The sequence below is a fragment of the Apostichopus japonicus genome, chromosome 13 (assembly GCF_037975245.1).
Source record: "Apostichopus japonicus isolate 1M-3 chromosome 13, ASM3797524v1, whole genome shotgun sequence".
NCBI classification, from domain to species: Eukaryota; Metazoa; Echinodermata; class Holothuroidea; order Aspidochirotida; family Stichopodidae; genus Apostichopus; species Apostichopus japonicus.
The window spans coordinates 16531495-16603583 of record NC_092573.1 but is presented as its reverse complement, the minus strand read 5'-3'; the positions used below and the strand labels follow the sequence as shown (position 1 = coordinate 16603583).

At 38.4% G+C, this 72089-nt stretch overlaps 2 protein-coding genes and 1 long non-coding RNA gene across 5 annotated transcripts; 1 reads left to right on the top strand and 2 right to left on the bottom strand.

The window, feature by feature from the left end:
* Positions 1-37671: 37671 nt before the first annotated feature.
* On the bottom strand, positions 37672-40124 carry LOC139979003 (uncharacterized). The gene is made up of 3 exons (XM_071989643.1): positions 39850-40124; positions 38979-39205; positions 37672-38230 (listed from the first exon to the last, which is right to left on the bottom strand). The coding sequence occupies exons 2-3, from the start codon at positions 39104-39106 to the stop codon at positions 38095-38097; spliced, it is 264 nt and encodes an 87-aa protein (XP_071845744.1). The 5' UTR covers positions 39107-39205; positions 39850-40124; the 3' UTR covers positions 37672-38094.
* A 6532-nt stretch (positions 40125-46656) lies between these two features.
* On the top strand, positions 46657-51086 carry LOC139978743 (uncharacterized). Its single transcript, XR_011797002.1, has 4 exons — positions 46657-46765; positions 48485-48637; positions 49127-49326; positions 49817-51086. It is a non-coding gene; the product is annotated as an uncharacterized lncRNA (long non-coding RNA).
* Positions 51087-54820: 3734 nt separating this feature from the next.
* LOC139978741 (uncharacterized) lies at positions 54821-67225 on the bottom strand. 3 transcript variants are annotated; one of them, XR_011797000.1, is made up of 5 exons: positions 62214-66643; positions 60445-61461; positions 59553-59619; positions 58240-58408; positions 54821-57280 (listed from the first exon to the last, which is right to left on the bottom strand). XR_011797000.1 is itself a non-coding variant. In XM_071989201.1 (5 exons), exons 2-5 carry the CDS (start codon positions 60616-60618, stop codon positions 57169-57171), a joined length of 522 nt encoding a protein of 173 aa, XP_071845302.1. In that variant the 5' UTR covers positions 60619-61461; positions 62214-62605; the 3' UTR covers positions 54821-57168. The 3 variants fall into 3 exon arrangements, 1 of the variants encoding a protein (XP_071845302.1); XM_071989201.1 differs by having other exon boundaries at positions 62214-62605; XR_011797001.1 differs by lacking the exons at positions 60445-61461; positions 62214-66643 and adding an exon at positions 66659-67225.
* Between the last annotated feature and the right edge of the window lie 4864 nt (positions 67226-72089).

Here is a 72089-nt window from a genome sequence, read left to right as displayed (position 1 = left end):
CCTGGTTGTCACAAAATAAGTAACGCGGTAGGCCTATCTACCCGACAAATATTATGAATCACATGTTCAAAGCACTGTTAGTAACTTGCAGTGCGCTGAACAGTGAACCTATACTGTCGGCGTGCTGAAGACACTTTCAGATGCTGAACAAACTGTCAACGGTCTGAAGTGGAACTTGTCAACGTGCTGCATGGGGGATCTGTGAGCGTGCTGATGAAGAACCGGTCAGCGTGTTGAAGAAACTTTCAAAACTTGCTGAAATGGAATCCGACTTCAAGAGTACTGAAGATCTACTTCAGTACTACATTACTTCAGTACTACAGCGCTGAAGTGGAATTGACTGTCTGCATGCTGTCAAGAAATATAAATCTGTCGGTTTTCTGAAAGGGAACTGTTGATTTAAGATAAACTCGGTCAGCTGTACTGACTATATTTTCCTCAATTATATCTAATCACATTGTTCATATAAATCATTTCGTATGTATTTCTTACAAACAACAGAGGGCCTGTATGCTCAATACAAGTGGAGAAACCGTAATTCATCTGTTTGTATTTCTTTTGCGTTTTCGTACTGTCCGCCTTGTAATGTATCCTCCAGTCTAACTGAAAGCTATCACCGGAAACCGAAGTGGCTGGCGTTACAATAGCAGTGTTTATTTGTATCTTTGTCTGTTTTCTTGTCACAATGGCATATTAAGACCTACGTTAAATCAGATAGGTTGTCATCTGACCTCTTAACATTAGTCTCGTTTTTCTAGTGCTCTATTCACGAGAAATAATGCAATTTGACCATATTTTGACGTTCCTAATTTCAATATTCGACAGTGTCACCCAGCTATAAACGTAACAAAAATATCTCGTTGATTATTTACTATACTTATTCAAAACAACCAGCCTTGTTAAACAATGCAGAAAAGTGTAGTAAAATATAAATCAGGGAACCCTCTCAAGTGAATATTTTCATTACACAACAAATCAACTTCTTACATTTGTGTAATATTTCAAAATGGGTCACGGATCTTGAAAACTGATGGTAGTGTTAGCCAATGCTCTACAACCTATTGTTATATTGAGGGCATATTAACGTAACGTGTCTAAAATCGTGAGGTCAGTAACATTCAAAGCTCGTGTTCTTTAAACTTGGTTAAACTTGGTCAGAGTGATGATATCATTGTGGTCATATACACCGACAGTTTGGGTACAATTTGCAGCTCCATGGATTGTCTGTTTCTATGTCTCGAACGTTTTCTTCTTTTACTGGAGGAAGTGGGGAGGAGATGGTCGGAGTCCCCATAAGACAACTGTAGGCACATGATTTGTTGGCATCCCCAACGGTTTAAGTTGATTAAAATCCGTTATAAATACAATAAAGTACATATTTATAAATAGGATATGCAATACAGCTTAGAGTTATAAAGATTAAAGTAGCTTGGAATATATGTACAAATATTAAATCAAAAGACAATAAATTAATTAAAGTAAGTTTTGTGGAACAACACATTGAATACATATGGCAGCCCTTATACTTTTTAAGATAAAGTCGCCCAGGAAAGAACCTGGGCACCAAACTAACGAACGACTGATCTGCATCGGGACTGTGACTGTGTGATCATCGTCAGGTGTGCATCACCATTTCCCTCAAAAGGGAACAGATACTACACATGATCTTAGCCAAAGGCCGCCCTTATAAACGATTTTTTTTAAAAACGTACAGTTCGAAATTTTGGCGTCATTGTCCTAATTCTCGAATTATAACTAGTCTGTTGAAGAAGTGACTTCAGCTCGCTATGAAGTGGGTGTTTCTCGTCTCTATATGGATTTTATGAGATTGCATTTTAAAATCTCTCATGGCTCCATTGCTAACTTGGTTAATAAGGGTGTTAAAATATAGGCTAAACAGTTTGGAACAGTAACGCAAGGAGGCTCTAATTCTTTGCTGATCCTTTACAAGTAAACAGTGGTACCAGACAGGAACAACGTTTATAACATGAGGTAAAATATAGGTATTAAAACTTATATTCTTACATCTAACTTTAAATATGGCGCAATAAAAGATAAAGTAGATATGATATAATAACCCTCTTTAAAATTCTTGAAATGTGACACGTAAAATTAAGCTTATTGCCTTAACACCCCCCCCCCCCCTAAATACATCGTCTGTTCAGTACGGTCAACTTCGGCACCCTGGTATTACAGTTTTCCCCGCTTTGGTGGTGAGTAGGCCCTCATGTTTAATATTGGAATTTAAAAAAGAAATCATCTCTTTAGAAAATTATAGTAAATTCTTTTTATCACAAACAGTAGCAACATGAGATACCACAGATTCATAATTACTTTGATCCACATTATGTGAGGATTTAGATATTCTAACAGAGATTACTGTGTCGTCTGCATATTTCATGACAGAACAATTATATTGCAATCATATTTCGTCAGTGTAAGTCGTAAATAACAGCTCTGATAATGAACTTCCCCGGGGAAACCCAATGCTTATTTCAGATTTGTCGTATAAACCCTCTTTCAATTTAATTTGCCTAGACCACCCTTTCATGAAAGCCGGCCAGTGAATAATCCAGGGAGTTTTATAACTAAGGTATTTAAACCACGCAGTAACTGATTAGGTAGTACGGTATCAAAAGCACTGGAAAAAAAACAAGAAAAAATAATTTTGTATATGCTTGTGTTTATCATGATGCAGAGTAAGAACAATATTATGGACTAATATGAGGCGGACTCCATACAGGAAACCCCCTTCCTATAAGCAAACTCACATCGGCACCATGTGTATCAATGGCATTTGTTAAATATGGAAATAAAATATTCTCCATAGAGGTAAAACTTGTACTGGCAAGATCTATGGGTCTGAAGTCATTAACCGAGGAAGGTGTTTTAATCTTATGTATTGGTGATGTGACGATATTCTTCCAGAAACTGGGTATGTGGCATTAACCTTAACGTTTATTAAATAAATGTGTAAAAATACCAGCTAGTACCAGCCAGGTGTATGAATATACAATCATTGTGGTTGAAGTCTTCTTGGGACATGTTACTATGACTTGTGGAAGCAAACCCCAAATCAATTCAAACAATCTCTGGGCATTCTGTACCACAAATTCCAATATTGAAATCTTTTCAACAATAGGACACTTTCAATTACTATTTGTTTTACCTTTCTGTAAGAGATCAATGTCGAAATCATTTTTGACTTTTTTATCTATATATTACGGGATTCGTTGACACAAGAATTATTTAAAATTATGGGGTAGAAGCAGCATACCAGAAAACATCGCCACTGTAACCTAACCAGTGGTCATTGTTTGGCATAAATCTGTAGATAATAAATTTCTCAGGATACACCAAAATATGATGACCTGAGATAGTTGACCTTATTAATTTATGCAACAAGCTTTCATGCGTTGGCGTCTAAAGTGTTTCAGTTTTCCTCTGCTTCTGATGATAAAGCAGTATCTAAAAGCATCTACTCTTATGCCAGCTCCTGGTGGTGTTTGACCCCTCGTATGTAACATCATTTCAATGGTCAAGTGAAGCATTGAAAGCCTTCTGTCGATACCTGATACCTAAGTGAACTGGTCAAATCGCAATACACGGAATACACGCAAAAGCGTTTCATACCACCTTGTCATCGTTTTCTATCTACCACAGCATTTACAGATATTTATCTCAAAATATATTTTCCTACATTGTGTAGTTGAACTGGTTGTACCATAAGTGAACTGGAAGCAACATGATTGATGTCTGCATGCTGACAGCAAAATGTTTGTTTTTATTTTTATTTTTATTTTATTTTATTTTTTACATTCTATTATTCTGACCTTGGATTGGATAGGGTCCACCTTTGCTGGAGGTGAAGTTATCAATACCTGTAGTACATTTATATGTTGTTAATGCATCCCAAGTTTGAAGAAAAATAAACGAAATAAAAATAAAAATGCCAGTATGCATCTATGAAATAACACTTGTTTGCTTCAAGTTCCTTATTGGTACAAAACATAACAATTCAATAATTGTAATCGAAAAACGAAACATAGACACTGAATGCAATTTATATAGCTTCGACATTCTATTTTGTTGAATATTCATATTTCTTCAAAGGCTCAGCCTGTTCCCCAACCGGGGAAAAGGGGGACTGCCCAAAATTAGCAACAAAATATAAATAGCCTTGATAAATATAATACTCGATACAGAACTGTTTATGTGTCGCCTAGTGTGTTCTTAGTTTGTTTTCGTTTCAGTCAGTCTCTGGAGAGATCCTGCAAGAATCGAAACGTCAGGCATCTAGCTTTTACATATTTACCTAGACTGGCTAATAGTACTTTCCTGAGTAGCTACGCTCGAGGGGTCACCCATGGTGGGGCACCCCAGGATGACCGAAAGTTCATGACTGATGGAGGGGTTAAAACGTGTCTTAGTGTTTGTGTGGGTGGGTATGTGTGCGTATATTGTCTAAAAAACTCACAAACGCCTCGCCGATTATCTGCAAACTTGGTGGGAAGGTACCCCTGGGTGAACCTTGTATCTTACAGAACCTTGGAACTAAAGGTCAAAGGTGACGTGGTAAAAGGTCAAGTATATATTTTTATCGCAAGTTTGTGTCAAAAACTCCTAAACGGGTTGCTGGCGATGAGATATGCAACTCTGTGGATTGCCCTCTTGTTTTCGTCGTTGTTGGAATAAAACTACCCGAGGGAATATCTCTTGAATATTATACTAAGTGGAATAGCATTATCGCTACAACCAAATAGATTATTAACAGAGATGGTAGACGTTGATACTATTAGAGTTATTTATTTCCCTGATACCGATAAACAACGTCCAACGCAGGCGCGTAGCCAGGAATTTGCCAAGGGAGGGGCGAAACTGTAGATTCGGCACTGCAAACTATCTAAGCGTAGCGCCACCATGTTTGGCGCGAAGCGTACAAGAAAAATTTGGCTGAAAATGCCTCCCAGATCGCTGGAAATGGCACTTCCCAGACCTTGTAAGTTGCATCTTAGCATTTTCTCTTTTGAAAATACTAGCGATATCATAAAAACATTTAAAAATAAATAAATAAAAAATATGCTCAAGGGGGGGGGGCGGCTGCCCCCTTCGCCCCCCTTGGCTACGCGCCTGGTCCAACGTCCGTATATTGCCGTATATCGCCGTATATTACAAACAACGTCCGTATATTGCCAATCTTTGTATTGCTCGTGGTACACTGTCAATTAAACTGGATCTTGGTTAACATAAAGAGAAGATTCAAACAACAGAGATAATTGGAAGGATCGATACGGTTAACACTGGTTCCTAAAATGAATATTGTTTTAGAAGAATTAAACGAAATGATTTCCGACACGACTCTGTTCTTTTCCTGCAGTCTAACATCTCACAGTATTACGAGTAATCTAATATTGTTATCCATACACACATGGCTTTTGACAACTTTCCATGCGATTTACTCCTTGATTTAATATTATTTGACTTCCATGACATGCTAACGTGATGACTTCGTTGCGTATAACTTGCATTAAATTGCGTACAACATCGTCAGTTCACGAGATGCAAGCATTAATCTTGGGAAATTTGTTCTTAACCATATACAAACAAGAGGCGCTAATCGTGTATGATAACGCCATGTGAGTTCGGAGTTATCATTTATATTTCAATTATGTCTATCACGCTTTCCTCGGGCAACCTCAACCCAACCTCTGGAGGCCTGGACAACCCAACCTTTACATCACCTTGAATCGCTGAATTTTATATTTTTATCATGAGAAAGTTAAATTAACCTCATGATAGCAGTTTTGTGTCAATTACTTGAGAAATCAACCTCAATGAGAATTTGTAGATCATATATTTCCTTGTGTGAAAAAGGTATTCCCTAGATCCCTAGGCAAATCTCATCTCAAAATGTGAGCACATGACCACTATGACGTCATCCCTCTCGAGGCATATATATATATATATATATATATATAAATGAAAATCGTAATGAGTTGGAAAATCAAGAACAGTGAAAAAACTTTCAGCCTCCACCGGGATTCGAACCACGGGCCTTCCGCTCTGTACGCGGACACCCTAACCACTAGGCTATGGACGCTGATTGTATGTCCAGAGGTTCGAAACCGGTAAGGAAGATCGTAATTCCACTGTAGGCGTTTGCCACCTGTATCGAACAATACTAGTTCTGTTTTTGGTGACATATTTTGCCTTACTCTAGAGATCAAATATGATGCTAACCAACTCGAAATCATTTGTGATTCCTAAAGCCGGATCTCGAAAGAGATACTTTGAACAGACTTTATGTTAATGCAATGGAGGTAAACGACAAAGGCAAATGAATATATATAAATGAAAATCGTAATGAGTTGGAAAATCAAGAACAGTGAAAAAACTTTCAGTCTCCACCGGGATTCGAACCACGGGCCTTCCGCTCTGTACGCGGACACCCTAACCACTAGGCTATGGACGCTGATTGTATGTCCAGAGGTTCGAAACCGGTATATATATATATATATATATATATATATATATATATCGTGTGGCTTTCTGCTAGCTGCGGTCGTTGAGACCTGTCATGCTTTTTGTAGTCAATTTTATCTGTATTATGTACATTGAGAATTGATAGAAATAAAAATATATATATATATATATCGTGTGGCTTTCTGCTAGCTGCGGTCGTTGAGACCTGTCATGCTTTTTGTAGTCAATTTTATCTGTATTATGTACATTGAGAATTGATAGAAATAAATATATATATATATATATATATATATATATATATATATATATATATATATATATATATATATATATATATATATATATATATATATATATATACTGCTACTCCTTGTCACTTTCGGTGATCATGCACTGAAGAAGAGCTAGTTTTGCTCGAAAGCTCTGCAAAAACCAAACATTGGCTGTTTTACTTCCAATCACTTACCTAATTCAATTATTGTATCTCACTCGAGATCCAGGCTTTCTCTAAATGCAGCATAGTTGTTTAACAGTTTTTCCGTTATTCCTATTAATATATATATATATATATATATATATATATATATATATATATATATATATATATATATATATATATATATATATATATATATATATATATATATATATATATATATGTAATGAGAGAAAACCAGAGAAATAAGATATGACTCATAATTGACAAATAATGAGTAATGGTTTAGAAAATATATTGGAACTTTCGTCATCAATACTTGGCAGTCGAATGAAAAGTACAAAATGTAACACTATGAAAGTATGCCGCTAGATAAGTGTAAGTTGCAATAAACCCCGACTATACAGGAAGGAGAGAACGGATTACATATGTTTGTAGAACTGACAGTTGTTAAGAGGCCCAAAGTCTTATTGAGGCCGGTGATGTGAGACTTAATACGAATGATCCAATCGATTTCTTTACGTTTACGTTCAGTAGCGGTTTACAGTTCGAGACAATTTTTGACAGAATGGCTATGAAGATTGAAATGTTCAGAAACGGGGAATCCTGCAAAATTATTATGAATAGATTTTAGATTGTATTGAACATTATAAGAATCACAAGAGAGGAAAGGGGTCTTAACCTATAGTCGACATTGGGAATTTTGACCTCGGTGTTCTGTGGAAATATGGGGTCATATTTGGCATCGAGGTTTACCGCAACGGAAATTGCCTGCGGTGGTGGAAACTGAGTAAGGGAGTCTGGAAGAAGTGAGTAGAAATTTAAGGTGGGGGGGGGGGAGGGGGTTTACGAAATGCCAGCATGGGGGTACCTTAAACGATTCTCCTACAGACTGATCGTCTTGGAATACAGCGAATTCCTGTTTGATAGAGCCACGGGGAGGGGGGGGGGGGGAATATAGTATCTAATATCCACCAATATTTGGTGGCATAGTCTTTTTGTGTGGCCATGAATAGAAAATAATGCGTGAGATTATTTATCCAAATCATATTTGGCGTTGGCTAAAACTTCATCCAACACTTGCTGCATGAGGTAAATGACTCTTCGTGGTCGTTTCTGTGACCTTTGACCGTATAGCATGTTGTCTCTCATGATTATTATCATAATGTCTGTACATCTCTTGTGTATGAGTGTAAGTACGTACAATCATATATATGATCCACATCGATATGGGTTCAATGTGTTTCCATTTGGCCTGTTTCCTACAAGATTTCTAACTGCAGGCGCGTAGCCAGGGGGGCGAAGGGGGAGACCGCCCCCCCCCGAGCATATATTTTGTATTTCTTATGATATCGAAGTTTTATAGTAGCCATTATAAGAGGTTTTAATATATGTACACCAATAAATTAACTGTGTCTGAATTTTCGAAAATTCCATGACCAACATTCTTCATCATACTTCCCTCTACTCGTGCAATTTTGACCGGTCTGTTAGGGGTTGAAGGTTTTTTTCTTCTATATTGGTTGTCCATAGATGATATTTTGTGCAACATTATGGGCATGTTTTGAAGTGAATTTATTATTCAAATTCTGAACAAATAATGGGCTTAAAACCATGAAAAGTGGGGCTGACGGGTATTGTGGGCCGTTACGTAGTATTACCTACAAAAGCAATGATCCACGGGAGATGCGATGAGGTCGAACATGATGTGTGACTGGTGACAATCTTGAAAAAGTTTATGGATGGAAAAAAACTATTGGGAAAAACTTGGTTCTCAGGCAAAAGTGTACATCTGGTCGGTCATTTTCAAGCCCGAGAAGTGCCATTTCCGGTGATCTGGGTGGCTACCAAACCAGAATTTTTGGGGGACGCTGCGCGCCAACTGATGGTGGCGCTCCGCTTAGATGGTAATAAACATATCACGAATCGCGCGAACAATTTTCGGGATGAAAGTTGCTACGCGCCTGCACCAAAGCAAATGTCCCCCCCCCCCCCAATATTTGAAACAAATCGCCGCCCCCTGGATAGAGCTCATAAAGGATTTGATTAGGGGATTGTAATTGGTAACAAACGGAATGCGTGTGTTAGGACTTTTGGACTTGTATTTTAAGAAGTCCTCACGGTTCAACTTGTTGGCCCTTGAAATACCATGTCTAATTCAGTGAATGGGGGTATCCAACGTTCAAGAAATTACCAGTTAAAATGAATACATGGTGTTTATAATCACGTGGGTGGAGCAAAAGCGTTTAAGTCTATGGCATTGGCTGTAAACATTGAAATTTTGAGATAATATGGGTGGAAACTTTTAAAATGTAAAAACATATGAATATCAGTGGGCTTATAATAGACCGAAGTGGTTAAGGAACTGCGATCCAACTTGACCAGAACATCTAGAAATTATGTTTCGTGTTTAGAAACTTCAACAGAAATGTTGATGCTATCATGGAAAGAATTAACATGTTCAAAGAAAGACTTAAGAGATTCTTCACCATGTGGCCAGACAAAAAATATATCGTCAATGTACTACGTTACATGGTGCCATCTTAGTGCCCATAGCGGTACCATTAATTTGGAGATAATGTTTCCCATTGAAAGAGAAATAATTATTACTTAATATGAAACTTAAAATAGGACCAAGATCATCAGCTAAAGTGGGATCGGTGGCATACTCACAAAGAAAATTTTGGCAAGCGATAACTCCCTCATCATGAGGTATCTTAGTGTACAAAGAGGATACGTCCATAGTTACAAGTAAGGAATTATCGGTAACGCCTGAATAGTGTTAAGAATTCTCAAAAAATGTGTAGTGTCCTGTACATAAGAAGATATATGGCTTAATAAAGGGTTGAGTATGGAGTCTATGTATCCTGAAAGATGCTCAGTAAGAGTACCAATTCCTGAAATAATAGGTCGGCAAGGAGGGAATAGCTTGAGTGTTTTGACTAGTTTACAATTGTCTGAAACGGCGGATTTTCTCAGGGTTAGAAGGGGTCACTCCGGGTAGTGCTTGTTGGGCGTCGGCTTTAGGAGGTTTGTGAACTCTAGGTAAAGTGTAGAATGTTCCCAACGATGGGTGCTTAGGTGTAAGTTCTACTATCTTGGTCCCTACGTGTTCCGGTACTGATTGACATAACGGGCCAATTTTGGGGTGGAAGAGTCTGAAAGGGTCGTCCGGTTATAACCTGTAAAAATCAGAGTTTCTTAGTTGCTCCTCTGCTTCTTAGATTTAGTCAAAAGAGTTAAGAATGGTGATGGCACCTCCTTTATCCGCTTGTCGTATAACAACATCCGGGTTATTCTGAAGCTTCTTAATCGCCATGGGCTAATATATATATATATATACCATTATCGAGATTATAGAACAGAGATATATAATTGTCACCTGAACATATATATATATATGTATATGTATATATGTATATATATATGTATATGTATATGTATATATATATATATATGTATATATATATATGTATATGTATATATATATATATGTATATATATATATATGTATATATATATGTATAAATGTATATGTATATATATATATATATATATATACCATTATCGACATTATAGAACATATATATATATATGTTCTATATATATATATGTTCTATATATGTTCTATATATGTTCTATATATATATTATATAAAATGTTCAGGTGACAATTATATACCTACGTTCTATAATCTCCATAATGGTAACAGAATGTGAATGAGTAGGCCTACTATACGTAAGTAAGTAGTTTGTCCTATAATATATAAAAGAAGGAAAATAGTTTTGGATCCATTGCATTATATAGGTAAGTGCCCAAACAGTAATGCTCACTAACAGAAGGTCGTGTTCTAACAATCCACATGCAACAACATTCCTACAGTGTTCCACGTAGTTTGTTAAATTGACCATTCACTCCTGTTCAGTTAATCTATCAGATTTGTCGTTCATGTAACTACAAAATAATTATAAACTTCCTCAAAGGGTGAAGAACAGAAGAAAGTTTTTAAAGTTTCTTTACACAGAAAAATAAACATTTCAGCTAGTCTAAATATGATATCATCGAGCCAAACATGCTATAATTGTAAAAGGTTTTCTTTAGTTATTACATTTTGTAAATGGGTTTTACAGTTGCATGACACACTGGTATCGGTTTTAATTTTCGCATTGCCAAGGCACTATGACATCACATTGATCTGATGGCAGCTCTATGATAACCCCAACAGTGATGTGAGACGGTCGAAGTAATTTCCTCATTTTAGTCCATTTAATACCAGCAGCTAGACACAACACTGTTTCGGAAATGTTCAAAACAATTTGCTAAATTTCCATCGTAACCAATTAAATATTATTATTGTCAATATGGAACTCACCCTACTCTAGAGACATGGAACGTTTCTGAAACCAAATAGTTGTAAATCAAATCCTTGCGAGTTTTGTTAGTTTCAAAATCTATGCGTATTGTCTAGGTGTAAGTTGTCAATTGAACGGCAGCCCTATTATTGGTTTCGATGAAATCGTAACCTTTGTAGTCATGCAGGCGGATGGGTAGGTGCGTGTATGTGTGTGTGTGTGTGCGTGTGTGTGACGCCTCGCTTGTAAACACGATATCCCAAGAAGGGAAGCTTGGCCCAATCTAATATTTGATGTTTATGAGTACCACATTGAGTAGAAGAACTATATTGTTTTGTGGGGAGGTCAAAGGTCACTTGGAGTCACCAGGGGCCAAATAGTCAAAACCTCGTAAACACGATATCTAAAGGAGGTAAGCTTGGACCAATCTCATATTTCGTAAGTAGGAGTACCACATTAAGGAACAAAAGCCCATTGTTTATTGTAGAGGTCACAGTTCATTTGGGGTCAGCAGGGGCCAAATTGTCTAAACCTTCTAAAAACGATATCTCAAGACAAAAGCTTGGATCAATCTCGTATATCGTGTGAAGGAGTACCACATTGAGTTCAATATCCCTATTGTGTTTGGTGGAGATCCAAGTCCATTCGGGGTAACTAGAGGTCAAATTGTGAAAACCTTGTACACACGATAACTCAAGAAGGGAAGGTTGGACGAATCTCATATTTAGTATGTAGTTGGTACACGTTCAGTACAAGATTTTATTGAGGTCAAAGGTCAGTTGGAGTCAGCAGACGCCAAATTGTGGAAATCTTGTTTTATAAGCTACCGTATCTCCCACAGACCAGATGTAACATGTGCATGATGTAACATGTGCATTACGCCTCATACGAATAGGAGGCTATTGGCAATTAGCTTATGGGCATCCGTAGAATCTTAAACTCAAAACTGAAAACTCGAACATATTTGCATTGGCTTCAACGTGCCGCTCGGACATAGGCGTACGGGACCATTTCAGTTTGGGGGGGCAGAACTTTTTGTGCCCGAAAGTTCCCGTGACACTATCTAAGCGGAGCGCCACCATCGGTTGGCGCGTAGCGCACAAGAAAATTTTTGGCACACAATGCCTCTCAGATTGCCGGAAACGGCACTTCTGAGGCCTTGCAAGTTGCATCTAAACATTCTTTATTTTATAATCTCACGTTTTAAAAATTTACACTTCCCCAAAAATTTGGTAAATTAGAAGAAAAAAAATGGTAACATCACTTTGAAGGGGAAAAATGGGACAGTTTATTTGTTAAGCTCCTATTTAGTTACCTTATTTATTATTTTAACACAGTACTCAGCTACCTCCAGAAAAAACATACATTGTTCAACGACACGTAGGCAGGATAATGTCGCTGTGTCGGGTGAGACTGCAATTTGTCTCACAAAAAAAGTATAAAATACAAATAAGAATTTGATAAACCTGTACTTCTAGGCTTGTAGGCACCCCCTCCCACACCATCCATGAAAAAGAAAATGTTTCTTATATACACTCATGTTGGGGATGTCCAGGTCAAGGGCGGCGGAAGCACTTTTAATCTGGGGGGGGGGGCACCGACATTAAAGGGCACTTTGCAGAAATTCGATTGGACTGATGCAGCCTTATATTTAGTACCCTTTATAACTCTTATTGTATTATCTTATTTGTGTATACACATCACTCCATCAACGCCCCCCCCCCAAAGGAAAATATGCATACTAGCACTGCAATATCCAATGCGCAAATTGGGAAACAACTTGAGGAAAGTTTTCTTTTGAGACAAAATGAGGTGAAATCATGCTAGTTGCTATGTAGGAATCTTCCGAATTAGAGTTATTTTCTTGTTAATATCTTAACATTTTTTTTTTCCATTCGAAATAGCTTTGAGTTTGACCCACAGAAATTCATTAAAAGTCACGGGCTTAGCCAGGATTTGCAAAGTCGTATGCACGACTATCTGAGCGGAGCGCCACCATCGGTTGGCGCGGAGCGTACTAAAAAAAATTTGGTTTTACAAACCCCTCAGATGGCCGGAAACGGCCCTTCCCGAGTGTTCATTCTGGTTCCCTGGTCCCTTGCTAACTTGAGGCACCTCAATTTTTATGTAGAAAAAGGCACATTTTTAACCTGAGGAAAAGTGGGGGGGCACGTGCCCCCTGTGCCTCCCCCCACCCGGTTCCGCCCTTGGTCCAGGTATACAATTGACTAATTAGAAAAAAAAATGATCGTGCAAAAAGCGTGGTAGCCCAGATGAACTGCTCTTACAGTGGTGATACAAGGAAACATTCGGGCATCATGATGCTAAATAAAGAAAATTATGGAATTGTCGGGCAAAAACTTGGAAAAGATTCGGGCAAGCTACTGCATATTTATATACATATATATATATATTTCCAGAGGACAAGAAATTCGGGCAAAAGTCCTGAAAAATTCGGGCAGCCTCTGAGGCTGCCCGAATTTTTTGTCCTCTGAAAATTGGGGGGGGGGCAGTCTGCCCCCCTGGCCCCCCGCCTCGTACGCCTATGCGCTCGGAAGCCTTACTTTGCATGCAAAAAGGTGTGCTTTGTAGTAGCGCGGTTCTATTGGACGTTTTACGTCGTATTTATTTCAGGTTGGATGTGGTTTCGTTGTAACTAGGCAGCGTCTAGTTAGATTTTTTACTATGACCAATCTCAATGCGAAATAATTGTATAAAACGGTCTTAGTTTGGCAGTGAGTTTCACGAGCTTTTGTCTGGATCGGCTGTTGATCTCAATTTGTGTAGTCTCTTCCACCAGTTTCAGCATATCTAGGCCTTAAAAGCAACGTTCGACTTTCGTCACGTTTATGATAATTGGACAACTTTAACAAACCTGGCTAGGCATGTGAGCAATTTTATGTTGTCTATGCTAGCAACGGTTGGGTAGAATAGGGTTCGTCAACATAACAACGTGAAGAATACCAGTCAGAATACCAATACACTTAAGATGGCAAAACATCTCATTATTTCTTAAGGCATTTTCCTACTGGATATCAGTCATAATTCGCAAAGTATAGAAAAATTTGAGACAAGTTTGCTGTTGTTTCTGCTAGGATTTTTGGAAGATAGATGCTCTTACAACCCCACATTTTCATTGCGTAAAAGATCGCTTTGATTTAGGCAGTGTAATGGAGTTATAGCGATATTTTTTTCGCGCATCAATCTGCAGCTACAAGACAAGACAAATAATGGGTCAAATGTACGAAGTCGCGCTAGTCGAGTAGCGGTTCAACGTAGCAGTAAGATACTGTATAGGCTTAGGATTCGCGCACACCTATCTACTGTATCTAGTATATACCTAGTAATATATGAGCCATAATGTAACAGAAGCCAAGCTATCTTCGCAGGTGTTTTTACAGACGTTTTATGTTTAATTGTTTAAGACATTACAGTGTGCCTAGCTGCTTATTTATGATTCTGCGACATGTTTTACTTTGTTCTACACTTACTTTTGGTGGAAAAAGTTTAAATTTGATGCTGCAAAGAAACATGACTTTCCAATGCGCAGTTACGTAGCACCATGTATCTGCCTAACCTTTGTTCGTAGAAAGTGTTGATGTTGCAGATCTGTACTTTGGAGAGTTGAACAACAATCAAAGGCCTACTGGCGAGTGGAATTTGGCAAGTAGATGTTTAATCACGGTCGCCAAATAGCGAGCACTTTGAAAAATATTTGTCGAGGCCTCAAAACCTTCAAAACATGATATCTCATGGTAGAAATCACGGATACTGTTCATACATGGTATATGGATTTGCCATATTGAGATGAAAATCGTGGATACCTCTAATACTTGGTGTGTGGATTCATAACATTGAGTACAATACCCCTATTGTTTTTGGTGGAGGTGCGTATAGCCACGTATAGTAGACTGACCTGTGTTTATCATGCCATAGTGCTATTGCAACAGCTAGTTCTGGTTAAACTAACAAGCATAAGTCTAGTGCATTGAAGTCATCGAAACCTCAATGCATTTTGCATTCTCATTATGTTTAGACGTTTCTCTGCACTATTTTTCATGTGGTATCCGAAACAAACATAGTCAGTGAGGATGATGCAGCCTTTTTTGGAAGAGGGCTGGGGAGACAAGATATGTAACAACATTTCTACCATGGAACAAGAAAAATAGGTCAAAGTAAAGCCTCAAGGAAACTACTGAAGGGGGTGATTGGACGCATTTTCTCACTATATTTTTAGATATATTTGAGTAATTTTTCGTTTGTAGCTATATAAAATTTAAAAGTTTCAGAAGAGGTGGCAAGGGCCATGAGCCCCTCCCAGGATCATCGGAAATGTTATAGTGACGTCACTTTTATTAATATCTTTGGTGACATTCCAAAAGAAAGTTACTACAGGACTACCCTTTAGATGTTGATGACTCGTTAGTTTTATATTGTTTCTGATATAACACGACCGTCTTTCTTCAAATTCATACTTGGAATGACATGCAGCTCGTACCGCTTCTCCACCATATGTTTCCATACATTGCAAGCACGTATATATACGTGTCGTTGAATCGTAGATGATGGTACGTGTAAGTACTTATTTCTGTATTTTTGTACAATGTTTATAGCTTCTTATCAACCAGTGCAGTACGTGCTCCGGCCCTAATGATCAGGGGCTTCATGATGGGGGCAGGGGGACACGTCCCCCACTTTCTCAAGGGTGGGGGTACAATATCCAAATGCCCCCAGGTTTAGTGACTCGGGTATACCCGGGTAAACGCCTATAGGCGCGGGCACTTCTAAATTATGAAATGTTTCTCACAAAACCAGGCTGAGGGAATATGCCGCCCCTCCCCCACTACTGTCCGATTTGAACAATATGTTGTTCAGTAGAGAAAATAATTTCGCAAGTAATGTGTGTATTTGTACTGTGTATTCATTTTCTGCCATGTATTTGACAATGTGTTGTTGTTTTCTATTGTTGTTAAGCGCTATGTGATCATATTTGGAATAGCGCTATATCAAGCACTGTATTTACTTATATGTTGACGATCAAAATTAGATAAATAGTCGTGGTGCAATGGTTATAGCGTGCCCTCGAATTATCAAAAACATACATTTCTCTCTGAATAGGCCTATACATCGACGAGAAGTTGCGTCATCCATGACCATCATATGCATATACGGTTACAAATGTTCTATACTGTATATATTAACTAATAACTTCTCTTAGTTTATATGTGGGGTTAAAAAGTGGAGCATTGCATACCGTTTTAGGACAGAGGCTCAGCAACACCACTTGTGGTACACTGATGGTCACTGTCCCACAAATTTTGACACAGGAACTCATTGTAGTATCACACTGTGTCATACATGTGTGAAACATAATCTCTGTGTGAAATAGAGGCGTATGTAATACAAGCAGAGGTCTACCGCCATCTACTTGGCAGAGGCTCTAAATGACTGCACAGGCATTCAGAATTTACAGGATATATTTGTATCACATTTAAGTTCTGTACCCCACAAGCTACACTGGTGCTCATATAAACAGATTAAGTACACAAACCTATTGCTTGAAAGTTCTCGGAATCAAAGTTTTGAAATCAACAGCAGGTCGTTGGTTAGGTGCGGCCCAGTCAATTGTTCACTCCTTATATCTGGGCCATTCATTCAAAATGGTTGCCAACCCCTGCATTAAGGTATATTTGTATCATATATATATATGTTTTGTACCCCACAAGCTACACTGGTACTCAAATAAAACAAAACTTAGGTCCTAAAATGCGAATGATAACTTCACTGTACATGTAAGGTTGTACGCCACTGAAAATAATGTTTGTTTTTGATCAGAGAACTCTGGGTTTAGGGTGAAGACCAAACACAGAGCAAGACATGCCAAAAATAGAAAAATCAACTGGATTGGATCAAAAGAAATTATAATTATCAATAACAAACAATATACGGCTGATCTGGGCCCAGTCAAAGAATGAAATAAAATAACTTACAGTCGTGAGGTGCGCACCCAAAAGTTAAAGTAAATACACTTAATTTAAAAGTTGATTCTGGTGGGTTGGCCGGCTGGTGACATCAAGTATTCCACGAAATCAGATCTTCCACGACATCAGATCTCCCTCGACATCAGTATAGTTGAACATAATACAATAAAAGGTATCATGAATGTCTCCTACAAAACAGTATCCTTTAATGTATAAGAAATATTGTCCCAGGATATCCTTTACAGTAAAATAATGTCCTTTATAACAAATAGTGTCCTGGAATATCCTTTATAACAAATTAATATCCTTTGTAACAAATAGTGTCCCGGAATATCCTTTATAGTAAAATGTTATCCTTTATAACAAATAGTGTCCCAATATGTCAGTTGAATAACACGCCTTCCGTAAAATAATAAGGACTACAGTAACTTCTACTATGTAAATTCAGGTTTAAAACAAACTCTCCGGTCATTAAAACTATATTTCTCCTCTTTTGCAACTGCTTTCCTCAGATACTCATAGAAAACTCCTAATACCCCTCACAAACCTCCTTTCTTTCTAAAATATATACAATACAGACCGAACTTCCTGTGAGGGCTAATTTCCAGGACGAACAAGATAGTTGCCTAGCAACCCAGAAGAGGTAGCAGTGTAACGGTGTTAATCCACCCTTTTGCTGCCACAAGACAACATCCAGGGGTCCCGTCTGTCTTCTTCTGTCGTTGTCTGTTTCTTGATCGATCTCCTGTCCTCATCCACCGTCTAGAAGTACCATTCAGTGTCTTCATCCATCTGCCTGCTATTAAATCTGTAAGAAAGAAGATAAGACAAACAGTTAAAACATATCAAATATATTACAAAATTCACCCACCCACCCGGGATCCCCTGTCTGTCTTTTTAGGGCGTCATAGTCCTCCCGCTTATTCATCCATCTCATTCCTCCTTCAGATCTGAAAGCACAAAGCAAAAGAAACAGTTAAAACATATCAAACACATTGTGAAACCCAGGGGTCCCGTCAGTCTTCTTCCGTCGATGTTCTGCTTCTTCTTCCATCTTGTGTCCTGTTCCATCGTCTCCAAGTGCCGTCCAGCTTCTCCATCGGTCTGCCCTCTGTCAAATCTGAAAGGAAAAGGCTAGGGAAAAAAGTTAAAACATATCAATTATTATAAAACGCACCTATCCAGGGGTCCCGTCATTCTTCTTCTGCTGTTGTTCTACTTCTTCATCCATCTTCTGTCCTGTTCCACCGTCTCCAAGTGATGTCCAGCGTCTCCATCGATCTGCTTGCTATAACATATGAAATTACCAAGCTAAGGAAAACAGTTAAAACATATCAAACACATTGTAAAACGCACCTAACCAGGGGTCCCGTTGTTCTTCTTCCGACGTTGTTCTGCTTTTTCATCCATCTTCTGTCCTGTTCCACCGTCTCATGTGCCGTCCAGCGTCTCCATCGATCTGCCTGCTATCACATCTGAAAGCTTAGATACCCAGTACTCTGGCTTAGATACCCTACTCACGCTTAGATACCATACTCAACCTTAGATACCATACTAACACTTAAATACCCTACTCAGGTTTAGATACTGTACCCTACTCAGGCTTAGATACTGTACCCTACTCAGGCTTAGATACCCTACTCAGGGTTAGATACCCTACTCAGGGTTAGATACCCTACTCACGCTTAGATACCCTAATCATGCTTAGATACCCTACTCACGCTTAGATACCCTAATCATGCTTAGATACCCTACTCATGCTTAGAAACCCATGTACTCATAGATACCCTACTCGCTCTTAGATACCCTACTCATGCTTAGATACCCTACTCATTCTTAGATACCCTACATACGCTTAGATACCCTACTCATGCTTAGATACCCTACTCAGGCTAAGATACCCTACTCACGCTTAGATACCCTACTCAGGCCTAGATACCCTACTACGCTTAGATACCCTACTCACACTTAGTGGGTGGGGTAGGTGGTGAGGGGAGGGGAGAGGGGAGGCAATGGGAGGTGATGGGACGGGACAGGAGGAGGAGGGGGGGGGAGAAGAAAATATAAAAGTATAAAAAGTATATAAACCTGGTTCCTCTCGTTCTTCCATCGATCTGCCGTCTATGTCCTCATTCGCATTGTCATCGTTCTAGAAGAATACCAGTAGAATTTTGGAATATTATTTCGAGTATATCCCAAATATGAAACTTTGCAATACATTCGCTCCAAGTAGCAAGTTTTGGCAACCTCCTTTTGTAACATCTTTATGAAATTGTTTTGTATTTATTGATGATATCTGAATTTACATTGCTCCCAAAAACTTTGGATATAGCAGGGAACAACTCAAGAAACAGCATACATTGACATCTTGACTGAATAGAAATATTACTTTTGAGATGTTCAAACTTGCTATTAATTTGCAAGACTGAACAGTCTAATAAACCTAACACATTGAGGTTGCCTTTTGTTTGCAATAAAATGTTTAGAACTTTAACATGTCTATGAACATGGATTAATTGACACTTTTTGTAAGTATGTAAGTGCTGATGAAACATTTAGATGGTCAACCCATGATGATATTTGGAGAATTGGAGTGTGGCAGTAACAATTTATGACTGCCACACATTTCAAGTAGGCTAGTTGGTATGTTCTCGTTACAGAATTTTTTTGTGTGCTGTCAAGAAAGAAAAAATCTTGGATCCTTAAAATCTTGGATCCTCACATGCCCAAATAGAACTTTGCATACTTTTCAGTGAAGCAATCTTTTAGCAATCTTTTTAGTAAGACGGTATTTTCGGAAGACATCAGTGGCGTGTTGTCAGCATCATCTTTCTTCGGAAATTTGCTTGTTTTTTGCTCATTTTAGTGAACACCTCCTGTCGCGTTCACTCTAGTATCAAGGTTTATTCTAGTGTTTAGATCTAGTGTTTAAAACAGTTTGGATTTATTATTTCCAGTGATTTAGATGAGTGCATTTTTCGAATTTCAACTTTTCTGACCTATTGGTCACGTTGTAGTAACCTATACTATAGCCTACCACTTGTATTATAAGTGGTTCAGTACGTTAGTCGTTTACCTGCAAGAGAAGAAGTGTAAATATGTTGGAAGCTTGCTGGGAGGACCGAAGAAGATATTAACCGAAGAATTGGTATAACCAACGGTGCTTTCAACACACTGTCAAGTATTTTCAACAGCAAAAACATAAGCCGAAACATTAAGCTTAGGATTTTCAAGGCTTTATTAAAGAGTATATTCTTGTATAATTGCGATCTGTGGGGCACAACGAAGGATCTTGATCGCAAAATTGACACTTTCCAAAGGAGACTACTTCGTAATATTCTCAACATTAGATGGACCAATAACAATTGGTTATCAAACGATGAGCTCTACAATGAAACCAACCAAACACCTTGGTCATCTATAGTCGCACATAGAAGATTGAGATTTTTCGGTCATCTTGCAAGACTCCAGGAGGACGCTCCAGCAAAGGTTGCTTTAAGAGAAACCTTAAGACATACTGCTAAACCAGTAGGAATTTTAGGCCCGTGACTACCTGGAAAAATAAAGTCGCAATTTGAGAACGTTAACATTAACAATTTCGAGGAAGTAATAAACCCTTCACAAGATCGTGATACGTGGCGGATGTTGATCACTGAGCATCTCGGATAGACGAGACTCAACTTACTACTACTACTACTACTAGTGGCCAAATTTAGGATCGACCTAGCGAAAATAAATGCTCAAATTTAGACTTTTTGTCTCAAAATTTTGATCAGACAGTTTGAGTGTTCTTTGCCAAAACTGAAATTTACTAAGTCAAATTGTAACTGCTTGTCTGGGGATTGGCTCTTTTAGTTCACTCACTTACTGTCTCAAACTTTTGGCTTTGGTATCAAACTTTTGCCTTTTCATCCCAAGTTCACATGTTCTCACTGCAGTGTTTGATGCAAACTGGGTGAACCTTGGTGGGACTGAATATAAGCATCACCATATGCTTTGTTATGACATGGATGACATATCATTAATTGACCAGGTAAAGCACATATTGATTTATAACGATATTGTTTATTTTTTGCTTATTGTGTGGAGCACACTGTTTTACAAATCATTGTTTCATGGATTTGCTGTGAAAGAGGCAGTACTTCGGCAGTCTGTTGTGAGGAAAGCAAGTGAATTTATTGACTATTAATCACTGTCATTACTGAGGAGTCAATTAAGATGTGACCATCACACTTATGTCTGTCTAAGGTACAATATTTTTCAATGACTTAAATTGGCACAATTTCGGACTGAGGATAGAAAACAGTTGAAACATACCTCCAGCGTCCAGCGTCCTGCATCTTCCAGCGTCTTATTCCACATCCTTCTGTCTGCATCCACCTTCCACTGTCATCAAACTTCATCTTATGTTGTCGTCGTCCTGCATCTTTATCCATCTTCTTCTGCGTCTGAAAAAACAAGGATAGAAAAACAGTTAAAACATATCAAATAAATAGTCCATACACTAACCCAGGGACTCCCCCACCCCCTCTTCGTCTGGTGGCATCGTCCAGCGTCTTATTTCACCTACTTCTGTCTCCATCCACCTTCCACCGTCATCATCCTTTTTCTTATGTTGTCATCGCTTGCGTCTTAACCCATCTTCTTCTGCATCTGAAAAAAACAAGGATAAAAAACAGATAAACATATCAAATACATAGCCCACCCACTGACCCAGGGACACCCCACCCCTTCCCCTCTTCTTTTTTGTGACATCGTCCAGCGTCTTAATCCACCTCCTTCTGTCTGCATCCACCTTCCATCGTCATCATCCTTCTTCTTATGTTGTCGTCGTCCTGCGTCTTAATCCATCTTCTTCTGCATCTGAAAAAAAGGATAGAAAAACAATTAGAACATAACAACTGCCTAACCCTCCGCATCTGAAAAAACAAAGATAGAGAAACAGTTAAAACATATCAAATACATAGCCCACCCACTAACCCAAGGAGCCCAGACCCCCCCCCTCTTCTTCTTATGTTGTCGTCGTCCTGCGTCTTAATCCATCTTCTTCTGCATCTGAAAAAAGGATAGAAAAACAATTAGAACATATCAAACACCTTACCCTCCGTATCTGTAAAAACAAGGATAGAAAAACAGTTAAAACATATCAAATACATAGCCCACCCACTAACCCAAGGAGCCCACCCCCCCTCTTCTTCTTATGTTGTCGTCGTCCTGCGTCTTAATCCATCTCCTTCTGCATCTGAAAAAAAGGATAGAAAAACAATTAGAACATATCAAACACCTTACCCTCCGTATCTGTAAAAACAAGGATAGAAAAACAAATAAAACATATCAAATACATAGCCCACCCACTAACCCAAGGAGCCCACCCCCCCCTCTTCTTCTTATGTTGTCGTCGTCCTGCGTCTTAAGCCATCTTCTTCTGCATCTGCAAAAAAGGATAGAAAAACAATTAGAACATATCAAACACCTTACCCTCCGTATCTGTAAAAACAAGGATAGAAAAACAGTTAAAATATCAAATACATAGCCCACCCACTGACCAAGGGACACCCCCCTCTTCTGGTGACATCGTCCAGCGTCTTAATCCATCTTCTTCTGCATCTGAAAAAACAAGGATAGAAAAACAGTTAAAACATATCAAATACAAAGACCCCCCACAAGCTCAGGGAGCCCCCCTCTTCTTCTTCTGGTGGCATCGTTCAGGGTCTTAATCCATCTTCTTCTGCATCTGAAAAAACAAGGATAGAAAAAACAGTTAAAACATATCAAATACATAGCCCACCCACTAACCCAGGGAAACCCTCCCCCTCCCATTCTTCTTCTGGTGGCATCTTCCAGAGACTTAATCCATCTTCTTCTGCATCTGAAAAAACAAGGATAGAAAAACAGTTAAAACATATCAAATATATATCCCACCCACTGACCCAGGGACACCCCCCTCCCTCTCTTCTTCTGGTGGCATCGTCCAGCATCTTAATCCATCTTCTTTTGCATGTGAAAAAACAAGGATAGAAAAACAGTTAAAACATATCAAATACATAGCCCACCCACTAACCCAGTGACACCCTCCCCTTCCCCCTCTTCTTCTGGTGGCATCTTCTAGCGTCTTAACCCATCTACTTCTGCATCTGAAAAAACAAGGATAGAAAAACAGTTAAAACATATCAAAAACATAGCCCACCCACTAACCCGGGGACACCCGCCCCCTCTTCTTCTGGTGGCATCGTCCAGCGTCTTAATCCATCTTCTTCTGCATCTGAAAAAACAAGGATAGAAAAACAGTTAAAATATATCAAATACATAGTCCACCCACTAACCCAGTGACACCCGCCCCCCTCTTCTTCTGGTGACATCGTCCAGCGTCTTAATCCATCTTCTTCTGCATCTGAAAAAACAAGGATTGAAAAACAGTTAAAACATATCAAATACATAGCCCACCCACTAACCCGGGGAGACCCTCACCCTCCCCTTCTTCTTCTGGTGGCATCGTCCAGCGTCTTAATCCATCTTCTTCTGCATCTGAAAAAACAAATAGAAAAACAGTTAAAACATATCAAATACATAGCCTACCCAGGGACACTCCTCCCCTTCTTCTGGTGGCATCGTCCAGCGTCTTAATCCATCTTCTTCTGCATCTGAAATAAACAAGGATAGAAAAACAGTTAAAACATATCAAAAACATAGCCCACCCACTAACCCAGGGACACCCTCCCCGTCCCCCTCTTCTTCTGGTGGCATCGTCCAGCGTCTCAATCCATTTCTTCTGCATCTGAAAAAAACAAGGACAGAATAACAGTTAAAACATATCAAATACATTAGAACGTATCAAATACATAACTCTCTGCATCTGAAAAAACAAGGATCGTCCAGTGTCTTATTCCATCTGCTTCTGCATTTGAAAAAACAAGGATAGATAAACAGTTAAAACATATCAAATACATAACCCACCCACTAACTCGGGGACACCCCCCCCCCCGCCCCATTCTTCTTCTGGTGGCATCGTCCAGCGTCTTAATCCATCTTCTTCTGCATCTGAAAAACAAGGATAGAAAAACAGTTAAAACAAATCAAATACATAGCCCACCCACTGACCCAAGGACACCCCCTCTTCTTCTGGTGGCATCGTCCAGCGTCTTAATCCATCTTCTTCTGCATCTGAAAAAACAAGAAATAGAAAACAATTCAATTAGAATGTATCAAATACATAACCCTCTGCATCTGAAAAAACAAGGATAGAAAAACAGTGAAAACATATCAAAAACATACCCACCCACTAACCCCCCCCCCCCCCTCTTCTTCTGGTGGCATCATCCAGCGTCTTTTTCCACTTCTTTTTGTCTGCATCCACCTTCTATTGTCATCATCCTTTTTCTTATGTTGTCGTCGTCCTGCGTCTTAATCCATCTTCTGCTGCATCTGGAAAAAGAAGGATAGAAAAACATTCCAAATACAAAACCCAACCACTAACTCAAGCCCCCCCCCCCCCTCATCTTCACCGTCTTCAAGTGATATCCATCATCTCCATCGATCTGCTGGCTATAACATCTGAAATTACAACGCTAAGGAAAACAGTTAAAACATATCAAACATTGTAAAACGCACCTATCCAGGGGTCCCGTCAGTAATCTTCCGTCGTTGGTCTGCTTCTTGTATCCATCTTCTGTCCTGCTTGACCGTCTCCAAGTGATGTCCAGCATCTCAATCGATCTGCTTGCTATAACATCTGAAATTACAACGCTACGGAAAACAGTTAGAAACAAATTAAACACATTGTAAAACGCACCTATCCAGGGGTCTTGTAGGTCTTCTTCCGCCTACTTCTTCCGCCTACTCACGTTTAGATACTGTACCCTACTCAGGCTTAGATACCCTACTCAAGCTTAGATACCCTACTCACGCTTAGATACCCTACTCACGCTTATATACCCTTCTCACGCTTAGATATCCTACTACGCTTAGATACCCTTCTCACGCTAAGATACCCTAATCACGCTTAGATACCCTGCTCACGCTTAGATACCCTACTCAAACTTAGATACCCTCCTCAAGCTTAGATACCGTACCCTACTCAGGCTTAGATACCCTACTCAAGCTTAGATACCCTACTCACGCTTAGATACCCTACTCACGCTTATATACCCTACTCACGCTTATATACCCTACTCACGCTTAGATATCCTACTACGCTTAGATACCCTTCTCACGCTTAGATACCCTAATCACGCTTAGATACCCTGCTCACGCTTAGATACCCTACTCACACATAGATACCCTACTCAGGCTTAGATACTGTACCCTACTCAGGCTTAGATACCCTACTCACCCTTAGATACCCTGCATAGGCTTAGATACCCAGTATTCTGGCTAAGATACCCTACTCAGGCCTAGATACCTTACTGATCCTTAGATACCCTACACAGGCTAATATACTGTACCCTACTCAGGCTTAGATACCCTACTCAGGCTTAGATACCCTACTCAAGCTTATATACCCTACTCAAGCTTAGATACCCTCCTCAAGCTTAGATACCCTATTCACGCTTATATACCCTACTCAGGCTTATATACATATGCTTAGATACCCAGTACTCTGGCTTAGATACCCTACTCAGGCTTAGATACCCTACTCACGCTTAGATACCCTGCTCAGGCTTATATACCCTACTACACTTAGGTACCCTACTACCCTCTGATACCCAACTCAGGCTTAGATACCCTACTCAGGATTAGATACCCCACTCAAGCTTAGATACCCTACTCAGGCTTACATACCCTACACTTAGATACCCTACTACCCTTAGATACCCTACTCAGGCTAAGATAACCTACTCATTAGGCTTATAGATACCTTACTCAGGCCTAGATACCTACCGAGGCTTAGATACCCTACTCAAGCTTAGATACTGTACCCTACTCAGGCTTAGATACTGCACCCTACTCACGCTTAGATACCGTACTCATGCTTAGATACCCTCAGGTATATATACCCTACTCACGCTTAGATACCCAACGTAAGCTTAGATACCCTACTCAGGTTTATATACCCTACTACATTTGGCTACCCTACTACGCTTAGATACCCTACATAGGCTTAGATACCATACTCACCCTTAGATACCCTTCTAACACTAAGATACCCTATAAGGCTTAGATACCCAATACTCAGGCCTTGATGCCCTACTGTGGCCTAGATACCCTACTCACGCTTAGATACCCTACTCACTCTCAGATACCCTAAATCACCCTAAGTCACCCTACTCACACTTAGATATCCTACATAGGCATAGATTCCCAGTACTCTGGCTTAGATACCCTACTCAGGCCTAGATACCCTACTCACGCTTAGATACCCTACTCGGGCTTATATACCATACTACACTTAAATAACCTACTCACGTTTAGATACCCTACTCACGCTTAGATACCCTACCCACGTCTACATATCATACATAGGCTTAGATACCCTTCTCATGAGGCTTAGATAACCTATTCAGTCCTAAAATCCTACTAAGGCTTAGATACCCTACACTGACTTAGATACCCACTCACGCTTAAATACCCTACATAGGCTTAGATACCCTACTCATTAGGCTTATAGATACCTTACTCAGGCCTAGATACCTACTGAGGCTTAGATACCCTACTCAAGCTTAGTTACTGTACCCTACTTAGGCTTAGATTATGTACCCTACTAAGGCTTCGATACCCTTCTCACGCTTAGATACCCTCCTCAGACTTATATTCCCTACTCACGCCTAGATTCCCAACTACGCTTAGATACCCTACTCACTCTTAGATACCCTACTCAGGCTTAGATACCCTACTACGCATAGATACCCTACTCACACTTAGATACCCTTCATAGGCTTAGATACCCAAGTATTCTGGCTTAGATACCCTACTCCGGCCTAGATACCCCACTTTTTTTAGATACCCTATTCAAGCTTAGATACCCTACTGAGGCTTAAATACCCTACTCAGGCTTATATACCCTATTCAAGCTTAAACTCTACTCACGCTTAGATACCCTACTCACCCTTAGATACCCTTCTCACACTTAGATACCCTATATAGGCTTAGATACCCAGTACTCTGGCTTAGATACCCTGCTCAGGCCTAGATACCCTACTTTGCTTAGATACCCTACTCCCGCTTAGATACCCTATTCAAGCTTAGGTACCCTCCTCACACTTAGATACCCTACTCACCCTACTCACCCTTAGATACCCTACTCAGGCCTAGATACCCTACATAGGCGTAGATACCCAGTAATCCGGCTTAGATACCCTGCTCAGGCCTAGATACCCTACTCACGCTTAGATACCCTACTTACGCTTAGATAAACTATTCAAGCTTAGATACCCAACTCATGCTTAGATACCCTACTCACCCTTAGATATCCTACTCAGGCTTAGATACTGTACCCTACTCAGGCTTAGATACACTGCTCAGGGTTAGATACCCTACTCACGCTTAGATACCCTACTCAGGCTAAGGGGTCCTACTCACGATAAGATACCCTACTCAGGCCTAGATACCCTACTACGCTTAGATACCCTACTCACACTTAGTGGGTGGGGTGAGAGATGAGGGGAGGTGAGGGAGGTGAGGGGAGGGGAGGGACGCAATGGGTGGTGAGGGGACGGGACAGGAGGGGGAGGGGAGAAGGGTATATAAAAGTTTGTCTAGGTCCTCATTCGCATTGTCATCGTTCTAGAAGGAAACCAGTAGAATTGTAGAAACTTATTTCGAGTATATCCCAAATATGAAACTTGGCAAGTTTTGGCAACCTCCATTTGTAACATCTTTATGAAAATATTGTTTTTATTGATGATGTCTGAATTTACATTGCTCCCAAAAACTTTGGATATAGCAGGGAACAACTCAAGAAACAGCATACATTGGTGTTTAGATTTGGGGTTTGACATCTTGACTGAATAGAAATATTACTTTTGAGATGTTCAAACTTGCTATTAATTTGCAAGATTCTGAAGAGTCTATAACCTTAAATTGGCACATTTTCTGACTGAAGTACCCCAGTCAGTGTTCGTTTCCAACAATTGTTTTATCTGTTAACAGTGATTAACTTATTTCGCTAGCTACAAATTTAAAAAAAAATTGAAAATTACCAACATAGGTATGCCTTCGTCAGCAATACTTGCCAGTCGAATGAAAGATTTTAATTTAAATTAAATTTAATTTAGATTTTAAATTTAACACAATGGAAGTATGACGCTAGATAAGTGTAAGTTGCATTGATGGAATTAGAACAAATAAACCATGACTATATATTGGAAGCGGATTACGGAGCAAAGAACGGATTACACATGTTTATAGAACTGATAGTTGTTAAGGGGTCCCAAATCTTTGTTGAGGCCGGATCTCGAAAGGGAAATGGAGGTAAACGACAAAGGCAAATGAATATGTATGTAATTGAAATCGTAATGAGTAGGAAAATCAAAACAGTGAAAAAAACTTCCAGCCTCCACCGGGATTCGAAACCCGGGCCTCCCTGCTTTATATGCGGACACCCTATCCACTAGGCTATGTTTGCTGATTGTTGAGAGGTTGTCCAGAGGTTCGGAACCGGTAAGGAAGGTCGTAATTCCACTGTATATATATATATGTATATATATATATATATATATATATATATATATATATATATATATATATATATGTATGGATCCTACCTTAGGTATATATATATATATATATATATATATATATATATATATATATATATATATATATATATATATATATATATATATATATATATATATATATATATATATATATATATATATAGTTTGTTAAGGGGTTTGATCGGAGTTTGATCGATTCATTGGAGCGTTTTTGGTTTCGATGATAATCGTAACCTATGCATTATCATGGCGTGTGTGTGTGCGTGTATGGTTAATATATCATCATAGGTGTAAGGCATACCTATGTTGGTAATTTTTCCAAATTGTCAGTAAATTCCAAATAATTTTTTGTCTCACTCTAGCTTGTTGTCTCTAACAGTTAGTTATCAATAAAGGGCACATGTTAATTGTTAGATTCAGCATGCTATCTTAGATGCAATGAAGCTGAGCAAACCACATGTTCATCACCACCACATATGGATGTTACTTGAGATATTCATGCTTTCATATATCTATATACACTGTATAGGTAAAAAGGCATCCCAAAAGAGGTCAGCATATTGCTCCACAAGAAAGATGTCAACTATTGTCAAACACTACTATTATGTCTGCTTCACAACAGTGATCTTGAGAGCTTGTTTCTGCAAGAGTCTCATAAGTCTGTTGTTTCCATATGACAGTTTGCAATAGTTTTAAGAGTAGAAAGTCTGAGGAATCAACTCACTGTAATGAATTTAGAACACTGTAATTAGAGCACAATACTGATACTGATAAGATCAGTGTCTGTTCTAAATTGCAACTATGCATGACTGCCTTAATCATTTAAATTGTCTGTAGTCTACAAAGTGTGAAACTAATACTGGGATACAGTTATAAATGCACAAAACTGTGTGTAAATATGGGGTAAATATTTTATAAGAACCTTTACGTTAAAGTGTAACAAAAGTGCACATTACTGTTTTGTTATTGAAATGTGTTTTTTCTGTCAATATATTTGGAAGAAAAAAATATATATTATAAAACTCAAACAGCCTTGTTGTTATAACTTGAATGCTCAGTTCATTTAACTTGAAAAAGCCGAGGTCAGTTGCTGCATAGGCATTTCTGTGTTGTTTCAACTAGTCACAGCTTAGTTAATCATACTAGAACCATTTGGGAAATGAAAACTGGAGAAGAAAGTGTGTAGTAGGAAATTTGTGGTTTTGGTAGCCCCCCAGATCACTTCTCTGGCTTGAAAATGACCAACGAGATGTACACTTTTGCCTGAGAACCAAGTTTTTCCCAATAGTTTTGTTTTCCATCCATAACCTTTTTCAAGATTGTTACCAGTCACACATCATGTTCGACCTCATCGCATCTCCTGTGGATCATTGCTTTTGTAGGTAATACTACGTAACGGCCCACAATACCCGTCAGCCCCACTTTTCAAGGTTTTAAGCACATTATTTGTTCAGAATTTGAATAATAAATTCACTTCAAAACATGCCCATAATGTTGCACAAAATATCATCTATGGACAACCAATATAGAAAAAAAACCCTTCTACCCCTAACAGACCGGTCAAAATTGCACGAGTAGAGGGAGGTATGATGAAGAATGTTGGTCATGGAATTTTCGAAAATTCAGACACAGTTAATTTATTGGTGTACATATATTAAAACCTCTTATAATGGCTACTATAAAACTTCGATATCATAAGAAATACAAAATATATGCTCGGGGGGGGGGGGCGGTCTCCCCCTTCGCCCCCCTGGCTACGCGCCTGCAGTTAGAAATCTTGTAGGAAACAGGCCAAATGGAAACACATTGAACCCTTATCGATGTGGATCATATATATGATTGTACGTACTTACACTCATACACAAGAGATGTACAGACATCATGATAATAATCATGAGAGACAACATGCTATACGGTCACAGGTCACAGAAACGACCACGAAGAGTCATTTACCTCATGCAGCATGTGTTGGATGAAGTTTTAGACACCGCCAAATATGATTTGGATAAATAATCTCACGCATTATTTTCTATTTATGGCCACACAAAAAGACTATGCCACCAAATATTGGTGGATATTAGATACTATATCCCCCACCTAAAATATTGGGGGATGTCCCCGTCCCCCCCCCCATGATCGCCGCCCATGTACAGGAGAGTGATTATTTTATGTAGATTGGACTGGAAAATAAAATGAGCGTGAACAGAATTTATTTTCGCTTAACAATACAAGCGTAAGTTGCTAAGTTAGGCCTATTCTAAAATGTTGTGTTGTACATTCGATAGAGTATAGTATAGGGCAGTAGTATATTGGATTTTTAAAAGAGAAATTCTAAAATAATGGAGAAATTTTAGACTTGTCTGATTTTTTAGAAAATTGGCTTATTCTGAAAATGTGGCTCTTTTTATCTTCTTGGGGTATAGTTTCTTTCACTTGTCTGCCTGGAAAACTTTTAATGGCAGAACGTTTGACTTCTTTGGAGGCTTCAAAATTTGACCTTTTATCAAGCTGATTTGGCTTTAAACTGTTGTGACTTTAGTGAACCACTGTATGTAGTATGATTTTAGTGGTATGAATATTTATGAATCACTTTGCATAGTATTTTCAATACGTTCCGCTCACATTATATTAATTGTTTGTCTAGATATGTGTGATATTAAGAAAAGTAACGAAGCGTAACACAAACACTACGTCTTTTACATAACTAAAGTGATAAAGTTGACATAAATCACTCGAAATGGTGATATCGTGTGCAGTATTTGGGTGCCAAAATCGTCAAAAATGTGGCAGTGGACTGCAGTTTCACAGGTCATTCTTAGGAAGCGATAGTATAAGCAATTACATAGGAATATAATTACTTTACTAGTGTCGTCGCTCAGCTGCTGTATTTACACCTAAACCGGCTACGGCTGTCCTTTCGACTTCGATATGACTATGTCTCTGTTGTGACAAGTACACCTACTCTTTCGAAAAAACGGGTAATATCAAATTCAATTCAAAGTCGAATGCACAATGTATGTATGAAGACATACAAATGATCTGGCTTTTTACCGTACAACGCAAAGCGCCCTCATATTTTCAAAGCTTCACTGCTTAAAAACACGGCGATACACTGTGTCAGCATTCTTTATATGTCAATTTCTATGGTTTGGACTTGTCAACCAGTGCGGCGGTTTTGTTTTATACTCTTACGTTGATGGGGTGTAAGACCACGCTGAATTTGGCTCCTGTATATTGGGGGCGAGTTGACATCGATTTGAGCAGAGCCTTATATACAGAGAGTTGCGACAACTGAAATTTGGGCGCCATTTTGGGGCCAAACGGGCAACATACAGTATGTGTGGGAATGGGCGTTCAGGTGGATAGGGGAATTTTTCGATGGCATTGTAGAAGTGTGAGCGGGATTCTGGGTTTTATTTTTGGCCTGCTCATGTTGTGGTGCTTTTATGCGCCGAGGCTGTGTAAGTAGGGCGTCGAGTGTCGAACGGGAGGGGGGGGGGGGAGGGATTGGCTGCGCTCAAGTTCAAGGGGATGAGGTTGGCACATTTGGAAGTCCAAATTCAACAGTTGATATTCTGGTACGGTAAAATTGTATTATGACTGGTTATATATCATATTGTAACACATATTACACAGTTGCGGAATAATGTACATTCTTCCATTGTTGTCATGGTAACCAAACAAAGCCTGTGATTGGTCAAAATTGGGATTAACTGTAACTTGAGCTAGCAATGGCTGATGAAGTTGATATTTGGACATGTGACTGGTACTGACATGGTGCACAGAATCATGAAGCTAGGTCTTTGGTTGCTAAAATTGGTTGCTATGGTAACTAAATGGGCCAATCACATTTTGTCTGTGTTCCAGTCACACAAAATTTAGAGCGCAGGGTTAAAGGTGACATGTGGGGCAGGGGAGGGGGATTGTTTCGGGGTATCACAATTGGTCTCGTCGGTCGGATATAAACAACCACGTCGGGAAAAAAATGAATTGAAGATGAAATTTGCTGCAGTTACTCTTCTGACCTTGGTTTTGAAAAAGAGGGGTGGGGTGGGCAGTTCTAAGTGTTATACCGTGGCAGTTGGTAGAAGGTTCATAAGGCTTCATCACAGAAGCCTAGGCTGAATATTTCTCACTCAGCCACTGTCACAATGTGGGTATGACCTAATTTTATTTCAAATGTATGAAATACGAATAATAAATTGCAGCTGACAGGACTTTACCACCATAATATGACCCAAACTGGGTGCTGTAAGGAATTTACACTAATCTGGAACTCACATCGCAAACATATGGTATATGTGAGTAGGATATTTCAGCGTTATGAGAACTAAGCTGCTGCTGGAATTTGAAAAGATCTACTTCAGAATATTTTTGTATGAGAGTCAGGCTTTTATCTACGAATTTTATGTCTAATAACTTGAAAAAGCTGCATCTATATATACTATAGGATCCAAAAAGTCAGAAATTCTTCAAAATACCAATTGTGCCTCTATTACTAGGCATGGGCTTCTATTATTAATGGAAAAGGTAATCGTGACCAGACAACACCCCCCGGACAACCCCCCCCAACAGAAGCATAAATATGTTGTCAGAAGTCGAAAATTAGAGTCGTTTTTGGGGGGGATTGCCGGGGGGGGGGGGAGTTGCCCGCCAACCACGGTAAAATGCTAGGCCTAGGCTCAGTCAAATTGAATTTCCTGGGTTATGTCCTCTTTTGCTTGGAACTGCCCGGTTGTAAGAATATGAATTTGGATCTGTATACCGTACCTATGTATGACATGGACAAACATGATTCCTGAGCCTAATTAGGCCTATGGTTTTCAGTTGACTCTGTTACTTTTACCTGCTATCCTCTAACAGGACACAATGTTCTAGGAAATATTTTTACCTAGCCTACAGTGATATTTTAGTAACCTAATTTTTCAACATTATTTCATAGAAGATAGTGGAGTTCTGGACCAGTTCAATTCAAATCATCAAGTGCAAAGCAGAATGATTAATCATTTCAATGGTCTGCCAGATCGCCACCCAAATTTTCATCAATAATAATCCAAACAAGCTCATGACTCAATGGAGCCAAGCAGTTTTTCATTAGGGGGCTAGGCTAGCCCTTGGTGCTTTGTATTGCACACTGTGCTTCGTAGATCCCCGATTTGTCTTGCCACGCTGGAGCCTTCAATTTAAGGAATATACTCACTAAACTTTGCAGAGATATTTTTATGCACCTTATAACAGATCTCATCCCAACATCGCAACTTTCTTGATCAGAACTTGTTAAAAATAGACCATTTTCATGCCTGGAATTTATGCTCTGTTTTCTGTTTTGTTAACTATGTGTGTATGTACACTGCACAGTGCACCATACATAGCTGTAAGGACTGTGTGGTGTAACCCACAGTCCTGGTTATGGACTAGGCTAGGCCTAGTGTTACGAATCTTAGTTCATTGTACTAGGCCTAGGTGAAGTACTCATATCGCAAAGTTTGTGATTGGAGTTCGCCTTCCAGTGAAGCCTGTTTACTTTCGCCTCCCATGTTTTCCTCCGATCTGGGTTTGTTGGGAATCTGAACAGCTTTGACCCATTTTCGGGACGATTCGAACAGCTCCACGCTGAACAGCCAGGCATTCTGTGATGGCAGCGCAGATGTTGACTGCTCGAACTTACGTTGTTGTCGATCTTACGGCCAGAATTAGTTGGCCCCAAAATGGTGCCATGAGGTTACGTGATCGAAAATTCCCGGACCCGAGTTGTCGCAACTCTCTGTATATAAGGCTCTGGATTTGAGAGTCCTTTTGATTTTCATTGGAGTGGGTTAACCCCCCCCCCCCCAACACACCTTTATGTACACCCCTGCTTTGACAGTTCCTTGCACTGAGGAAAGTGAAGACAACCCATTCATCATCACCGCAGGGCAGCCCGATGATAGCTAACGAAATTCGTTACCCTATTTCCCAATTGGCATTTTGCCAGAAATACCAACTCCGCGGTTGACTCCGCTCAAAAACATTGCACAGCAGCAATTTGAATAAATCAAGAAGATCTGGTTCCTGGTGGGGTCTTGAACAGGTTTACTAAAGATTGAGGGGCGGACGATATAACCACAATACCAAACCACTACACCACGCCTTCACCACTAAGTATCGGATGTGGGTAATGAGGACTCTGCGAAACTAAGACTAGCCTTTGAGTAGGATCGTGTTCAGCCGAGACTTTATGCCTACCACACTTTTGTCTGTTAAGTCGGAATTGGAGGAGACGTTATTTTCTTGACAGGGTACTTTGTAATTTCGGCATTCATGGCGAGAAGAAACATTTCACGGCATTCTTGGTGACTCCGGAATTATGATGACAATTGCCATGGAGTTGAAACCTGAAGTCATCACACAAAATAAGGTATCAATTTCTAAAACTGTGAATTATTTATTTCCATGATTTTCTTCTAATAATTCCTTCACCTGGTGATTCAAAAATTCGTGCAAGATTAAATATAATATTATGATCTTATTTTAAATATATAACTTAAAAAAAAACTGACCATGAATATAATTATGAGCACCACTAATGAACACATTTCCTGTACACACGAACAGTACAAAATATCGCAATAAGACACGCAGAGAAATGTCTTCCACCGAGAAATAAAACAAATTACAATAAAATAATATTTCAAAAAAATTCGCATATACTAAAGGCAATTGTTATAATCATAGTTATTGCTATTTTGTCAAGGGAAGATGTGGATCATAACGTGGAAAGTAAATTATGCACATATAGTACACATATTCAAAGAAGGAGTTCACTTTTTAATCTTTTCTGGTATCATTTGCATATTACTATAGCAACCCAGCTCAACTTCAACTGGTCATAGAAGTGATACTTGCTGGGACCATTGGAATGTTAAAGAGGTCATGACACGGGCATATGTCACTCATTGAAATGAAATATTTGGACAATTTGATAGACAAATATATAACTTTTTTGTTAAAAAACCGTTATTTTCGTGTAGAAAGTATCAAATGAAAAAAATAACGTCCCACCGTTGCTCGAAAAATAAGCAGTTTAACCTTCAGACTCAATGACGTCATTGCATGAACGATGACATTGTATGACATGTACTGTCTGTACATGGCGTCGGGACGCGGTACATAAGCCTATACGTTCCGAGGTAAACAGGTGCTAGTCTTTACGAAACTGAATTTTGTTAAGTTATACCTATTTTGCGAGCAAAAATGCCGGTTCGGTGTGTTGTTGGTGGTTGCAGCGAGACCAAAAGGGCAGGAATCAGTCTTCATAGATATCCGAAAGATTCTAAAATCCGTAGAATATGGACTCAGTTTGTGCACAACACTCGGTCTGATTTTGCGTGTTCAGACTATAGCTATATATGTAGTGACCGTTTTGAACTACTAAGAAGTAAGATTGTTTAGACTCAACGCATGAATTAAAGGCACGATTTGGACTTGGCTGAAGTAGGGGTAGGGTACTCTTGCCCGGAAAGTATCCCACAATCAAACGGAAACAAACGACCGATCTCTGGGAGCCATCCGTAAGCACTACAAGTACAAGTACTATAGTCAGTATTGCGAAGTTCGGACACCCCTAAGAAATACACGATTTCACCATGACAACCTACGGCAAGAGCCAATTTCACGCAAGAATACGAAGCTACAGTTATCTTCTCCCCAAAATCCTAGTAGTAGTAGTACTAGGCCTAAGCATGACGTTAGGCATATGCCTACAGCAAGTCAAGTCGGTATCAGCAAACCAACCAAGCAAGATGCTCTAGAGAGGCATAAGTCCAGGTTCAAGAAAACCAGAAAACAGTAGGAAAGGGTTGTTGATATGCATTTTCCCTTTTCTATTTTTAATGTAAAATTTAAGTATTCAGTTGCATATAAATTTTGATAACTGAGGTCACAATACTTTACAAGCAAGATAGTACTGCCTGTGTAACCAGAGCAAAGCCTACTTAATGATTTGTTGTTGTTTATGTTTACCACGTTCCTATTTTTGTTTTTATTCATTTCATCTTTTCCTTTCAATTTCTTACTTTGTTTTATTCATTTGACAATGATTAAGAATTACATTGGTAGATTGAGGATTTCCCAAATTTTCACCTTTATTGCTAACTGCTACAGTTTGTGGTCAGGTGGCCCAGTGTGACCTTTCTCTTTAAAAACCTGTCTTTAAAAACGATTTATGAATATTCAATGATCAAACTTTGTGTTTGATCGGTTTAAGGTGGTCATGCTTGAGTTTCCATACACTAAAATATGGGATGTATTCTTACAAATATGGGATGTATTCTTATAATTATGGGATGTATTTTAGGAGTTGATGGAATGAATAGGGTATGATATAATAGGGGACAAAGTTAAGGGAAGATACTATATGCCAAGTTTGCATAGTAAGAGGAGAACAGAGGAAGGATAAGTTGAGATGGTTGTGGACAAGATCAACACGATCAACATAATTTATAATAACAACAGTGTTAGAGTAGAGGTACCGTATTTTCTTATAAGTTCAGTGGATTTTTTACAAGACGTAACAGCTCTTGTTTCAGTGACCTCATTGCACGATTCATACACGATTCATGTGCATAGTAAACCAATTATTTTGCCTTAATATGTTATTTTTTATATTGTCCCCACGATCTCAGAGTAAACCGACCCTACCCTCATGGGAAGGTGCCACTTGAAATTTTCCAAACCTAAAAATATAGTTTTGCCTGGTCACTGTTTTTTGGCCGGCTACACCTGCATATAGGTTTTTCAGCATCTAGTCTCAGGATGAATGGCTGTTTGGGATGTATTATGAAAATCACTTCATGAAACTCTTGTTGAAGATTGGAATGAGTGCTTAAGAAAGAGACTATTACCATCACCAGAAATGTAACAAAGTTTGAAAAAAATGGATGTTTAATGTGTATGACTTTTATCAATCAAATAAGAAACATGACAAAGAAATAATTTATTTTCGTCATTATTTTTAATTCATTCATATTTTATGTAGTTTTTTTGTATAATATACAGACATGGGGTTTTCACCAATCAATTTTTATACAAATGAAATAATGTGAATATTCCTTTCATGGGAACATTGCCAAATTAAAGCCATCAAATCAGATGCCATTTAAGCGATGCTTCATGCTGACGATATTTGTCCCTGTGTCGGCAAGCGGTAATTAGTCCAGTTCTGGGTACTGGAACCCCACATACTCAGCTGAAGGGAAGCACCCCCTAATCTTTGTAACTGCACAAGCAGGAATGGTCACCCTGTGTTTTTTGCCAAGATACCCCCAACACCACCTGACTAGTTGCCTGTGTATGCAACATATATGTAATGCCTGTCAGAAAGAAAAAAAGGAAATAATAAAATATAAGAAAATGCATGATAACAAAACACTGAATCAAGCCCATTGAATTGAATGTTTCCAATAGGCAACAAACCAAAATCTGTATATAAGATTTGAAAGCAAAACATTACATTGTGAAAAAAAAATAATCCACTATTGGGCAAATGGATTGAAAACTCAAAATGGAGTGTTTCACTTCTTTACAGGATTTATTTCTAACTTCTTTGTAGAGTTTTTCAAACACTCCCCAAACAAAGGTGCAGACACTGAAGAGTGGGGAAATGAACCATTTTCTCTGCACTTACATGTATGCAAATGCTATTCCCTTTTCCAGGTACAGGTAGGTACTGTATTGAGTTGATGAGTCGGTCTTGCAAGCAAGAGGCTCTGAGTTTACTTCATTGTCTGAGTCATCTGTGTTCTGTCCTTGCACAAACAACATTATGTCACTTGCGTCATTGAAACCAGGAAATAGCACCGGCTTTATGTGCCTAATAGTTTGATGGTATTCACCCTTTTTTCATATTACATTACAAATTTGAAATAAATATGAAACAAATTATTTCCAATCCGATTTACAGACATATCTGGCAATTCTACTTTCTGTAAATCCTGCTAAAATGTTGTCTTCACATATGTTTTCACCAAATCTTTTAGTACCCTACCTTACTTAAAGGTTTTATAATTATGTAGGTACACTACCGTATACTTACATGTGTAAATCTTCTTCTTGCAGCTGTCCATGTTGTTGCCGGTAGTCATGATATGCTGTTTCAATAACATAAATGTCCAGACATACACTTTGAAAGCTTGTGTGTTGGATTATGCACCACACTATCATCCTCTAGGCTGTCCACTTTGTTTTTTCACTTCTTCAATCTCCCTGCAACATATGCATTCTACTGCTGTTGGCATTGCAGTACAATTCTCACAGGTGCACCTGCAAATTAAAGTCGTAAACATAAATGGCATTGAAAAAATGGCTTTCATGTAGTTCACACGACACTAAATATGAGACCATTTTTTAACTGCATCAACAAGTTTTGAATGACTGGTTAGGGATAGACAATAGTTGACACTATGTAATATGTTTATTGGTTTGTACCACAATCCCATACAAACTGTAGGCCTTAGATTGGGAAAGAACTGAAAGTCATTTTTTAATAAATCCAGTATTCCTATTTTCTGCTGGGTATGGTGGGTGCAACTTAAATAGATGATGTAGAAAATATTGAGTGCACAAATTTCCAGTATGAGCCTAACCTAGGCCTACTGTTAGATTAAATAATTTTGCATTGTCAAATTACTTGTTATATTTTACCTGAACTAATTTTCGTATCCGTTTATTTCCTATCAAAATGATACTGCTTTGTCCTATGATAATTTCAATGAATATGCCCTAAGCTACATCAAACAGAACTTGTACGTTGTACGGTAGTTGCATTACTAGATGTAGTACTAGTAGTAGTAGCCTCTAGTATTTGCACGAAATTAACGGAACGACTCGATAAGAGGTTTTCTTTTTTCATAAGAAACATATAAATGTGAAACATTTAAACAAAATACATTAAATCATGTACTGACCATTCATTTACGTCAATTTGGAGCCTATCAACGTCAGGAACTGCCGGAGCTTCGTCTCCCAAATCTACTGCACCACCTCTCGCAACTGCCACTGGCTCGAATTAGTATGGTAGCAAACGAAATGCTTCTTCTTCTTCATCATCTCTATTTTCGCTTTCATCAAAACTCGACGAAGAGCAAACAGGCGCAATTCTATTTCCTCTGAATTATCGTCGGAACTTTGATACATTTCTGATCAATTTTGTGCTTAATTATGTAATTGATTTCAAGTTGATGAAAACGCGTTAACACACAGTGAAACACACACACTCTAAAAACACTCTGGTTCAAGGGCGTAGGAACCGGGGGGGGGCTGGGGGGCGCCAGCCCCCCAGTGAAAAATATGGTGGGGCGGAGGTATCATTCCGCCCCCCCCCCCGCTTCGCAAGTCAGAAAACCCCTTTTTCATTTCCAAATGAGAAAAAAATCTCATTTGGAGCACCAAATTGCATCTAAGGCCAGGTGAAAATAGCAAAATTATTTACAAAATGGAGTGGGTGTTGAAGTGTGCTATATTGCACCAAATTGCATCTGAGGCCACTTGGAAATGCAAAAAAAAATCCAAAGGGGGAGGGGGATACCCCCTCCCCTTAGACCCCTCCCAGCAAAAAATGTACCCTAATTTTACCGCGGTAAACTATGGTAAATGTGTGGTAAATAGGGTAAATGTGTGGTAAAATTGTGGTAAAATCAACCGCGGTACATTTACCGCAGTTTTACCATGGTATTACCGCGGTAAAAGTATGGTAAAAGTGCGGTACATTTACTGCGGTAAATTTACCGCAGTTTTACCATGATATAACCGCGGTATAAGTAGGGTAAAAGTGCGGTACATTTACCGCGGTAAATTTACCGCAGTTTTACCATGGTATTACCGCAGTATAAGTAGGGTAAAAGTGCGGTACATTTACTGCGGTAAATTTACCGCAGTTTTTCCATGGTATTACCGCGGTAAAAGTGTGGCACATTTACTACGGTAAATTTACCACAGTTTTACCATGGTATTACCGCGGTATAAGTAGGGTAAAAGTGTGGTACATTTACTACGGTAAATTTACCATAGTTTTACCATGATATTACTGCAGAAAAAGTATGGTAAGTTTATATGGTACATAAACTACATTTTAAAACTGAAATTCCTACAATTGTGCCATGATTAACCACAGTAAAAATAGGGTAAAACTATACGGTGCAATTATACTATGGTAAATTTACCATAATTGTACCATGATTTTACCACAGTAGAACATATATGGGTCACACTATGAAACATGATGGTATATTTACAGCATTTTTTTCATGATTTTGTCCCATATGTTTGCAATACTTATATGACAAACCTTTTGTTCTACTCATAGGCGTACGGGATCATTTCAGTTTTGGGGGGGGGGCAGAACTTTTTGTGCCCGAAAGTTCCCGTGACACTATCTAAGCGGAGCGCCATCATCGGTTGGCGCGTAGCGTACAAGAAAATTTTTGGCAAACAATGCCTCTCAGATTGCCGGAAACGGCACTTCTGAGGCCTTGCAAGTTGCATCTAAACATTCTTTATCTTATAATCTCACGTTTTAGAAATTTACACTTCCCCAAAAATTTGGTAAATTAGAAGAAGAAAAAATGGTAACATCACTTTGAAGGGGAAAAATGGGACAGTATATTTTTTAAGCTCCTATTTAGTTACCTTATTTATTATTTTAACACAGTACTCAGCTACCTCCAGAAAAACATACATTGTTCAACGAAACGTAGGCGGGATAATGTCGCTGTGTCGGGTGAGACTGCAATTTGTCTCACAAAAAATTATAAAATGTAACAAAGAATATGATAAACCTGTACTTTTAGGCTTGTAGGCACTCCCGCCCCCCCCCCCACCATCCATGAAAAAGAAAATGTTTCTGATATACACTCATGTTGGGGATGTCCAGGTCACGGGCGGCGGAAGCACTTTTAATCTGGGGGGGGGGGGGCACCGACATCAAAGGGCACTTTGCAGAAATTCGATTGGACTGATGCAGCCTTATATTTAGTACCCTTTATAACTCTTATTGTAGTATCTTATTTGTGTATACACATCACTCCATCAACGCCCCCCCCCCCGCCCTAAAGGAAAATATGCATACTAACACTGCAATATCCAATGCGCAAATTGGGAAACAAAGAACAAGTTTTCTTTTGAGACAAAATGAGGTGAAATCATGCTAGTTGCTAATGTAGGAATCTTCCGAATTAGAGTTTTTTTTCTTGTTAATATCTTAACAAATTTTTTCCCATTCGAAATAGTTTTGAGTTTGACCCACAGAAATTCATTAAAAGTCACGGCTTAGCCAGGATTTGCAAAGTTGTATGCACGACTATCTGAGCGGAGCGCCACCATCGGTTGGCGCGGAGCGTATAAAATTTTTGGTTTTACAAACCCCTCAGATGGCCGGAAACGGCCCTTCCCGAGTGTTCATTCTGGTTCCCTGGCCTCTTGCTAACTTGAGGCACCTCAATTTTTATGTAGAAAAAAGGCACATTTTTAACCTGAGGAAAAGTGGGGGGGGGGCACGTACCCCTGTGCCCCCCCGGTTCCGCCACCCTTGGTCCAGGTATACAATTCAGGTGCGTATCCAGGGGGGGGCGTTGGGGGCGCGCGCCCCCCGGGTAAGAAAAAGAGGAGAGAAAAAAAAAAGGAAAAAAGAGGGGAAAAAAGAAGAGGAGGAGAGGAAGGAAGAGAAAAGAAAAAGAAGAAAGAGAGAAAAAGAGGGAGTAAAAGAAAAACGCGAAGAAACCGGGAAGAGAAAGAGGAGCAGTGACATCATTACTGCGCTGAAGGGTAGCCAGTGACGGATCAATGATTTCGTAAAAGTTTGACTCACCCTACCCCTTACACCGACAACTCAATTTTTTGACGTTTCCATTTTCCTCTCTCACTAATGATCTATATATATACTATATATGGTCTATCATAACGCGTGTGTAGAATACTGCTATCAAACCAACTGTGGCTGGTCTCGAACTCGATCGTGTCGTTGGGGAACATGACGATTTTTGGGATGGGGGCGACCGCCCGCCCCCCCCCCCCATTCAGCATTGTTTTAAATGATATCGCTAAGTAATTTCAAAATAGAAAGTGCTTAGATGCAACTTACAAGGCCTGGGAAGTGTCATTTCCAGCGATCTGGGAGACATTTTCGGCCAAAATTTGCTTGTACGCTTCGCGCTAACAAATGGTCCTGTGTAGTGCCATTTCCAGCGATCTGGGAGGCATTTTCGGCCAAAATTTTCTTGTACGCTTCGCGCCAACCTATGGTGGCGCTGCGCAGAGATAATTTGCCTACAGGCTTCGCCCTCCCTTGGCAAATTCCTCGCTACGCGCCTAATCGAATTTGTGACGCAAACAGCAGATATCACATCATATCAGTGAGCACGAAAATGGCGTTCCAGGATGAAAAGCCTCAAAACTGTCCGACTTGCCTGAAAAAATAACCCAAAATTTTCGCGCGCTAAGCGCGCGTTCAACGTGTTAATGTCAATATCATATAAGCAAGCATCGGTTAATACATCGCATGCCATCATGTACCGTACGGTCCGTTCAAATTGCGCAGTATACCGCGGGATGCTAATGTAAACAACGACATGTCTCATGTAGATGTATAAAAAGCATGGAGGTCCAATTACGTCAAAACTCTCTTTTACATTAGTAATGGCGAATTAGGGGCTGCACCCCCGCCGCGCAGTGGCGGAGCGTCCATACGGCCAGGGGGGCGCATGTCCCCCCCCCCCCTGACGGACTCAAATGGACTGCTGGCGCGTTTTTCAGCTCTTTACCACTTTTTACTTATTCTAGATTATTGACTTTTTTATTGCGCTCTCATCTACTTATTGACATTTGTCACATTTTGTTGGTGTAATTTGGAGATGACACCTATTTATTCTTCGTTTATCTGCAAATTAGCCAGGCCCGGAAAAGGTCATTTCCGGCGATCTAGGGAGTATCTTTACTCAAAAATTTTCTGTACGCTACGCGCCAACCAGTGGTGGCGCTCCGCTTAGATAGTGTTGAAAGCGCCCCTACAGACTATTCTCGCTCCTCCTGACCAATACCCCTAGCTCCGCCACTTCCGCCGCGCCTCCTACGCCTATGTGTATAGTGTTCGGTTTCGGAAATATCTGCTATTTTTTCATTTCCTTCAACCAAGTTTTATAATAGCCGTTATAACAGGTTTTAATATTTCTACACCAATAAATTAACTGTGTCTGAATTTTCGACAATTTCTGACCGACATTCTGCATCACACTTCCCTCTACTCGTGCAATTTTGACCAGTCTGTAAGGGGTTCAAGGAAGTTTTTCTATATTGGTTGTCCATAGATGAAATTTTGTACAACATTATGGGTATGTTTTCAAGTGAGTTTATTCACGAGAAATGTGAATTTTCAAATTCGGAACAAATATGGGGCTTAAAACCTTGAAAAGTGGGGCTGACGGGTATTGTGGGTCGTGACGTAGAATCACCTACAAAAGCAAAGACCCACAGGAGATGCGATCAGGTCGAACATGATGTGTGCCGGGTTGACAATCTTCAAGAAGGTTATGGATGGAAAAAAAAAAAAACTATTAGGAAATACTTGGTTCTCAGGCAAAAAGTGTACATCTGGTTGCTCATTTCAAGCCCGAGAAGTGCCGTTTCCGGTGATCTGGGGGTATCAAAATAAGAAATTTTCTTGTACGCTGCGCGCCAACCGATGGTGGCGCTCCGCTTAGATAGTAATTCGCGCCCCCCGGGTTTGAAAATCCTGGATACGCGCCTGCAATTGACTAGTTAGAAAACAAATTGATCGTGCAAAAAGCGTGGTAGCCCAGATGAACTGCGCTTACGGTGGTGTTACACGGAAATATTCGGGCATCATGATGCTAAATAAAGAAAATCATGGAATTGTCGGGCAAAAATTTGAAAAAGATTCGGGCATTTTTTTTTCTCCTCTTAGGCTGCCCGAATTTTTCAGGACTTTTGCCCGAATTTCTTGTCCTCTGGAAATTTGGGGGGCAGTCTGCCCCCCTGCCCCCCCCCCCCGCCTCGTACGCCTATGGTTCTACTCATATCTTAATGTTGGCAATATAAATTACCTGTGGATATGAGTTGAATAAAGAAGAGAGACAAACTGCTATTCTTATATGTAATAGTATGCATCTCTTTTCCTAAAAAAAAAGCAAGCAGAGGATAGATACATAGAGAATTCCTTCATGGAATCCCTGATATATTTGAGAGGAGACAACAATTAATTATTTTTTCATTATTACGGAGAACCTAAAAGCCTTTAAAATGAAAAAAAAAAGAACTATATAAACTAGCACACATAAGGCATAGCTTCTGTGCCTCAACACTGTGACACGCAAAAATTGACCAATCAGTGCCCTCAGATTTGGGTATTCTCTGTCAGGTCCATTAAATGACTTGACAAGTCTATGTATCAGAGTACTCCCCCCGGAGGACCTCTTGCGAGGTCGAACAGGTGTAAACTCCTTTATTGTTGTTGTTGTTGACCGTGCTTCATTACATCAGCGTACTCTTTCCATTTAAAACAAGTCTTTGAGGACAATAAGAGATCAAAAGTCCAATCTGGACTACCAATTAAGTCAAAGAAGAGAGTCAGGAATCATACCAGCTAGGGTAATTGAAATTCAACAAAGCTTTCTCATGTGTGAAACCTCCATGGATTTGATGAATTAAAAACTGTTGCATGCTACAACTGTGGACTTACATGTCAGGCATACAACCATTACAATAAGGGTAAAGGCATATAGCCAAACTATGATACAGTACACTGATGGGTGAAATTCAAAGAAATATATGGTGTACATGCTGATTAAAATTAGGACAAAATCATGCTCAATGGAGGTAAAACTGTCCTGCAATTAGTGTAAAATCATGGTAAACTGAGGTAAAACTAAGGTAAAAGCGTGGTAAATCTACGGTAAAATTGGGGTAAAAGTATGGTAAATTGAGGTAAAAGTAAGGAAAAAGCGTGGTTAATATGCGGTAAAATTGGGGTGAAAGAAAGGTAAAACTGTGGTAAATTTAGGGTAAAAGTGTAGTAAATGCGTGGTCAATCTAGGGTAAATTGGGGTAAAAGAACGGTAAACTGTGGTAAAAGCGTGGTAAAATATGGTAAATTGAGGTAAAACTAAGGAAAAAGCGTGGTAAATATACGGTAAAATTGGGATAAAAGAACGGTAAAATTGTGGTTAATTTGGGGTAAAAGCGTAGTAAAAGTGTAGTAAAAGCGCGGTAAAAGTATGGTAACACCGTGGTAAATTGGGGTAAAAGTGAGGTAAAACCATGGTAAATTTGTGGTAATTTACTGCGGTAAACCGCGGTTTACCGCGTCCATAGGGCCACAACACCGCGGTAACGTACAACAAATTTACAACGTTTTTACCCCGGTTTTACCGGGGTAAAAGTGTGGTATGTTACCGCGGTAAATTTGAGGTGATTTTTTTTCCTGGGCTCCCCCAGACCGGCCATCAGTCTTCAGCCCCCCCCCCACTCAAAAGTACCTTCCTACGCCACTGCTCTGGTTGAATAATCCTGGTTATTTTTTTCTAACACTGTTTGAACCAGAACACTTTACAGTCAACCAGGATATTGATCACTCTGGGACCGGGTACTATAAAAGAGCCTTGGCATTTTGACAAATTTCCACGTCAATGTACTTTCGGCGGGTTTTACAATTACACAATTCACTAGTATATATGATATATATGCACGCTTGTCCTTCAAGTGTCGTTTGCCCATCGCAGATCGAGTCAGTAAATTCAATTCCCGAAATGGATGAATTTGTCAAAGGGAAACTCGAAGAATGGGATCTATTATTCCTAGGTGATATATTTGAAGGTGAGATATTAGTTCCTGAACATATTGATATAATATTCGTAATAAATAATGACGAAATGTTACTTGTCTTGTTGGGTTATTGCGAGTTGGCCTAGCGTTATGCTACTCGGATAACGTAGGCCTAAGCTAGCTCTAGTACTACGTTAAAGGGCGTTAGGCTATGCCTAGTGTTATCAGCTATGGCATAGGCCTAGGTTTTATTCCTAGCCTAACGTAACTAGCCTAGGAGTATTGATTACTAATGTGTGTTAAGCCTTACCATGATTCAGGGGTCGAATACCCAAAAAAGTGCATGCATCAGGTGCTCTGTGCATTTAGAGTTGAGCCAATAAAGTTAGGCCTAGTGTTACATCATCTTACATGCACCCAAAAAAATTAGGCCTAGGAGGAGTAGGACCTAGGGCCTAGGCTAGCCCAAATCACTTTTAGAAGTTTCAGTCATAACAATGAAGCTCTAATCTCTCATATTATTCTAGGCCTAATTCAATCACTTTTTGCATCCACGGGTTTACGTTGTTATTAAGTTTTTGGCCTAACTTCGGAATCCGTCGTCAATTTTCATTGCTCACCTATGAAGCTAGTTTTAATTTTTCCGGTGAACGTTGTCCAACCTATAGCCTGAATATAAACTGTTCTTCTTGGTATGTTTAACTTTGAATTGAACTAAAATCGTTAAATTTGTTAAATTTAATGTTTTGTTCACCTGCTCAATATTCCGTTTAGGCTAGTGAAGTCAGGGAACAGGGTTGGAAGAAACTGGACTGGAGAGGATTGACCACGTCACTACCCAGATCCTATTTTATTACCCGAATCCAACATTTACTGTAAATTTGAGCATTTTTTCACGTCCGGGTGGGTAGAGAGGCCTGGGTACCCGGATACAAATTTCTACCCGGTGCAAACACTAATATTTTCACTCATGCTCCCCCATGTACTACGAATCCTGTTGAACATTTTGTTAAGGCGTTTCTGAAATTAAAGGGCATAAAATATGAAGTACCTAAGGCTATATAGCCTTATTAGCCTATGAGTCAGTCCGCCCCTGCTTATGTGACGTCGGTGGACTAGAATTTAGGTACAGTACAAATGAGAGATATTGTTACAATGTATTGAATGACCATTAATGTACATGTATAGTAACTAGGAAGTAATATTCAAGTTTTAGGAATACAGTCTACTTGTAACATCCGCAAGAAATTCTTATTTGAAGACTTTAGTATATTTCTCAAAGTGTAGAATGAGTGGAATAATTTCCCAGAGTCCTTGATCAATGCTTTATATTAAAACAAAAAAGGCTATTCACTTTGTTTGTTGTTCCTTCAAAAATCCTTAAAAATAGTGTATTTTGCATCTCACCATATGAAACAATATTCCAAATGGTGCACACAACACATCGTAACATTGTCTATAGCAAATTAGTACATCAACACCCTCACATGTAGTTGTATCAATGGAACATCTCCATTGTGATATTCGAAGATTTGCATCAGCATGGTGCGGGATGTAATGTATACTCAGGTGGATCACCATGAAACATATATGAGAGCCATAGTATTTATCCAATATTTTTTCTATTCTTCTCTGATCTTGAATCAACCTCATTATTGGATAATAATGTAACAGTCATGACTTACCACTTCACTCATTACGTAACAGTCATGACTTACCACCTCACTCATTACATAGTAAACGTATGTGCTTTTCACTCTCTTCCTCAAGATTGAGATAGACTTTCATCTTATCTATCATGATGTGGCTGACAATCTCTTTCTTAGGTGGACTCAGCATTTGTTAAGGAGGTGTTGAAATATGCTGATTCACAAGGAAAGTGGCAGTGTTACCTTAATATTGATACTGACAGTCTGGATTCAGGTTAGTAGCCTACATGTTTACATATTGCAGGATGTCATGCAAGATATAGCAGAATAATCAGACATGTACCAAGTATCTCCCATAGCTATGAAAGTGTTATTGTTTGTATGTATGCCAGGGCAGGGACCATCTAATTTTGCATCTGAAGACTGTTATATGGTTATATGATTCAACAATCATTAGCCATACTGTAATCAAGGCTGTCAAATTTCATAGGAAGATGTATAAGCAAGTAATGATTAATAAGCAAGTAATGAACAACAATAAGCATGATTAATAAGCAAGTAATGAACAACATTTATAGATGTTGGCACTATATAACCATGATTTTGCTTCTGTGCTGAAGGCTAAAGGAATCTATGCAGTCATGATGACATATGTGTGTGTGATGCTCATTGTAAACAGGATATCTAGACCATGCTTTGGTGTATCAAGTTCATACTAGGTATCTCTATAATTAGTACAAGATCCCTATTATTTTTGGTGCAGGTCAGAGGTCAAACTCTAAAAACCTTGTAAGCAGCATAGTGACATCGATCGCTAAATTGAATCAATGCCGGTTCCTTGTGGTTAGCACATGATACATGTTGGTGTAGCCTGTAGGTCATCTGAGGTCAACAGAGATCAAACCAATGCTTGCATTTAATGCTTACCCACTTACCGGCGATAAGTGGATGTGAAATTAAAATGTAAGTAACTATGGGTTTTGACATTCTGCGTTATTCAAAGAAGAAATTAGTAAAAAAAATTAGGGCTTAACCGAACTGATAATCGGATATAAGATTCGGCCGATATTTGGCAATATCGGCAAAATATCGGATCGGGAAAAATATGAAAACTTCATCTGCCGATGTTTTCAAATCACATTATATTGTATTCTTGATCATTGTAAGAAAAAAAGGAAAACATCATTGCCAATGTTTTATGGCGTCAGGGGGATGTATCTTTCTGTGACCCACGCAACAAATTCCAACTAGTATATCCCACGTGTCGCTCCAAAATTTATATAACATTAACCACACAATATAGGTTCCACGTTATGATATCATCGATATGTGCACATATGTGAATTCTATATACTTTAGTTGTGATTGAGCCAAATCTTCCTGCTGATATAAGCTACTACAGATCTGCACTAGAAATTGGTTATTGTATTTGTTTTTTCTAATTTCATTGTAGATGAGAAGAAGGGTAAGATTGCGATCGCTCTGTTGCCCTGTGTTCTGCCTTCTGGAAGAAAGGGCAAGAAACGATGCAGCATAGATGAAGCCTTGAAGTCCTTCATAGACGTGCAACCTGTAAGAATTTCAATATGATTGTGTGATTTGTATATCATAACTTTATCTTGTTACTGCATTCCTTTCCACTATATTATAGTTTGCCACTGTTGAACACATTTAACTAATTGGTGCCTTGGTGGTGTACTTGGCAAGGTTCGATGCAGTGACTGGTTCCTCGAGCATGGGGCAATGCAATAAGTTATTGCATAGTAGCCTCACTTGTTTATTGTTAACTTAGAACCCTAATTTGCAATCAGTCGATTCACCTTCAGCTTAACCATGGAACATGTGCTCTAGACCTGTATCATGGTATTGAAGTTAGAGTCCATGTCCAATTTATCATTCCACACCTTCACACAGACTTCCGACTATCGCTTTCAGAGGCATAGTGTTATTTAGGTATAAGGATGCTCTTGTGTGACGTCATGAATATACAAAGTAGGTCTGTCATCTGTCTATGTCTCTCCACTCTACTAGCTTCTGCTCTACGGATGTCAGGTGGGGCAATGCCAACTTGGTGGTATACATGGTTCATAATATTAGTAGATTTGAGGCAGCCAGTAATACTTTGACAGCTAGCATTCAATGTAGAGTCTAGCTATCTGGTATGTGGGGATCTTTTTCATACAGGACATGCATGGGTGAGAAACTAAGAGCCTAGGCAGAAGCTGCTTGATGGGCTAGTGCCTTATTTAGTTTAGTTTGCCAAGGATGCTGCTACAGGTACTGACATTTGCCCTAGTCTTTGTTATGACATTCAACAGTTGAGTGTGTCACTGTAACACTACAAGTCTGATGGTTCGCATAACATTTGTGGATGCAGCTTGGAGAAAGTTGTGTATGCAGTTGTGTATTATGGTAATATACTGTACTACAATGACGATGTGTAGCATCATATGACAAATGCATATAGTATACACTCAAGACTACACATATTTGCTACTTGGAGTGATTGTTGATGCATGCAGCCTTCATAACCTTGGTCTCACTCCTTTGAAGAATTCAGTTCTCTTCATCTATCTGCTGTGATGTAGTCATTTGTATTGCACAATTTGAATCTCATGGGTCAGCAGCCACTGCTCCACAACTGGCTGTAAAAGTCAATGGGTGGCTACTAAACTGACCAAACATGATGAGCCTTCTATATTCATGTACAATATTCTCGTATACAGTGGCGTATCCAGGATATTCCAATAGGGGGGCGCCAGGCATGAATGATCGCCTGGGGGGATGGGTCTAAGGGGAGGGGTGTACAATTTTTGCTTTCAAAGAAGGGCTGAAATGCAAAATGGTGTCATATGCATGGGCGGCGATCCGTACTTCCGAGTGGGGGGGGGGGGATATGACCTTGTTGACTATCTAAGCGTAGCGCCACCATGAGTTGGCGCGAAGCGTACAATGGGATTAACAAACCCTCTAGATGGCCGGAAACGGCACTTCCCGAGGTTTCCAAGCGGCAAATACCCAACTTTAAAATAGGGATGTCATGTCCGAAATATCTCATAATCAGGATCCAAAATACTTTTTTTTTTAATTTCGGGTGTTATTTTGGGAAAATTGCCCCTGTCAATCTTGTTTCAGGCGCAACGTTAGAATGTTCGAGAGCTCTGTTATATTATTCGATGAAGAAAATGGCCTCATGCAGGCTATTATAGGCCTATACACATGCAATACACAATTACACATAGTTACATTCCTAGGTACCGATTGCTAGGGCATCCAGGCGAAACGTGTATTAAGCATTACCCTGGTTACATGAGATTCTCAGCTGTTCGAGGGAACATGTACGTGTGTAGGCCTACTATAGGGCCTATATGAATACTATGAGGGTGCATATATGTACTATATCAATACCGTGGGCGCAATAATACATTTTGTTGTTATAGGGCCAATGAAGCCTACAGTCAACTATTTTTGCTTTATAAAGACGCTTTATTTGAAAAGATCGCACTGCGTTTATGGTAGGCGAGAAATGAAGCTAAAAAAGAGCCGTACATTAACGAAGATGCATAAATGTAGGCATGAAAATATTCTTATCCCTGGCATTTGGTGGGGGGGGGGGATATGGTGCATTACATCCCCTCCACCCATTTTCATGGGGGGATATATCCCCCCTCCACCCAGGATCGCCGCCCATGGCCATATGTGATCCATTTTTCGACCTTAATAATAAGCAACATTTCCAGTAAATATGGACACAAAATGCACAATTTAGTATGGCTGGCATGTCATTTAGTGTTTATAGTGATAATACAAACACAATTACCATCTATGTTTCTAAAACTATTATGCCGCCGAACTTCGCCAGAACCTTTTTTTGGCAAACAAAAAATAAAGCATACGGGAGGGGGGGGGGGGGTTGAGCGATCACCGACATCTCACATAAAGGTCGTCATCAATTTTTTTTTTTTTTTTTGCTAAACTTTTTTTTTTTTGGTGACGGCCAATAGGGGGGGTGCGCGCCTGTTGCGCCCCCCCTGGATACGCCCCTGGTATAAGAATTTATATTCAAATATTGCTTGGTGTTCTTCCAATCCCAATATGCTAAATATATATACAGACTTTTCCACATTGAATAACATTTAGGTGTGTGAACGCCATCCTGGGGGAGGGGTTTAAAGGGAAGAGGTGTATTTAAGGGTGGTTAGATGTGGTTAGATTTTTCAATACTTGAAGGTATTTTTTTTTCAAGAATTGTATCCCCTGGCTAGGCCTACATCTTTATGTTCAGCTCGCATTTGAAGCGATTTTATGGTGTCATTTGGCTGTATTCACGTTAAAATATTGCAAATTTGGCCGTGAAAAGCTGTGATGATGTGTGTATTATAGATCTCGAATTTGGCCTGAGTAAGCAAGTTAAGTTGGGGCTGTTTTGTGTGTGATAAAAAAGTGGGTAGTGTGTGAGCATGTGAGAAGCATGATATGAGTGTGACACACGTCAAATGCTGGTGCATCGGTAAGTCTGTGTATATATATATATATGCATAATGAATTGTTCTGCGTGTTGGACAAAATTAATAGTAGAAGAAACAAAAACAACAGTCAATGCCTTTAAATCGAACATAATATAATATTTAGTATATATACAAACTACACATTTTCGAACACCCTGGTCCATAATTCTGGCTAATTTTCATAGCCGGGTTCAAGTTCTTTAGGCAGTTTCAAGGTTCATGGGAGACTTGCATGCTTTCAATCAATCCTTACACCTGATGAGGGACCAGGGTGTCCCAAAATGTGTGTAGTTTGTAGTTGTATCTATACTAAATATTATATTTTGTTGGATTTGAAGGCATTACATGTTGTTTTTGTTTTTCCTACTAACTATTATATATATGCTATATATTTTAATATTGATGTATATATTTTTAATCATATTTCATTGGTACTAACGTGCCAAAATACTTAGAAGAAGTTTAAAACAGACAACCCTTCATAATGGTTACTGGAGATCTCTCGGCTATTCATCAAGTTTTTGTGGTGGCTGAAGGGCGAGGCCTTGAACAGCCCTCTTTTATCAAGGCTGTAGATGTCTGCTTCAAATTAGTTTATGTTTTTGACATTCAGTACCCTTGGCAGAGTTCTGTATCATGGGAATTCATACAAAAGGTGGTATATGGCCTTGAAGACAAGGTGAAAGTCAGAACATCTCCTGCAGTAATTGCAAGGAGGGCTGCCCTGAAAACAAAATCTATGCCAATATAATCCTGTATAATCAGATAGAAGGGCAGAGCAGGAGATCGATGATATAGTAGTTGTTTGTTTTTGGATTTTCACTTTACTTACGACCGACAACTAACAGTGATACACGACTGATCATTTTAGTAATACCAGGTTTTCCGTCAGCATTTATGCCCCGACAGTGATTTTCTCTTTATAATTATATATTTAATAACGAAAAACTGTTTTTGTACACTGTTAAAAAAATTTCTGTAAATTAACAGAAAACGATTGGAAAAAAAGTTTCCAATCGTTTCCTGTTATTTTTACAGACATTCTGTAAAAAGTAATTAACTGGAAAATAATGTTTTCTTTTTACATAGTCTTCCAGTTAAAATTTTTACAAGAATAATCTGTTAAATAGAATAACATAAAAATTCTGTTTTATTTAGCATTTTTCTCATGTATATTTAACTGAATTCTTCTGATAAAATTACAATTTATTCCTGTTTGTTTACAGACAGTTTTATTGTGTTTTACTACCAAATTCTGTCTTTTTACAAGTTTTCGATGTTAATTTACCAAATCGTCTGATAAAATTACAATTTTTGTCTGTTTTTTTACAGACGGTTTTACTTCTAAATTCTGTCTTTTTACAAGTTTTCGATGTTAATTTACCAAATTGTCTGATAAAATTACAATTTTTGACTGTTTTTTTACAGACGGTTTTACTTCTAAATTCTGTCTTTTTACAAGTTTTTGATGTTAATTTACCAAATCGTCTGATAAAATTACAATTTTTGACTGTTTTTTTACAGACGGTTTTACTTCTAAATTCTGTCTTCTTACAAGTTTTCGATGTTAATTTACCAAATCGTCTGATAAAATTACAATTTTTGTCTGTTTTTTACAGACGGTTTTACTCCTAAATTCTGTCTTTTTTACAGGATTTTGATGTTAATCGTTCAGTCAATTTGCTTAAATCTTCTGATAAAATTCAAATTTATGTTTTTTTTACAGACGCTTTTAACGTGTTTGTCTACCAAATCTGTCCTTTAACAATTTTTTTATGTGAATTATTAATGGTTTATCAATTCCATAAAAAAGAAACATAAGTGTGAAAATTTGATATTGACAATTAAAATAAATTGATGGGTTTTATCTGTCTTAGTTTACGGCAAGGTTTCTACAAAAAGAAAGTACATACTTAAGGAATACGCCAAAAATATACGGTAGAAGTACGTTGAAATGCTCATGTTTATTTTCACCCTTTATTTACACAACTTCTTCATTCATCTTGGAGTGAGGTCTTCCCCAAAAACATGCACATACAAAGGTGCTTTTAACCTATCACTTTTCACCACTTTACTAAAACTAAAAGCTTCTTAAGTAGATACTAGAAACACAAAAACTCAATTATAAAACAACAAGTAGAGAACTTAAACTTCAACACTGAAACAATAATTCTACTTTTCAAGATTTGAGAAAAGACTGGTGACTGATATCACAAACTTCAGGCCAAGGCAATTACAAACCAGTTACAAAAGTCTGTATAGGAACAATAAGAGATACAGGTTTTGCAACTGTTCTCAAGAGGTGGTAAGATCACCTTACACCAAAAGCAACACATTGAAAGCTACTTCATTTGTTGCTATCTTTGGTTAGGGCCAATTAAGTTGCCCAAAAAACCCACAAACTATGTGACCCTTAATTTTACAAACTGACTGCAATTATAAACTTTCTAAATGGCATATACTGCAAAAAGCTCTTCACCGAATATTAAGCTAAAGTAAGATTTTTCATACAATAATATCCTTGTAATGTATTTATAATCATATACTATACTATGTCAGCCTCCTCACAGTATTAAAAATTCTCCATAGAGTTGGTCAAGGCATGTGGCTTATGACCAACTATTCAAGAACAACTATATGATCATCTTCTGTAAATCAGTTTCAAACATTATTTTTCAACCCATGAAGTGGAAGACCCCAGTTTGGGACGACAAACACCCTGAAACTATCCCAAAGTGGTCATTTCAAATGGAATACAATCATTAGCCAAAACCTTATTACATGGTAGGCTTAAGGGTTAATTGACGTTATAAGCTTCAAACTTTCTAATTATTATTACACAACTTTCAAACATTTTCATATAAAGCTGAGCCATGATATCATGAACATGCAATCATTTATGCAATGCAAATGTCAAAATCGAAACTAAAAACACAGAACTTAGTAAATCAACAAGGAACTAAGTAACTTAAAGTCCAAAACTGAAACAGTAAACCTCTTTTTCAATGTTGAAAAAATTGGTGCATGCCAATATAAACTTCAGGCCCTGTCAATTCCAAACCAGATGTCTATGAATACCAAGACTAAAATATAAATTCCATCCAGAAATGGATATTCTCACAAGTACATTAATAATTATTTGATGGAGTATTTCACTGGGGTAGGGGATGTAGAAAGGAAAACTTGGTCTTAATGCATAGGCAGTGCAGTTCCTATAGACCCTACACTACACACAGTAATAGACAAGCATACGTTAGTATAGTTTTGTGGCACTACACACTGTAATCACACTTTTTTTTAAATGAAGTAGTTTAAATAATATCACATAGTATAAACTCACCACTGAAAACGAAAAAACGTTAGTATAGTTTTGTGGCACTACACACTGTAATCACACTTTTTTTTAAATGAAGTAGTTTAAATAATATCACATAGTATAAACTCACCACTGAAAACGAAAAATGGCAAACATTTCACCATTTAAGGAATGGTTCAATGTGCATGAGCACTGGTATTAAAATGAACCCATTGTCCTTGTAAACATTTATACTTATTAGAAAGTTCCCTTTTGTGGCTACTGCCTTAATGCATGCTATGATCAGGAAATCCACTGGATGAAATTTTTCTTCAATTGAATAGCACTCTAGGAAGAGGATAGAAGGGGGCACAAATTTGCAGTCAATTCTTTGGGCAATTTGAAATGTAAGGTCATAGAAGGTGTCACATTTACTATCAAAAGTGAACTTTTAGCAGGCAGGTGTAACAATATAGTGTTAGTAATAGAACTTCATATTAATCAATACTTTATATGTCTGAATAACATGCCAACATGAATGAATAGAATTCCATAAACAAACTCTACAGTCTCATCTCCTGCTTGCTTCAAGTCCACCTTAGGTAGAAAATGTGATGCAAAGCCCATGAAAATGCATAGATTTCAGTTCTCTTTAATTATCTAAAACAAAATTTCATCTGAAACCATTCTGCTTTAGAGGCACAGAATATGGAGATTGGTGTGCAGATTATTTCATGTCTGTGTACTCAGTACTGATCGTAGTACATAAAAACATCATCCACCTGAACGTTCCTTACATATAAGCTGAATGTCTATATACATGAAGGAAACACTAAGAGTGGCTAAAGGCGACATTGAGGTTCCAGCCAGAAGTAACCATCTTAACTTGATTTTAAATGAGTTGAATAAAAACAAAAAAACAAACGTTTCTAAATGGTTCCCGTAGTAACTAAACTTGAAATAAGTCCACTGATCACCATACTACACTGTTTGATTTTTTTATTACTTTGTTGACTCATCCTTGATATGTCCCAAAAGAGACAACACTTTGGGATTTATGGCTGAGGATTTCCTACTTTTTCCTGATGTGGGTGGGTTGATTCCAACAAAGCACCTGCCAAAAAAAAAAAATGAGTTGATTTTTGTTACTTTTGGTGGGAATTAATATTTTCATCATTGACCTTGACACTTGACCAGTAGAAAACCATGTCTTTAAAACATGATACTTCTGAAAATTTGTTGCACATTAATTATTCACTTCACTGTTTCAGGTATAAATTAAATGGCTTCTCACACTGCTTTCATATTAGTTTGTATTTATAATTATGAAAGTCATAATGATTGTGGTCAAAACATTTTCAAGCATATTTCCTTATTCACAATTCTTTTATAACTTTTTTTTAGAGAACAGTTGTTGTTTATAACAGTCAATTCCACAAGAAGACTGTCCATGAAATCAATTTGGAATGTACAGTTTGAAGGATTAAAGCCTGGGTCCCATCTATACAATTCTACAGGCAGTAAATTTTAAACAAAGTCTGACGATGAAACACAAGAATCAACTTCAAAATCGACAAAATGCAGGTGGATTGTAGTTGAAAGGAAATAGGACACTGATCTTCTTGGAGCAACGATCAGGATCGACTTTTTCAACTGTGCATTTTGTTGCAAGTTTAATCCCAATGTTGATGGGACTAGGGCTCTACAAATAATGTCACTGCATAAATATTCTACGATCTTCAAATTAATGATGCTGTTACTATTTAACACTAAACACCTACTGCAGCAGTTCATCTAAACTGAGGTAAATAATTGTTAAGTTAGACTATGACCAAATTTCAAGTAACAGTACCTTCAATGGTATTCTAAGTTGGGATCATGATCTTCTCTCTAGACAGACAAATTATGACTTACTTGTGTAACTACTCAACTGAATTTTACACTGGTTCAAGTCTTTCCCAAGTGTTGGTAGAAAACACACTATACAAGGAAAACACTACCATGAGTTACAACTCCAATCCCAGCTATAACCACTACTGTACAAATATTCATTCATATTCCATTAACACTTACCTCTGGATGAACTCCAATGTCACACAGCTGTCTGCAGGATACTGAATGTTTAAAACATAGTATGTGGCAAAGAGGTAGGCAAGGGCACTCTGAAAATCAGCAATAAGATGATTGACAACTACCTTGTCAACTGCGATCATATACTTCCGCCCGGCCAACAGTGTGGTTCCTGTGATATCAATATTCAAACAAAGATAAAAATGTCAATCCGAGTTTCACTTTGTCATTATTTTCCGAAATTGAATTTTTTTAGTGCTGTTACGGACTAAGAGTATGTTTCCATTCTTTTACTGAAGGATTATCATGTAACATTCTCAAGAGTAGTAACTTTTTTAGGGACCTTAAAAAAGGTATGTCCATTAAGCACTTAACCTAGAAACTGCAATGACAAGACCAAAAGTGAATTGCAAGCAGAACCCACTGATTTTTCACTGAATGATGCAAAGCCTAAATCAGTGGACAACCCCTCCCCCACATTGGAAGAAAAAAATTCTCTGCCCTGCCTCTGTAAGAATAGGTATCACACCAAACAAGATCATTGGTCATCTATCTATTGCCTTGCATCTTGGATTCTATGCAAACCTTATGCATAACTTGAAAGGCCAAATGCAATTACCCCATTCTGACTACAAACCCTCTATACTAATTCATAAATATGTACACGTCATTCTTTTAATCTCAAAACAATGTTTCTGTTACATTTTTACCTTTACTACTGGACATTAACGTTCTGAACCAACCTGAATGAGAGATTTGAAGGATTTAGCTGATGCTTCCAAGTAAGAGTTGGATGATTGCTTATGCCATTACACCAAACTGAGTCTAAATTACTGCCGCCAGACTGATCCCTAAATTTTGACAATGGTTTGTGCCATATTTAGAGCCACTTCCCATCATAGCCAGAAGATGTAACTTCAATAAATGAATCTTCTCTTTCATCTAAATATCACATTATACTAAATCTTGGCAAACTGCTTCTCAGTATCTAACAAGTATCTACCACACTGAAAGCTAGTACATTTGTTCCCATGTCACATTTAGAACACTTTTGATAAGTATATACCTCTATTGCACAATTTGGAAAGGAAGACTTTGCATTTGAATTAAGAAACAGGAATTCCTACTTTAGTCTGAGCCTAGCAAGGGATCAATGGTAGGAAAAGACAGGCTTGGTAAAACAATCAGTAGTATTCAAAAAAAATGTTGAGCAGGATCCAAGGGATACTTTAAATCTGATGTGCTTAAATATTGTTGATGAAAATAACAAAGCTCTGTAAACAGAAACACCCGAAATGTACATTCAAGAAGCTTACCCGAAACAACAATACAGGGTGATGGAGAGTTCAAGCCAGAAACAGCCTCCTGATCACTGCTTGTCTCCTGGGAAAGTAAAATATGTGCAACTTGTATTTTAAAACCTGAAACTTATACAAAGTTGTCTGGTGGCAGAAATTGGATAACAATTTGATCTGGGCCCCATTCTACAAAGAGAAACCCACAATCTTAGATTTGATTCATAGTCTGTGTTTAACTTTAAATCACACTCAAGACAAAGAAAAACTCTGTATGGAACAGGGCCCTAGTTAGGATATTATATAGCAGTTATATGTATATATATATATATATATATATATATATATATATATATATATATATATAGCAGTTAATTGTCACCTTAGTGTAGGTCAAAGTTCACTTCAGTAGCCATCATGATGGCAGTCTACATGACTACTCATTACTAAATAATGTTTAATTATTGGCCATATACAGCACACATTTTGACCAAGTCTGTATAAACACACTTAAAAGAACACATGTGGCATTACACCTCGAGTACACACATTGCTTTTGGCATGATCTAAGAACATATTCTGCACCTGTGGCATAGTCAGGTTGTTGTCATGGGGCTGATTTGCAACTCTATGTAAGGTGTCCTGAAAGGCTGATCAACATAACACTACAGAGACTATAACAATGTGACACTGAAATTTTACTTAAAATCCCCACTTTGCCATCCCTTGCTTAAAATTAGGCTTTCAACTAATCTATGGTTAGTTCAACTTTACCAGGGTGAAATTGCACTTTTTACTGTAGTCTTCAACCTTATCTTGCTATAATATTTGCCAAGTAATTTACCAGCATGACAACCTTTGCAAATAAATGAAATAGAAAAAAAATATCAGTTCACTTTATAGAAATACTCACCTTTGATAGGTACAACAGGGTATCTACTTTCTCCCCAAAGTAGCAAGTAAGTAGCCAGATTAATCCAGGCATCTCAGGAGTAAGATCGTTTGTTTCTGCTCTGGCAACTTCTATGGCATCAAAAACATCTTTTAAAGCTGGCTTTTTGGTAGCAACTTTCCTCAAATAGTGCATAACAGCTGTACTGACCTTTGGTATCTAAAGATTTAGAAAGAGTAGGCATCAGTTCAATACCAACCAATTCATGAAAGTGGCTCATCATACCAATGCTTTCCAGGAGAAATGGGTATTCTTCTATTATCCCTATGAGGGTTATGCTGTTTGTATTGATCATTGTGCGGATAGTGAAATACAACAGTTTCATGTTCATCTGAATGATGTCTTCATCCCACTTATCTTCATTTTCATACATTTCCTTTAGTTCAAGGGTTCTCCTTTTTTGAGATGTTTCGTCTTCCCTCTCTGGCAACCCTTTTGGTTGCCAGTTCTGACAACCATAAGAGTCTCGTTTTTTTGCTCGCTTAGGCTTCTGTTCTGAAGACTCATCATCTGATGTGCTGGTCAATGAAGACGTTCCTGGCAGATATGTTTCAGTCCGCCTCAGGTTGTTGATTCTGTTTTCCATTTGCTTAAGTACAGATTCAAAGCCATCTCCAATAACTTCACCGCCTATGTCATCTCTAAAGCTTGCTGGGTAAGAATCAACAATTGTTTTTGAAATAATGGCAAGATTCTTACGGCCCGGATTGCGATTTTTCTTCATGATGTCATCACATATTATTCGTATCATTTCCCTTCTGTCTTTTGGTGATGGCCTTGTACATTTCTTTAATGAATCACTTAAGTTCTTAGGCATTTTGTTCCACTGGACTGTAAAAGTTTCCACCCAGTGCTTCTTTAGTGAGGTAGGAGTTCCTGGACTTGAGCTGGATGACTCTGAAGAAGCAACTGATCCGACTAGTTGAAAATCTTCCATTCCCAACTCCAGTTGGTGATTTAGTTCACTTGGGGTAGTATCTGGCGAAAAAAAGAAAAACTGAACATCAGGGCCTTGTTTCACAAAGAGTTATGCTCAGTCAAGTTTGATATGTAGAACATATAAGTTAGCAATAAATCAAACTAAGACTGAGCGTAACTCTTCATGAAATGGGGCGAGGACTACCTCTAAAACTAACAGAAATGTTTTCAATGAATAAAAACATTAAATTTCCAAGAAATATGTAAGAACTAGTGTAGCCTCTTGTTGCCACATGTGTACATAACCAGTCTTACAATGATATGAAAGCATTAGCTACAAGCCAACAAACTTGCATTTCCTCATTTCTCTAAACAACTGCAATTGAAATTGATACAGAATACAAGTAGTGTACAGTATGCCATTGGCACAACGAAAACACTGTCTATCTGAAAACAAGCATGAGAATGTGTGGACATAAAAGCACTGGAATGTTTATTAATTACAAATTTAGAGTCTTGTACATATTTACACTGCAAAGTTTCTGTAAAGCAACTGTCCATGAATGATTACCTCAACTATAAAGCAGATAAACTTGCAAGATTACATGTAGGCTGTTCAAGCATGATCTAGTCACAAACTCTTCATTTCAGAACTGTAATGACTTTTGGTACTGATTTTTTTGTCCTTTTGGTAAACATGATAGTTTCCAGGTCACATATTGCCCCCTCACTCTGCAAGTACTGTGCTGTGCACACTAAATTGGCCTACTAAAAGAAATGTACAAAATACTGGGATCTGGACGATACAGTACCTTCAACCCTTGTAGACCAAGCTTTCAAAAGCTTTCTCCGCTGAATTGGTTTCAAATTTTGGAGATCCTCTTCTGTAACATACTTTAAATCTGCAACACTTTCAACTCCTGCTCTTATGAGCAGTTCTAGCACCTCCTTAATCTTGTAGGTGGGCAGTAGAGGAAAGACATCACTCACAGCACTCTCAATTGGACCAAGAAGAACAGTATCATCTGAAGATGTATCTGACAGTTCCATTTTGAATCAACACAAACCACTCTGCCAACAGCAAGAAACATATAGCTGACTGATTTTGTTAATGTGAACGTCTGTCACTATTGAGTTGACACCTCAAACTGACAAATACTACTATACTATTTTTACACAATGGCTCAAGCAATAAATAATGACCACTGCATTGACCATTCCTTTACTATAGCTCAGACTACTTTGTTTTCCTGCACTATCAAGAATGTAGATCTTTGTTCAAGGAAAGATAACTACTCAGTACATTATAAAGCCTGAATAAATATGTATTAAATAGCAAATGCAGTCCCAAAATTTGAATTTGTGGACTATGATAGGCCAAGTGAGGAGTGAGTGTTCACTCACATGAAAACAGAACTAAATGAATAAATTGTTGAATTGAGGCTAGGTGCAACATTTCTGTTGTGAATCATCCAAATGCTCTAAAATTTCTCAGAGAAGCACCAGCATTGACATTTGATAGGTTTATATGATGTTTGAAGCATTGTTGGGGAAACTGCATATATGCCTTACATGCAATAAACATACACAACTTAGAACGATATATGCTGAATGTACGGTATTGGACCCTGTGTAAACATGTGACATATTGAACACATGAGGCAAGGTAAATGCATGCACATACATCCATACCATGGCCAAGTACCATCATCATTGTTGAGAAAGTCATGAGTGGAAACAATTATGCTTCAGTGGAAGCAGGAGTCTTCCTTGAACTGGATAAGCTGACAATGGATAATAGTCACAAAGTTCTGAAACCTTCAGACAGTCTATATCATTTGATGGTTGCAGCAAGTACACACCTAGTTCCTCAAGAAGGGTAGCATTATGCAGTTTAACAACAAGAAATGAATCATTGTTACATAAAAGAGTCAACAGAATACAGCCAAATTGCAAGACTGAATCTGTACATTTGCATGCCACAAACAAACCTGCACTGTACTGAGTACCATAGACCTTTAATTTGTTACTCACTGTGGCTGAATCAACCTGTAACTCTTTTGACTGCAGGGAAGCCCTAATTTCAGGACTAAAATCTCAGGATTTAGTTGCTCACCTTTTTCAATGAAATTTTTTTCAGGAAACATACTCCCTGCACTATTATATGCCTGCAGCTGCTGATGTCTTTCTGACAGCGTATGTGTTACATTAACAAAGTTATGGCAATTCCTAGCACACCGTTTGAAGTAAGAGTGTTTGCTTTCAAACCTCAGTGTTCACACTCTGATTAAAGGGCCAAACTTAACTGTCAACTCTGGATAATGACAAAGAAAGTGATGTTTAGGTCTTAAGCTTCACATCAGGAAAGATTTGTTTTCTTTCCTCATGGTACTCTTCTATTAACACCTTCAGATAAACAATTTCATCCCATGATATTTGAGGAGCACAAACAAGCTGAACAATCTCTCTTAAACGCAGAAATTGTTTCAAAACATTGTCAGATTTATCCAAAATTTGCTGGCCCACCAAAATTGGGAGAAGTTTAAGCAAACACCAGTTCTCAACTGCATTTCCACCAAGTCTGCTTTTATTTGAATTTATCTGAGCAGGCTTGTTATTGATGTCACTACCAGTGAACTTAAACAGTTCTAACTTTCTGTTTAAGTCTTGGTACGTAAACCAATGTCTCTGATTAACCCAGTAATCGATATAGAGTTTCAAATCATAATCCACTACCCCTTCAAAAAGGTCATGGCCCAAGCAAGGTGGCAGGCCAGGATTACAGACATGGAAGTAATTTAAATTATTGAAGAGGGAGTTAAATTTAATACCCTCAAAGCTATCTTCACCAGACTGTTGGAGATGTTCTACACATCTATCATATTCGGTGGGACTTCTGCACTTTCCCAGAGCATATGGCTCACCTGACTGAAATTCAGCTGAACTCAGTAAGCAATACCTACAATAATGTTTAGATGAAAAGCTTTCAACAAATCCGCCAATAGTGTGTGAGCCTAAATTATCTCCTAGTATGCATGCCAATGAACCTTTCCGAATTTGCCCACCTTTGACCTGTACACCAGTTTCTTCTAGTAATTTCAAGTCTCTTAATAGCCTTTTAAATACTTTTTCTTGTCCATACTTCTTGAAATCAACCTCTCTACAAAGAAGTGCAAGTTGCAATGACTCTACCTGGGACCTATACTGAGGAGGAATGTTTCCCAGAGTGAAATACACAGCCAATATTTTATGTTTCTTTTTGGCAGATCCAAGTGGATTCACTACTTCAAAGGCATCTTGGAATAAAATAACCGACAATGCATTTTCCTCACTTCCAAAAAGTGTATTTTCTTTGAAAATTTTCCCATCTGTTATATCTGTAAACACTGGTAGCTGCATGTTGTGGGCTCTCCTGTCTGATTTTATTGGAATCAAGTCATTATCAATGAGAACTTTAATTGTCTGCAAGATGGGAACATAATGACAGTAATGCATTTTTCCTGAAATATCCCTCCCAAGGGGAACAGCTTCTGGGGAAACAAAATTCAGTGACTTAAAGTACTCTTTTCTACTATGTTTTGAGCGCAGTTCTCCCTTCTTACTGTCCAAAGCAACATCCCACTCATTTCCCAAGTTAAGGTCATCTAATAATGAATGAATACGGTCATTACAAATGTTTTCGGCCCTTAATTTTGCTGTAAGCCTAACTTTAAGAGATTCTAGGCAAATGTCATGTATGTTTCTTAGTTCCTCTACAATAATTTGTACGGTTGATTCTGGGACTAATTGTTTCCCTTGCAGCTTAAGTAGAAATAATGCAAAACTTTTCAAAAATTCCCCTTTTGACTGATCAGAATTACTCTCAACTTCTATGACATTGTCATGTTCAGTTTCCCCAAATTCCATATCCAAACTTTCTTCTGCAGTAGTGGGCTTATTAGCATTGCCAGTTTCTACATCATAATTATTTGCTGTTTCTGAAATTACAGCATCAAATCTGAAACTTTTGTGAGCATTTTTCACACGTTTTGCACACCAATTTCTGTGGCAACGAGACAAATGAACACAAAATGTTGCCTTTTTGTGGTACCTTCTCTTGCATGAAACATACGGGCATTCAACTGTCTGACCATTATTCATGTGACTTTTGAGATGACTTAAAAATGCATGCAAATCAGAGCATTCTTTCTTACAGTATGCAATAGCACACTTCAGTGGTACATTAACAGAATGAAATCTGTTTGACTGCTCTACATGTCTCTGGTTACGATGCTTCCTTGTTATATGAACTTTCAGTGCTGTAAAAGTTGAAAATATGTATCTGCATCCTTGAAAACAGCACCGAAATTGAGAATTCGCTTGATTTCTATGGCGCCGTCCATGAGCCACATACTCACTCACTGAACGTGTTGTTACCTTGCAAATGTTGCAAAGTCCAACAAACATTTTTAGTCTCACGACGTACAGAACTATGAGAATACGAGTAGGAAAACCCTGCCAATTTGGAAAAGTTTGAATAACCTACTTATAAACCCACACCAATTTCATTTGCACTAACTTCGGTTGTTAAAGCTACAGTGAATTTACACAATTTTTATATGTTTGAAGTTGAACATGTACTGAGTACAGCTACAGTACAAGATATAGGAAAGCTCTTGCCTACTTGCTTCTTTTTGTACACATGATTTTGTCTAGATGCATAATCAATGCAAATGGTTGTGTCAAAATGATTGACAGACTGTGGTACTGGTAGTGTGGACAGGCTCAGTCCAACTCATACTGGTTCTCACACAGTAAAACTACTGTAGCATTACTGTTAGGCCCTAGCTTTGTTGGGTATCATAGGTTTTCAAAGCTAATGAGTAATGTTGGCTTAAACTTAATCAACAATTCGGTTAAAAGTAGCCTATTAATATTAATAGCCTAGGTTACAGCCGCACAGGCAATAGCAAAAACCTAAGTTTTTAAATTGTATATGGGCCAAGCCTATAGGCCTAGGCTATTATTTTATTTCATCAATATCGCTCCGGACTAAGACCACCGTTAGCCACTGATGCCTAACGTTATGCTAGGCCCTTCGCTATTAGGCCTAGCCTATAACTATAAAGCTCAGTTATCGCATCCGTTATACAAAACATTTAACAGATTTTCCGAAACGGCAAGAAAAAGCCTTCTAAGAATTTGTTATTGATGAATAGTCAATGTTTCTACCAACTTATTTGCTAACAATACTTGAATGAACTTCCACTACACCCACCTCAGTCGAATATTGCAGAATTCTCCTGCGTCATCAGTGAAAAGGCAGCTAGTGTTGTGTACTGCATGCTGGACGCAAGTAGTAGTAGTGTGTACGTACGTACGTGGTCGGAGTTCGGTGCGCTGTTGTATTGTACGTATAACTGAAAAAGTTTCTTGTGCACTGATACGTCAGGCCGTGGACTGTTATTTTGGCGGGAAACGTTAATATGCATATGTTACACTCGTGAACCCAGATGGAAACCGTGACCTTAGGTCACCGAGCCATTGCGAAACCACTGGACTGCATTAGGTGTGCCATACGCGCTGTACGTTGTTTTTCACGCCAATGCAACCTTTAACAACATCAATCTGTCTCACCCACATGCTCGCTGTATCACGAAATCGATCGGCATTTACTCAAATTTAAATTATTTGAAATAAAAATGCCCAAATTAAATAGAATGTTTTTCGTCTTTTTAGTGCGCATTCAATGCCAATTGAAGACAGTTAATAATGATCACAATTTTTTTAAACCCCAGAGCTTCCGTGCATGGGCATCGCCCAAAGGTCCCGAAAACACATTGACTAACCTAGGGCCCGAAGCGGGTCCCTGGACCACACACCAGAGATGAGCGCATCCCATATATTGTTCAGTCAGATTGTGCTTGAAGAAACATACGATGAATTGGTCTATAAAAGGACCCTATAGTGTTGCTAATTGAAATACTAAATATTTGTTTTTCCGCAAAAATGAAAAGTTTCTGTTTAAAAACATTTTTTTTGTCGTAGTAAATACAAATTGATGGTAAAAAAAAACAGTGCGATCATGTTATTGCAATAAAACAGATATAAGTTGTAAAATAACAGGATTTTTCAACTGTTACTTTCATTTACAGTTACTTCTGTAAAAATATTAATGATTGCAGTCAAATTTTGTTAAAAAAATAGAAAATAATTGTTTTCTAAATAAACAGAAAATATAGGTTATATTACATTTTGTTTTTGTAGCAATACAAACTGTTTGTAAAAATGCAGTAATTTTTGGTTAATGGGAAAAAACCGGAAATTTATGTTAAAAAAGTCTGTAAACTGACAGATATTTTTAACAGTGTATGCCTCCTTTGTTAAAACTATAATTACTCAAAATTTGACAAAATTAAACAGGCAAGATGAAACATTCAATTATTTTCCCAAATGTGTTATGAGACAATATTATGCAGACAAATACAGTTTATGCTCTCTATGAACTTGAAATTTGTGAAAAAGTTATTAGATCTTCCTTATTAATTTGCCTCAAAAAGTAATTTGTAGCAAATACAATAACAGTCTAATTGTTTCAAGCCAGATATAGATACATAGACCCGCATAACACATTCCATGGGTTTATGGCAGAGGTCCTGAATAGCTATTTGGCTAAGGGGCATTGTTATACTGCTAGATGATATGTACATATTAATGCATCCAGTCATGAATATATTAAATATTCATGAGGGGATATGGCCTAATATGATTTTGTGGAGTTGAAAAGTGTGTAAACGCAACTCCTCCGAGATCATAGTTTGGAGGGATGTGGTACTTGCATACCTAGATAACCAATGGTATGTAGTTGTGCAGATAGATTCTTCTATCTCATGCATATTAATGAGCTGAGAGGTCAAATTCATAAAACATTAGTATTTTCCGTAACAAGTCGGAACTTCATATAATTTGGTGTGGTTGTATGGATAGGCAGTATGTGTAATGCGTTCCTGAATATTCATGAAGGGGCGTGGTCCAATGTAATTTAGTAACAAAGTTTGTAAATGCAACTCTTCAGAAAACCATAGGTTACAGAGATGTTCTTACATAGATGCCCTATATGGTCTGTAGTAGTTGTGCACTTTGACTTTAGATTTTTAGCTGATTTTTATCTGAGCTGAGAATTCCTAAAACCCAAATTATTTTTGCAAACAGAGGTCAGAAATTTTATACCATTATTAAAAACAAACAAAAATCCAAAATAATATTGGCATTAGTGCCAATTCTGCATGTTTCATTAATATTGTTTGCATAATTCATACCATTTTACTTATAGCACTGGTATATTGAACATGACCTGATACAACACATTTAATTTCCCCGCTAATTAGTCTGATCGAAATGGCTGTTTACGATATCAGTATTATACAATCAGGTGCAAGTCAGATGTAATAGATATTGTTTTCTCATTAGCAGAGAATACAGGTATCAGGCAAAGTGGTATAGTGTGCAGGTAGCTAAAGATTTCTGGAATTAGTTCGTTTACAAATTCAGAAAAGGAAAGCCATCACAATTTTTTTTTTTCGAACACATTTTCATGTTGGTTGAAAATAAATAGTAAAATATATAAAGCATTGTCTCTGTATATTTATTAAAATTTTTATTTTGAGTTAAATTGGAGATAATGTGAGACTTAATGCAACTATCACGTTTCTAGTAGTCTGACGGGATTGTTCCCCCTTTTTTTCATATACTGACCATGAAGGAAACTGGCACCATTTTTAAAGAGGACTTGGTATAACACAACAGAGGAATATATGTTTACTGGCTCGAAGCCGGTTGCTTGTTTATGTGTGGTATAATCCATACCAAATATTTGTCAAGTCTGAAAACAAATGCAGAGCCTCTTTATTGAAGGTGTGTGTGTATGTTATCATGCCAGTCATAATTTAACCCCCTCATTATTTAGGCTGGGAGCGTAATATCACTTGAAAATTATTTGCTTACTTTTGCCCAGAATTGAACCAAGAATCCTGGTGAAAGTTTACCAGGATGCTGGTAATATTCAATCAGGAATTGGGTAAATTATGACGATATTCCTGGTAAAGGTTAACCAGGACCTGGTAACATTTAACCAAGAATTGGGTTAATTATGACAATATTTCCTGGTAAAAGTTAACCAGGATCCTGGTAATATTTAACCAGGAATTGGGTAAAATATGACAATATTCCCTGGTAAAAGTTAACCGGGATCCTGGTAATATTTAACCAGGAATTGGTTGAATGATGACAATATTTCCTGGTAGAAGTTAACCAGGTTCCTGGTAATATTCAACCAGGAATTTGTTAAAATGATGACCATATATCCTGGTAAAAGTTAACCAGGATCCTGGTAATATTTAACCAGGAATTTGTTGAAGTTTTGACGATATTTCCTGGTAACAATTGACCAGGATCCTGATTAATTTATTTGACCAGGATATCCTGGTCATTTTAACCAGGAATGTGTAGGTGGCATATTGACCCGGAGCCTGGTTAAGATTTAACCCCATCCTGGTGAATGGTAAAATTTAACCAGAGTGTTTTTAGAGTGCAGTAAACAATGAAATCAGCGTAGCGTCGTTCATGCAATTACGTCACGAGGCTTATCGCTGCAACATTTGTTTTTCTCACTTCCGGGTTTAGATTGCGTCATATATAGTTCGTTATTTCATTTGATATTTCTTACACGAAAATAACGGTTTTTTTAACAAAAAATTATACACTTGTCTATCAAATTGTCCAAATATTTCATTCCAATGATTGACATATGACTGTGTCCCGACCTCTTTAATAGCACATGAAATGGAACATTGTCATTCGAGTGGTTTAAGGCAATAGATGATGTATTCTAAGGGAATGCAGGTTCAAATACTGGCAAGAGCCCTACTTTGTGTACTTGAGCAAGGCACTTTATCTATCTGGCCTGTCTTCACCCAGGTGTGTAAATGCGGGTGTAGGGGCGGGGCGATAACCGGTAATTGCGTGTACCAGCATTCTATGAGATGTCGTCCCGGGACACTTGGATGTGGTGCAGTTCAGCACTCCAGGGCCGACAGTTTGAATTGAACATACTTAAGTCTGTGTTGTGCTATATAAGAAAGGCGTATTATGAATTATACTATTATTATTATTTGTTAGGTATTAAAGGTTACTAGTGACTACCAGTCAACTGTTGTAAGTTGTCTGAGAAGGCCTTGACCTTGATATAAGACTATTAACCTGCCACTTTAACATTTGACTTTTAGGGCTGAACAAGTCAGGGGCGGCGATCTGTTTCAAATATTTGGGGGGACATTTGCTTGGAAGCAGGCTAATTACTATCAAAGCGGAGCGCCACCATTGGTTGGCGCGCAGCGTACAAGAAAATTTCTGGTTTTGATAGCCCCCCAGATCACCGGAAATGGCACTTCTCGGGCTTGAAAATGACCAATCAGATGTACACTTTTGCCTGAGAACCAAGTTTTTCCTAATAGTTTTTTTTTTTTCATTCATAACCTTTTTTCAAGATTTTCACATCATGTTCGACCTCATTGCATCTCCTGTGGATCATTGCTTTTGTAGGTAATTCTACTTAACGCCCCACAATACCCGTCAGCCCCACCTTTCAAGGTTTTAAGCACATTATTTGTTCAGAATTTGAATAATAAATTCACTTCAAAACATACCCATAATGTTGCACAAAATTTCATCTATGGACAACCAATATAGAAAAAAAAACCCAACCCCTAACAGACCGGTCAAATTTGCACGAGTAGAGGGAAGTATGATGAAGAATGTTGGTCAAGGAATTTTCGAAAATTCAGACACAGTTAATTTATTGGTGTACAAATATTAAAACCTCTTATAACGGCTACTATAAAACTTCGATATCATAGAAAATACCAAAAAAATATGCTCGAGGGGGAGGGCGGTCTCCACCCTTCACCCCCCCTCCTCCCCTGGCTACACACCTGCGGTTAGAAATCTTGTAGGAAACAGGCCAAATGGAAACCCAGTGAACCCATATCGATGTGGATCATATGTATGATTGTACGTACTTACACTCATACACAAGATGCAAACCAAATTTCATTACGGATGCGGTCCGTCTAGCTATTCATTTCGAAAAAAAAGGTTAAAACTACTTTCGGTCATATATAGTAACAAATTGTGACACGGTTAGACAGGCGCCTTGCCAGGAATTTTCCAAGGGAGGGGCAAAGCTTGTACCCAGACTTTCTAAGCGTAGCGCCACCATAAGTTGGCGCGAAGCGCAATAGAAAATTTTGGCCGAAAATGTCTCCCAGATCGCTGGAAATGGCACTTCCCAGGCCTTGTAAGTTGCATCTAAGCATTTTCTATTTTGAAATTACTAGCGATATCATAAAAAAATACAAAACATATGCTTAAAAAAAACTATGCCACCAAATATTGGGGGGAATATTAGATACTATATCCCCCCACCTAAAATATTGGGGGGGGGGACATGTCCCCCCCCCGTCCCCCCATGATCGCCGCCCATGGAACAAGTCAAACACAAAATGACTTTAGAAAGTAAGCTTTACTTTAATATCACGTTGTTGGATGGTCATAGTTCTGGTGTGACTGGAGATTATCGTACATATCAGTGCCGAATATGACAACACTTTTTTTCATTTTGTCTTTACTGAATTAGTGATACAAAACATTAA

What these genes read in the sequence shown, in the direction of transcription:
- LOC139979003 (XM_071989643.1), bottom strand. Translation starts at nt 39,106, where the DNA reads ATGATAGTGTGGTGCATAATCCAACACACAAGCTTTCAAAGTGTATGT. An exon ending in CAAGAAGAAGATTTACACAT is followed by an intron (nt 38,231 to 38,978) that starts GTAAGTATACGG and finishes TTGCATACACAG; the next exon opens with GCAACTAGTCAGGTGGTGTT.
- LOC139978741 (XM_071989201.1), bottom strand. Translation starts at nt 60,618, where the DNA reads ATGCACTATTTGAGGAAAGTTGCTACCAAAAAGCCAGCTTTAAAAGAT. An exon ending in ACCCTGTATTGTTGTTTCGG is followed by an intron (nt 58,409 to 59,552) that starts GTAAGCTTCTTG and finishes TTGATATCACAG; the next exon opens with GAACCACACTGTTGGCCGGG. An exon ending in ACATTGGAGTTCATCCAGAG is followed by an intron (nt 57,281 to 58,239) that starts GTAAGTGTTAAT and finishes TTTTTTTGGCAG; the next exon opens with GTGCTTTGTTGGAATCAACC.